General features: G+C 37.7%; 3 protein-coding genes across 3 annotated transcripts in view; 2 read left to right on the plus strand and 1 right to left on the minus strand.

The window, feature by feature from the left end:
- The window catches only part of LOC114946145 (uncharacterized), a 21,229-nt gene extending 12,282 nt beyond the window's left edge, over window positions 1–8,947 (plus strand). Inside the window, exons 2-3 of the mRNA XM_085485155.1 lie at window positions 4,810–5,845; window positions 5,912–8,947. Of these exons, the coding sequence (XP_085341281.1) occupies window positions 4,810–5,845; window positions 5,912–8,947 (4,072 nt within the window). The remainder of the gene's footprint in view (window positions 1–4,809; window positions 5,846–5,911) is intronic.
- Window positions 8,948–43,594: 34,647 nt separating this feature from the next.
- Window positions 43,595–44,594, minus strand: LOC146725045 (uncharacterized). Its single transcript, XM_085485107.1, has 2 exons — window positions 44,399–44,594; window positions 43,595–44,277 (listed from the first exon to the last, which is right to left on the minus strand). The coding sequence occupies exons 1-2, from the start codon at window positions 44,449–44,451 to the stop codon at window positions 43,710–43,712; spliced, it is 621 nt and encodes a 206-aa protein (XP_085341233.1). The 5' UTR covers window positions 44,452–44,594; the 3' UTR covers window positions 43,595–43,709.
- Window positions 44,595–49,450: 4,856 nt separating this feature from the next.
- Window positions 49,451–50,552, plus strand: LOC146725046 (uncharacterized). The gene has a single exon (XM_085485115.1). It carries the CDS (start codon window positions 49,451–49,453, stop codon window positions 50,525–50,527), a length of 1,077 nt encoding a protein of 358 aa, XP_085341241.1. The 3' UTR covers window positions 50,528–50,552.
- Window positions 50,553–62,851: the final 12,299 nt, after the last annotated feature.

Below are 62,851 nucleotides of genomic sequence, written 5' to 3' on the forward strand. Positions count from 1 at the left end.
ATACCGTATTTTCAGGGAGTAAGTTATTGATCAGAAAACTTTGCCTTGTTGCTCGAAACGGGTGTATATTAAGTAAAATTTATAAATGTACAGTTCTCAGGTCAACTACAATAAAGCTATACGCTTAAAAAGTTTACTGATTATTTGTCGTAATATACAATAAAAAATTACATATTAATTATTCAAGATACAAGTGAGAAATAAATATCATTAAAATATATAATACAAAAAAAATTTATCAATTTGACTCTGAAAAGTAAGTGACATGGTTCTCAAAGTGCAAGGTTTCATTTGACTTACAATTTTCTTCAGAAACAGAGAAGAAAAAGGTATTTGTATATAGTTTTGTATATTTACTTCGTTGTGTGTGTAGAGCTTTTAAAAATACGTTGAATCCTTATTCTAATCTAATCTTCTTCTAATGTAATACTTTTCGTATTTCAAATGTTGTAGTAATTATTCTGTAAGAGCTTCGACATTATTTCTAAATGGACATCAAGAAACATCATAGTTTTTTGAGAGCAGGCCGCCATGTTATTTTTCTGAGTCATTAACAAATTGGTACTCTGGAATTACGAGCAATTATTTTTCATTGTACGGGCTAGTATAAATTTTAAATCAAATCTCTATAAACGACTATTATATTTTGTGCACTAAGAATAACATATCGCACTTATTTTTTAGAATCAAATTGTAATCAGTTTTACTTATATGTATGTATATTCAATGTGAACTTGCACCTTGAATAAAATATCACAGTTACTTTTCATGGTAATATATTATTACTAAATTTAGATAATATACACTTTACGTACGTTCACTTTGAACTGGCACCTTGAATAACATATCAGTTACTTTTCGTGATAATTTATTATTAGATCGTTTAAATTTTTGAGTACCTTCTTTTGAACATGGCCAGACCTTTTCATTTTTATGATTTTTTTAGGATTATGTTATACAATGATTGAATAAAATACATTATTTGCGTTTGTTCTTTTGAGTTCTTTCGGGTTATTTCGGGTTCATGCCTCGTTTCTTTCGGGTTATTTTGGGTTTATGCCTCGTTTCTTTCGGGTTCTTTCGGGTTTTTTCACGTTCCTGCCTCGTTTCTTTTGGGTTTTTTTGAGTTCTTTCGGGTTTTTTTCGGGTTATTTCGGGTTCATGTCTCGTTTCTTTCGGGTTTTTTCACGTTCGTGCCTTGTTCTTTCGGGATTCTTTCGGGTTATTTCGGGTTTGTTCTTTCGGTGCGCAAAATTACCTAAAAATGTTTACACAAATACGCGTGTGTGAGAGAGAGGGAGGAGGATACATAATCAAGATGATGTAAGATGTCTGAAAAGTATCGTAATACCTCTCGACTGACACATCGAAGAGATTATGCCTGCACCAACGTTTGTCGACCTGCAAGGATTTATCCTAAATAAACGATTTATTGTGAAGAAAGCGGCAATCCTGAGAAGAGGATATATCCTGTTGCACTATTTCTTCGCATGCCCTGTGCCATGGAGCGTGCTTATAAAGTCGGAAAGGCGCCAGGCCTCGTGGTTAACTCAGCATCATCACAGCTTGCAATGGGAGGATGGAAATATTCCATACAGCATGGCTCGGCGCTTGATCACGGCAGCTATCGCTGGCATAAATAAACAAGAAGAGGAGGAAGAAGAGTCCTCTCTCGTGTATGTAAAAGAACTCAAAAAGTGAGAATGGCTGGCCGAAATAATGGACGATGCGAGCAGCGGTTTCACCATTGAGACCTTGGATGCCATATATGAAGATTTGCCTGCATTAAATAAATTAGATCCCATATACACTCTACGGTGTAATAAACATGTAAAAAATTGCGCGTTACAAAATGTATTTAAATTATTTAATTGGTGGTCGGCCAATCGCGACAATCATCCGTTTTTTTCTAATAAACATATTGTTTACATACTATTCTCTTTATTTCTCTCACCAGATATTTCTAAGAATTTGTTTTACCCCCACTACTTTTAAAAATTTCTCACGCAATCGTATTTCTAAGAATTCCTTTTACCCCACTACTTTTAAAAATTTCTCATGCAATCGTATTTCTAAGAATTCCTTTTACCCCTTCTCCTACTATTTTTAAATATTTCTCTTTGTTCTTTTCCTCCAGATATATTTCTAAGAATTTGATTTACCCCTTCTCCTAATATCTAAAAAATGAGCGTTACTTGATTATTAGTACTTTTTTATACGATCAGTCTCTCGTCGACCGTTCTAACTGACGGTTCACTTTTTAATACCCTCAGTTCAAAGAAGCAGCAGCATAAATTACTACATGCCGAGACGTGATGAAACGTGCGAGAAGAAATGCGACGAGTAAGTATAACTTTTTTTGTATTTTTCTTTTTATATTTTATATTTTTTATATTTTTTATCTAATTTTTACAGCGTTTCGCTGGAGCTTCGTGCGATTCGTATATTAGGAAGACGATACGCATTGACGGCAACGGAATTCAAATTCCTCGAAATTGGCATCAGAGTGGATCCGCCGAGTTACGTGGAGATCGCCATAGGAGATCATCGGGGAAAACAGCTATCTCTCGAAACGTGGAAAGGACTCTACGAGCAACGTCACGCTATTTAAAATTATTTGAACAATGACTCCACCAAAGATGTGTATAATTTTATTAATGTTGAACCGCTTACAGTGCGATTTCACTAACTAAACAACACCAAACTCATAAGTCTCGAATCAGCGGATGTACGCATGATGATGGTCGAATCGACGTTACGTCGTATGTTCGAGCTCGATTCATGCATCGAAATAATGTTTGATCGATTGACGAGGCTCATCGCAACGGTCGATATTGTTGTGTGCCTCGTGAAAGGCACAAGGGGTCGCGCCAAATTGGGATGAGGATCCGGGGCGTCAGAGCTTTATCGGGTTGATTTAATAAATGCACTTCACCTTTTCACTTATTAAAGAACTTTTATTCACATTACCACTTGACTTTTCTTTATTTCAACAATGATACACTTGTGCGTATATCTATTTAGCGGCACTTTTTAGCTATAACTTTGCGTATCGCGCGCGACTGCGAGAAGATGTTAAGATCGCACGCGGCTAGCGAGATCGTTTTAATTAACGACGCGAGAGCGTTTTGAGAGCGACTGATTGCGACTGCGACTAAGCTACTCGGCGCGTTTCTGCTCCCTTTTTATAATATCGTTTTTTGGAATTTCCTTAATTGGAAGGGGCGCCTAGCAACGGGCTTCCTCGGTCAAGGACCTAGGTGCAAGCGAAGCAGATTCAAAGTCCTTCTGCTTTGCTTGCACGTTGAGCAATTTCGGTTCCGCGTATATCTCGCAGCGTATGCGTTTTTACGCGGTCAGTGTCCGTCGTCAAGCGGATGTAACACGAGTAGTTATTTCTTAATAATTATATCTTTGAGGGATATAACATCCCTTCCCCGTTAAAGAAAAACAAAGGTACGTAGTTTTTCGCTTACAACTAAAGTTTACAAATGTTTTATGCCCGTTTACAATATAATTACAATCGTTTCCTATTTTCTAAAAACGTGTGCTATTGCTTCTTTTCAGTATGGATCTAGGTACATTTCATTCATTGTCAAGTATCGTTACTCTCGGTCTTCTTTTTGTGTCTTTTTTATTTTCCAAATTACAATGACAATAATAAATATTATGATTATGGTTATTATTAAACCGCTCGAGGTCATGGGGTAAATAAATTGTCTCTTTGTATAAAATTTCTGTTCGTTGTCTCGTAAATCCTTGCCTATGTCGTTTATCTTTGTTCGTAACTCTATTAGTTCTATGTTGTGTTATGTCAGGTTATCCAATGTGTCGAGTACTCTCATGTCCTCGTCTTGTGACGGTGCAATGTTGAAATTTGGTAAATATGTGTCTATGTTTGCTACGTAGATCGTCTCTTTTATTTCTAATGTCATGTCCTCTGTTTTAATTTGGCAGTTATTTCGTAAGGTCAGTCGGCCTGTATTTTTTATCATACATTTTTTTCTGTGTATTCATCGCATTTTATGTTTATTTTTTCTTCTTTGGCTGTTGAGTACAACCATGTATGTACGACTGATGTAACGGGATCCACAACGTTGTTCTCGTTATCCGATGGTGTACCTTACAATCATGCTTATCTTGCATTCGTTGCGTATACAGTTGCAATTCGCACGGTATATTCGTGTTTATGCGATAAGCCGGCATGCTGTGCTCGCATATATAATAAGAGTTTATTTTATTACATTTCTGTAAATCTTTGTTTGTTATAATCAAATATGTTAGTCTAAGGTTATCTATGGCAAACATATTATTTTCTACTCGTATACCTTTAAATGTTTTATTATATGCTGGCGCGGGGAATTCAATTGCATTTATTATGTTATATTTAGTGTTAGGACCGCGAACAGCTTTAGAATTTCGCGGGGCTTTAATGATTTAGGCCGTTAACTCGCGGCGCTAATATCGAGGGCGGTAAGCGAAGGAGACCTGCGTGAAGGAACTGATCCTCACGCTCTCCCTTGTTCGTCTCCGACGGTCGTCGGGTGTAGTTCTCCTTTGTATTTGTACGTTTCAATATATATACGTTAATAAAGTATTGGATTAAGCCTAAGCTAGAACTAGAGTTGTTTCTAGAAAACACAACAGTGGCGACGAGGATCGGATATATATATATATTTTTTTTTTTTTTTTTTTGTCGTTGGGTTGTTTGTTTTCCTTTCTTCATTATTGGTTGTATCGGAAGGTTACACGATAAGCCCACGTGCACGGATTATCTACACAGTGAGATATTGCAAATTTCTTGGATAGGATGACTACTAATAATACTGGCGCGGGTTCCTCGCGGGAATTAGCAAGAACGCAAGAGATCGCTATTCCAAATTCCTTTACAATAGAAAATTTTAGTCCGGAAGTGACAACGTGGCGGCGTTGGTTACAACGGCTACAAGGAGCCTTTACGATTTTCCGGATCACGGGAAACGTGCGTGTTCCGTATTTACTACACTATATGGGACCTAGCGCATTTGATATACTGTGTGACCGATTAGATCCGGCTGACCCGTTCTCGCAGGATTACGAATCATTGACGGCCAAGTTGGAAGAATTCTATGATCCGGCTCCGTTAGAAATAGCGGAAAATTTTAAATTTCACCAACGGCGACAAATTGAGGGCGAACAAGTACAACAATTTGCGGCTGCCCTACACAAGTTAAGTTTACATTGTAAATTTGGGAGTTATTTGAAGACAGCCCTAAGGAACCAATTGGTTTTTGGTCTCTCAAGTAAGAAGATTCAAACGAGACTTCTTGAGAAGAAGGAGTTAACGTACGAGGAAGCGGTACAGATAGCCACCACGATGGAGCTTTCGGAGCAGGGAGCAACATCTTTACAAAATGGCGCTACAAGTCCAACGGCAGGTGTGGAATATCTACAGGCGGGGAAGAAGCCATTGAAGAAATTGAAGGACAACAATAATAATCATAATTTTTTTAAAAAGAAATTATCGATTACTAATTTTTCGAAGCAAAATAATAATAAGGCGTCGCGTTCTAACTCGAATAAGGAGGGCACTAAATTAATTAAGTGTTTCAGATGCGGAAAAGGGCATTATGCTTCCCAATGCACGTTAAGTAGAGAAGTACGTTGCTCGGGCTGTGGAGGATCCGGACATTTAGCAAAAGTCTGTTTCAAAAAGAAGGAGTATGCCAATAATTTGGATGAGGTATTACAATTGGAGCAAGCAGAGCAACGGGATAAATTCTTTTGCACGCTCTTAGTTAATAACAAGCGCATTCGTTTCGAAGTTGATAGTGGCTCTGCAGTCACGATCATGAATTGCGAGCAGGTACGTTCTTTATTTCCGGGTTCGACCATTTTCAGAACAAATCTTAATTTAATTTCGTATTCTAAGACAATAGTTAAAATCTTAGGATATATATCAGTGCATGTACAAGGAAATGAGACACGAAAGAAATTGAATATTTACTTAACTGAATTAGATAAAGAACCGTTATTAGGTAGGGAATGGATAAGGCAGTTGAAAGGTCAGCGTGGAGTGCCAGAGTTCCTCGAGTGCAAGTTATTAGAAAATATTAATTCTACGCCGCGGAATTTTCATAAGCGATTACAATTAACTTTACGTAAATTTGAGGAAATACGTGAGCCTACTTTGGCTAAGATTTCGGGCATACAAGCCAGACTTACAATGAAACCGGATGCAACTCCGGTATTTTTAAAGGCGCGGTCAGTACCATTTAAATTAATTTCTTTAATAGATAATGAATTAGATGAATTAGTTAAAGCGGGAATTTTTACAAAGACGGAAAACTCGGAATGGGCTACACCTATTGTTCCGGTGTTGAAAGCGAATGGCACTATTAGAATATGTGGAGATTACAAATCCACAATAAATCCTAAACTTATAATTGATGAACACCCGTTACCAACTACAAACGAACTTTTTGCTAAGTTAGCGGGTGGCGTTAAATTCTCAAAAATTGACTTACGCCAAGCTTATTTACAGTTAGAAATACACCCGGAAAATAGGAAGTTACTTACTTTAAATACGCATAGAGGACTTTACTTAGTTAATAGACTGATGTACGGTGTCGCATCAGCTCCGGCAATCTGGCAAAGAACATTGGAGCAAATATTGCAGGATATTCCTGGAGTGGCAATTTTTCTCGATGATATAGTAATTACAGGCCATTCGGAGGAGGATTACTTACATAGATTACATATGGTACTAGAGAGATTGCATAAGCATAACGTGCGAATCAACTTAGAGAAATCAGAGTTTTTTACACATGAAGTTAAATACTGCGGTTACGTATTACGAGAGGACGGTATACATAAAGAACCTTCTAAAATGGAAGCAATTAGGAGCATGCCGCGCCCACAAAATGTTTCTGGCGTCCGAGCTTTCATCGGTATGATTAATTATTATAGTAGATTTATTAAAAATCTAAGTTCAATCTTACGACCGTTAAATAAGTTATTACATAAGAATACTCGTTTCTCGTGGTCAGAAGAACAAGAAGTAGCTTTTAAAAAAGCCAAAGAGGCATTTGTGAGCAATCAAGTCTTGGTACATTTTGACCCGAAATTACCGGTGGTTCTCGCGACGGATGCTAGTCCCCACGGAATTGGGGCAGTACTTTCGCACACCTATCCCGATGGGTCGGAAAGGGTTATACAATATGCGTCACAAACTTTATCCGATACGCAGCAAAGATACGCACAGATAGACAAAGAAGCATATAGTATAATATTCGGTATTAAGAAGTTCTATCAATATCTGTATGGGAATAAGTTTACTCTAGTTACGGACCACAGACCATTAGTACACATTTTATCTCCAAATAAAAGTTTGCCGGTTTATAGTGCAATGAGAATGCAGCATTACGCCATTTTCTTGCAGGGATTCAATTATACTATCAGGTATAGAAAATCGGAAAATCATGCGAATGCCGATTGCCTTTCGAGATTACCGTTAAAAGAATATACAAAAAATATGGATGTAATAGATGTTTTCGAATTAAGTACACTAGAAACACTACCGGTGGATGCAAAATGCATCGAGTTGCATACACGAAAAGACACGGAGCTACAAAAACTCCTACAAGCGTTACAATCAGGCACTCTGGCACATAGCGCTGACAGATTCAATTTAGAGCAAACGGAATTCTTATTACAAGAAGGTGTAATTTTTCGAGGACATCGGGTCGTAATACCGAAATCTTTGCATAAAAAAATACTAGAAGAATTACATACGGGTCATTTTGGAATAAATAAAATGAAAGGTATAGCTAGAAGTTATTGTTGGTGGAAAGGAATTGACAATGATATAAAAGCTCTAGTGGAAAATTGCCAAAATTGTAATACGTTCAAAAACAATCCACAAAAAGTGGAACAACACATTTGGGAGTTATCAGCGGCACCCATGCATCGAGTCCATGCGGACTTTGCAGGTCCTTTTTTAGGACGTTGGTTTTTCATCGTAGTTGACTCATATTCAAAATGGCCCGAAGTAAGAATAGTAAAAAATCTGATGGCGAAAACAGTTATAGAGGAATGCAGGGATATATTTACAAAATACGGCATCCCACAAATTTTTGTAACCGATAACGGTAGAACATTCACATCGACTGAGTTTAAAACATTTTTAAAACAGAATGGAGTGAAATTTAAATTTACGGCACCGTATAACCCAGCCACAAATGGCCAAGCCGAGCGTTTTGTACAGACCTTAAAAAATGCGTTACGACGCATGAAGGCGGACACGACTAATGTACGCGAAAATCTTAGTAAAATGTTACTACAGTACCGTATTGCGCCGCATGCGACGACTAAAAAGTCGCCAGCAGAACTGTTTTTAGGTAGGAAGCTTCGCACAAGACTTGACTTGTTATTTCCTTTACCTGAGAAAGAGGAGACGAGTTCCTCATATTCATGTGTTAATAAAAGCTTTAATTTGGATGAGCGAGTATCGTGTAGGAATTATGTAGGTAAAGATAAATGGAAATTCGGAAGAATTAAAAAGCGTTGCGGAATAGTGCATTACTTAATCACGCTTGACGACGGACGAACCTGGAGAAGGCACGTTAATCAGATGCGATTAATAGGACAGGCAACTCCGAATCAAGAAACAGACTGGGATCACGGTCCCGTGGAGGATTTGATCGTTCGAATAGAAGCGAACGCATCGGAAAATAAAACTACCGATAAAGAGCAACAGAAAGAATCTTCGCAGGAGATTCAACAACACCCGCCGGATCGTTCACAGCCCCGGCAGATAGAGATCGTTCCGCAGGAATCGATTAAGCAGCAAAAGAATGTAATCCAAAAAGGAACTATGCGGAAACCACGTGAGCCTGTTATAGGGAGCATTGTACGAAAATCCGATCGAATTGCGGCTAAAGGCACAATCGTCAAAGCAAAGAAATAATTCATGTTATGTTAAAGCGACGTTTTTTTGTTACATGTAAAGAAAGGAATTCGCTTAAGAAAGAAAGGTGTTAGGACCGCGAACAGCTTTAGAATTTCGCGGGGCTTTAATGATTTAGGCCGTTAACTCGCGGCGCTAATATCGAGGGCGGTAAGCGACGGCGACCTGCGTGAAGGAACTGATCCTCACGCTCTCCCTTGTTCGTCTCCGACGGTCGTCGGGTGTAGTTCTCCTTTGTATTTGTACGTATCAATATATATACGTTAATAAAGTATTGGATTAAGCCTAAGCTAGAACTAGAGTTGTTTCTAGAAAACACAACATTTAGATTGTGAAATTATTGGAAACCGCAGTATCGTATATAGATTAGTCTTTGCTTACGTATGCGCTTACGCTTGCATGTTTCTTTATTTCATGCCAGCTTGCTGTATGCGTCCTAAACGAAAAGTAATATCCCTGTTCTAATTGCGTTGCGGCTTCCTTTAAATGCGCGACAATGTTATCGAACGGTATTAATTTTGGATGTATGTTTTTCTTCCTCGATTTACGCTAAGTATTCTATAATATTTTCAGCGTCCCTAATGGAGTCTGTTAAAGCTGCCATAATTACTTCGTATTGTTCTTGTATTTTTTCTAATGTTATATATTCTGCTAAATTTTCTTGTAAAAGTTTCTCACTTTGCTCTATTATATTTTCTAATTTGTTTATGTGTGTTATTGTGTCGTTGATTACTGTCAGTTGGTGTCGAACTGTGTGTTGTATTGTGCTTTGTCGGCTATTTATTAACTCTAGTTGTTCATTTATACGTTTTTCGTCATCCGCGTCCATGGTACCAAACAACGTTTTCGCTATTGTACCTATTCCGTTGATTATTCCCCTACGTTTGTCTGTACGTCTGTTGTAGAGTGTAGTTATTTGCATTGTTGTCTTTTCTAGATAATTTAATGTTTGTTTTGTAATATTAACCAAGTTAAGGCATGTTTTTCGTTGCGTTAATACATTGCACGTTTTTTCTGTTTGCTCTATGTAATTTCGTACATATCCCTGTTTTGCAGTTAATGTTGCTAGGTCTAATTTTATTACTAATTTTCACGTGCTTTTAGAGCAGTGTAGATGACCTATTCTTTCGAAGTGTATACCTGGTTCGTTGGTGAATTCTTCGAGTTCGTGCGGTTCTTGGCTTGACCGTCTTAATATCGCTGCGTTGGCATTGAATACGATCATCCTGTAATAACATATATATAATTCCTCTTACTACTTTATCTTTATATACTTTTGTATGCAATTTTTTATCAAGAGAGCGGTGCGTTCGTTCTATATGTCGTTTGTCGTCCCTTTAGTCTTATGACAACCTTTCTCGCGACTATGTATCGACACGAGTTTTGTTACTATTGTGACCAACGCCTTGTGCCCTGGTTTAAATCCAGGTGCTCAGAGTGTTCGGATGAGGCATGGTGCCAGTGGGGCGATTATCGGGCGCCGGTTGTGGGGCCCGAATTGCCTCGTGATTGGATAAAACGGGCCTATGATGCCGTGAGCCGGATCGTGAACCTGGCTTGGTCGTACCAGGTTACCTTGGACGTGCGCACCGGAGTGCGAGTAGTGCGTGAGGTACGCGTGGTGCTCTTGGGTATGGCGCCGTTGATTCCGCGTCTGGTGAGGAGAGCGTCTATGAGAGCGGGAGTACGCGTCCCCTATTTTGTCTCGTATGAATTAGTAGGGAGCTCATCTGATGATGATTGAACGATAGTAGATAAGTCCCTAGTTTTCAATAAATAACTTTAATTTTGTCGTGTGCATGCGTATCGCTTTTTCTTCCCCCTCTTTTTTTCTCTCTTTTTTATTGTACATTTGGCGTCGGAGATTTTTTTTTGGTTATCATGTACGGTCCTGTCCATAAGACGTCAAGTTTCTTTGGTTGTCCTCGTCGTAGCGTTTTATCGTACATCAGCATTTTTTCACTGACTTCAATTTTTGTTTTAAAAATTTTTTGGTTTGCCTAGGTATCGTCCGATAAAAAATTCCTGGCGCGGTTTGTTCGGTTTCTATGATTTCTGCGATATTTTTAGTTGCGGCGGGTCGGATGTGTGATACGCGATACTAGCTTACGCGTACCGGGGTCTCTCTTTCCGAGTCTCCCTCATTGCTATCGCGTTCGTCCTCAGATTTGTTTTTTCGTGACCTACCCTTTTTCCGGTCGTCTTCCGATTCTATCTGGGTTATTTTCGCGTTATGTTTTTTCGTTTTTTCCCCAGCGTTTGTTTTTGACCTATTTAGATTTTGGATAATCGTTTCGCTGCGCGGCTGTAATCGGACCTTCTCATACGGGCGCAGTTTTATTACAGCGTTTCCTAGTTGCAGCTTCTGTTTCCTATGGTTGCAAGAAACATTTCGTTTCTTCAGGAAATCTATTTCTATAATTTTGTCATATTCCATCGGGAAATCATCTTTCACGACGTAAATCGCGTGTTTTATTTTGTTCCCGTTTAGCTTAATGGTCGCGTACATTTTTCCGATCGTCTTTGCTTTGTGACCGGTTATTCCCACGAGGGTTATTTTATCGTTGTAAATTTTGGTCTCGCTCTTTAAGAGTTTCACTTTTATCAATAAAATCGTAGCTTCCGAATCGTAAAGCATATTTACTTTCCAGTGTTTTGCCTCTTGCATGGGCAGATTAATTATATTTAAACTCTCTCTCTCGTCACCTGATATTCCCGCGCGCGTGTCGTCTTATTCTTTTCCTCTTGTCTCTCGTCCTCGTCGCTGCTTCGCTCGTAATTGTTACTGCGTCGCTCGGAATCCGTATCACTGTTTCTCGTTTTCGGCTTCTTACGACTTTTGGTTACATTAACGTTACGCGATTTTTTATCACCGTTTATTCTATCGTGACTTGATGTCGTTTTTGGCCGTCCATTTAACGTCCAGCATTCTTCACGACTGTGTCCGCGTTTTTTGCAGTAATTGCAAAATTTTTCTATTGTAGTTACGCGATCTGACTTCTCCGGTTTCAGAAGCGCGTATTTACTACTACGGCATTCTTGCTCGTAGTGTCCCGATTTTCCGCATTTATAGCATTGCACGGCGTTTTTTGATGGTCGCGACGGCGCTTGATCATAACGATTCGACCTGTATAGTAACTCGATTGCAATGCGTTTGTGCCCTTTACCTTTTCCTCGGCAGTTGCGGCAGTTATTGCCTCCTGTATCGTTTGTCCTATTTGGAAATTTTGCAAGGCTTGTTTTTGTATAATACTTAGTATAATCCGCTTTTCGATGGAGGAGTGATCTTCTCCCTCCGTCATGGATTCATATAATTCCATAGCTAAGGTATCAACGCGCGTTCCAAAAGCTTGTGCGCCTTCATTTGCCTTTTGTTTTAAAGAATTGAACTTTATCTGCAAATGCGTAGTGCTTCGCCTACTCTGATACGTACATTCCAATTGTCGCTTGAGTTCGTCATACGTCTGTATGTCTTGCGTTTGAAAATCCAACATTGCTTTGCCTTTTAATTTTGTACACAAAATAGCTCCCACCAACCCTTTCTCATTAGCAGGGTGTATATTTTTCATAGCATAAGTGCATGCGCTTAAGAATTCTTGCAGTTTGTGTTGTGTCATCCCGTTAAATTCCGGAATCATTTGTCGTGCTTCTTTTAATGAGATGAAATACTCATGAGAGCTTTGTCGGTGTTTAGCGTCATTCTCCGTCCGTCCGTACATAACGTCATATCTTTTGTTGTCGTACTCTGAGTATCGCGTTTCTCCCTCGAGTGTACGTGCGTGTGTGTCCCGGCAGATCTAACACCGTTCGTCGGCGTATGCGTTAGATTCGCGAATTTGTTCGCGCAATACATTTATTTTGGTACGTAATTCTCGCATGCCTCTCATTATTTCGCGTAGCATAGGGTTTTCTATTCCTATCTCTCTATAATTAGGTGTTTTGCGCATCTCGGTTTCTTCAACGCGTCTATCTGTGTATCGCCTAATATCGCGAGGGTTATCTGTTCCTATATCGCGATTAGGGGGTGGTGTATGTACATCGACTTCCACGAGTCGAGTATTGTCGCGAGCTATGGTACCGTGAAGACGGTCAATCTCGCGGTCGATGACACTCTCGGACATATCCATGACACCGTTCGGCGGTGTTCGCAACATGTCCTGATATTCGCTCGGATCAAAAATACTACTGTCGTAAGACGTAAGCGAGAATTCTCCGGGTTGCGACACGTTACTAGGAGTTCGACTTACGCGTACTTTAGTTTTGTTTCTTAATTTTTTATCGGCGTCGATTTCTCCTTTTTCAATCTCGCGGAAAATAAACTTTCGTCAAAAATATCAAACGGAAATTCGCGTTCGGCTTTTCCGTGAGTAAATGATTCTGAGTCGCTCTCACCTGAATAAATTGCTCCTAATTTTATTTGTACGTTTTCAAGATTTTTTAAAGTTAACGGTAATGCTCTGATTGACCGTTTGGCTGAGTCGCTATGTAACCACGATTTATTCTTTAACGCTTGTCGGGGTGTTTCGCTCTCCTCCGACATTCACGCAATATATATATATAAAGTTTTATTCGGACTTACATTAATACGGCTAGCATAATTATCGCTCGCTTGCTGACGCTGCAGATCATCGCTCGGCGGTGTTGATACGGCTAGCGGTCCGGCGTTGTAAGGTGATCCTGCGGGTCGCTGTACGGTGCGATGCGTTGTCCGTGTTGTCATAAGTCGCGTCCTTAGATGATGGCCTACTTTACGTCTGCTGATGCGTTGTCCGTGTGTGTGTGTGTGTAGTCTTGCACGTACGGCACGTCGGCTGATTTATCTGGTTGACGTGTCTGTTTCCTTATATGCGCGTATATGTTACAGGTCTTATTTGATGCCTTTTGTTTTGTCCGCTTCCCGTCGATTATTATGTTCGACGTGCCTGATTATTAATACTGCTGTATTTTTCAGGTCTTCCTCCGAGTAGTTCCTGACGGTCCTTCGGCGCAATCTCACCGCTGTCACCAGTTTTGTTGTGTGCCTCTTGAAAAGCACAAGGGGTAGCGCCAAATTGGGATGAGGATCCGGGGCGTCAGGGCTTTATCGGGTTGATTTAATAAATGCACTTCACCTTTTCACTTATTAAAGAACTTTTATTCACATTACCACTTGACTTTTCTTTATTTCAACAATGATACACTTGTGCGTATATCTATTTAGCGGCACTATTTAGCTATAACTTCGCGTATCGCGCGCGACTGCGAGAAGATGTTAAGATCGCACGCGGCTAGCGAGATCGTTTTAATTAACGACGCGAGAGCGTCTTGAGAGCAACTGATTGCGACTGCGACTAAGCGACTCGGCGCGTTTTTGCTCCCTTTTTATAATATCGCTTTTTGGAATTTCCTTGATCGGAAGGGACGCCTAGCAACGGGCCTCCTTGGTCAAGGACCTAGGTGCAAGCGAAGCAGATTCAAAGTCCTTCTGCTTTGCTTGCACGTTGAGCAATTTCGGTTCCGCGTATATCTCGCAGCGTTTTTACGCGGTCAGTGTCCGTTGTCAAGCGGATGTAACACGAGTAGTTATTTCTTAATAGTTATATCTTTGAGAGATATAACAATATCAAGTATACACAATTCTCCAATATTGCATCCACTGTAACGGATTTGCCGAATGCGATACGCGCTAGCGACGCCTTCAACAAGCACCAACTTGTCGATTGTGAGCTGGTGGCTTTAGTTTTTAATAGGTAATAAAACTTTATATATAATTATGTATTAAATATAATTATGTATTAAATATAAGACGAATAAATACTTATATGTATATATCATGGTGTACTTTATTCGCGCCACCCGTTACATACTTTGCGAAAGACAATTATCGTGTCAAGGACATTGTCATATCCAAGCCTGGATTCAGCGGCAGAATCGATATTTTTATCTTACGAGGTTGACGCGGCGAGAGAAAATCGATAATTTTATCTTACGAGGTGCACGCGACATTAAGAGAGAAAGAAGACGCACGCATTCGAGAGAGACGGCGAACTAATACGCGAGCGTGAGAGAGAAGATGCGAAGGAGAAAGACGCGAAGAAGAGAGAGAGACGACGAACTAATACACAGCGGCGGCAGCGTGAGAGAGAAGATGCGAAGGAGAAAATTATATAAAATAACATTTATAAAATAAAATTATATAAAAGTATAAAATATATAAAAGTATAAAATAAAATTATATAAAAGTATAAAATAAACTTATATAAAATTATATAAAATGTATTAAAATTTATAAAATGTATTAAAATATATAAAATAAAAATATATAAAAAAGATATATGAAATAAAAAATAAAATTATATAAAATGTATAAACGATATATAAAATAAAATTATATAAAATGTATAAACAATATATGAAATAAAATTATATAAAAATATAAAAGATATATTAATTATATAAAATAAAAATATATAAAAAAGATATATGAAATAAAAATTTTGTAAAACTATATAAAACGATATATATAAAAATATCCTAAAAAAATCATAAAAATGAAAAGGTCAGGCCATGTTCAAAAGAAGGTACTCAAAAATTTAAACGATCTAATAATAAATTATCACGAAAAGTAACTAATATGTTATTCAAGGTGCCAGTTCAAAGTGAACATACGTAAAGTGTATATTATCTAAATTTAGTAATAATATATTACCATGAAAAGTAACTGTGATATTTTATTCAAGGTGCAAGTTCACATGGAATATACATACATATAAGTAAAACTGATTACAATTTGATTCTAAAAAATAAGTGCGATATGTTATTCTTAGTGCACAAAATATAATAGTCGTTTATAGAGATTTGATTTGAAATTTATACTAGCCCGTACAATAAAAAATAATTGCTCGTAATTCCAGAGTACCAATTTGTTAATGACTCAGAAAAATAACATGGCGGCCTGCTCTCAAAAAACTATGATGTTTCTCGATGTCCATTTAGAAATAATGTCGAAGCTCTTACAGAATAATTACTACAACATTTGAAATACGAAAAGTATTACATTAGAAGAAGATTAGATTAGAATAAGGATTCAACGTATTTTTAAAAGCTCTACACACAACGAAGTGAATATACAAAACTATATACAAATACCTTTTTCTTCTGTGTTTCTGAAGAAAATTGTAAGTCAAATGAAACCTTGCACTTTGAGAACCATGTCACTTACTTTTCAGAGTCAAATTGATAAATTTTTTTTGTATTATATATTTTAATGATATTTATTTCTCACTTGTATCTTGAATAATTAATATGTAATTTTTTATTGTATATTACGACAAATAATCAGTAAACTTTTTAAGCGTATAGCTTTATTGTAGTTGACCTGAGAACTGTACATTTATAAATTTTACTTAATATACACTCGTTTCGAGCAACAAGGCAAAGTTTTCTGATCAATAACTTACTCCCTGAAAATACAGTATAACACAAATCGGAAGTTGATACAAAAATTCGTAATTTTACTAAAGAAAGATTGGAGGTTTTTAATTTATACAATTTTCACAACTCTTATTTCAATTATTTATTCTACCCATCGAAAGTTTTTTGAGAGCAGGCCGCCATGTTATTTTTCTGAGTCATTAACAAATTGGTACTCTGGAATTACGAGCAATTATTTTTCATTGTACGGGCTAGTATAAATTTTAAATCAAATCTCTATAAACGACTATTATATTTTGTGCACTAAGAATAACATATCGCACTTATTTTTTAGAATCAAATTGTAATCAGTTTTACTTATATGTATGTATATTCAATGTGAACTTGCACCTTGAATAAAATATCACAGTTACTTTTCATGGTAATATATTATTACTAAATTTAGATAATATACACTTTACGTATGTTCACTTTGAACTGGAACCTTGAATAACATATTAGTTACTTTTCGTGATAATTTATTATTAGATCGTTTAAATTTTTGAGTACCTTCTTTTGAACATGGCCTGACCTTTTCATTTTTATGATTTTTTTAGGATATCACTTACTTTTTAAAGTACAGATATATAGAGCAGCTTTCTAGTAATTCAAGTATCACAAATATATGTATTTTCGATTCTTATCACATAACTTTGTATAAGTAACAATTTATGCAATACAGTTCAAAATAATTGAAATATATGGTATATATGTACATATATAAAATATATAATTATATTATAGTATACATATATATTTTATTTAATCATATATGTAAATGTTTGTATAATTGTAATAACTTTTAACGATACATTGCACATTTATTTCAATTGCAACAGAATGAATTTATATTCTTGTATGAATATTGAAAATAAAGAATGGGCCCCTCCATCGCCCATTCTCGTGAGAACGCAACCATATATTTTTCTTCGTCTCTCCGATTCTAACACGACATACATATTTCTGTCTGATAATTTTTTTCTGGATGATACTTTTTGAAATGTCATGAAGCCTAGGTCAAATTAAAAACTTATTGCACTCGTTTTAATGCAGCGCTTACAGCAGCTTTTATAAAGCGCCAGAGCAGTCGATATTTTATTTTGGCGCTTACGGCAACTTTTATACAGCGCTAGAACAGTTGATGTTTTAATGTAGCGTTTACGGCAGCCTTTATACAGCGCCATTATTTAATCTGTTCTAAGAACAATATGTATGCCCCTTGTGCTCCTTTGGGCCATTTTTTCTTGAACACTTTCATATCATTAGAGTAATACCATTCCGATTTTGTGTCAGCTCTCAACATACACGTGTAGTGACCACGATTCATTTCTTCACCTTCGTGAAATATAGCGCTTATTAGCTTGTACTTTTTTTTATTAATCGTGATATTACTCGTCGGCACGGCGGTAATCCGATTGTTGATAATTTTTTTAGAAGCACCGTTTACAAAAGTATATAAATTGAGCTGTATTACTACGACGGATAAAGTTGATTCGATTACGGTTTTCTTTTTCAACACGGTGCCCTTACATTTGTTACAATTGCCATTTATCATTTCCCATTTAGAAAATTCTACATTAATCAAACTTTGTAGAGTGACACCTTTTTTCCTTTTTAATGTCGAATGTATAGGTAATATTAACAAACTACTGCTTTCCAGCTTAGTTACATTGTAATTACATTTGATATTCGAGCAACATGTTACGTGCTTTAATTCGAGTTTTAATACATCATTGATGTCGGAATACGTCGATATTAGAGCCGTAAAAAATTCCGAAACATCTTGTTGTGTTCATTCTTCGAAGCGTTTTCCGACAGATCTTCTAACCGCTTGAATGTTGCAATATTTACGTTTACCATACGCGCAGATAGCATCAATCAATGCATTCGATGCTTTATTTTTCAGTATTTGTTGCCTAATACGTACGCAATGAAACGCACATTGTAATATTACATTAGCGTAACACGAAACAGCATCGTTATTGCAAAGGCCATATATTTTCCACGTAACTATACTTTCTGGTTCCTCACAATCATAATTCTGCATATCATCAATGATATTAGAGATATCCCATCGACGATCGTACATTTTCACAACCTTTTTCTCGGACGGATTGATTTGTGGCAGTTCAGATTTGAATATAGATCTCAGTCGATTATATTCTCCAATGGCTCTCGAGTTTGCTTTAACTGATGCTGGATTGAAATTTATCAAATGTAGGCCTTCCAATTTACTTACTCGTGACAAATCTACATAGGCTTGACCATCACTAATTACAGTCGTTCCTAAATCCATCATTGCATTGTTACATGTAATTCCTTCGATTATAAATAATTCGACATTCTTTAATTTGTCTCTCAAAGTTTTCAAGACCATGTCTGACAATTGCGTATATTTTGGTGTAGATTCATGACTAACCGGTAGTTGAAACATTCTATGGATTGTCAAGCCATCGATATTGAATGCTGCGATACCCGTGGGAGCAGATATGGCAGTCGTTTTTTCCAAATTTATTCTGATCCAATGTTTAATCGTTTCAATTAGAAAACTTTTCCCTGTACCACCCTCGCCACTTACGTACAGTCGCAGAATCTGATTCTTATCTTGTAAAACTTGGCATACTCCATCAAAGACTCTTTTCTGGTCTTTGTTCAATTGCGACATCATTTGCGATAAATCAATCGGGTCGTCAATCTTACCAAAATCTTCCAGATCTTTTATCGCGTCGTCAGCTTCTATCGGATTACAATCCAGTTCATCGTCATCGGATTTGTCTCTGTCTGCTGTTTTCAGATCATTTTCGCGCTTCTCGATTAATTCAGCAACGTTCTCAAAAGCTTTCTGTATTTCTTCGAGCCTTTCGTGATATTTCATTGCCTTCGTTAAAACAGACTCTGAATTCTTAAAGGCATCCGTGTAAGTCTCGAATGTACCTTTGAGTTCACTCAAATCTCTCCATGGTTTGAACAGAAGAAGCAGCGAGTAAAAGTATTTTTCGGGCTCAGTTTTTATATTAAATCGATAATGGTTAATTAAATAACCCTTTTTTCGTTTTTTTAAAAATAAACCCGATGCCAGTTTGTAACACTTAACTTCGTCATTATTTGACATCTGTTTCGTAATTTCCCAGAATCTGGTAAAATCGTACAAATTCAATGATTCTAATTCCTGAGGTCTATTTGGATAGTAATCATCGATGAGTGACGAACAGTAAATATTCGTAGAATTTTCATCGAGAGCTTAAATTTCATTAAATGTTTTAACTTTTCTATTTCTCACCTCATTAACATCGATCCATTTGACCATGGTATCATTATCCGTACCGTACAAGGGATTCCCTAATAGTGTATCCGCAGCTTCTAAAGCACCGCATTCTCTGTTATTTAATGAACGCATTGCAAAATTCCACAGTTTCGATGCCAAGGACTTATTCGAATCTATCACTTTAAAGTCTGTATTGCATTTTTCCGACTTTGTCGTGTATTTTGTTAAATATGAGTTTAAAAACTCTGATTTTTCTCTAATAAATTGTATGTCCATATTTCCCTCCCAGGCTAATTTGATGGACGGATTATAATCATTTATAAACCTTTCCGACTCCTTGCGAGGAAGATCGTACAATCTGCTCTTACTGCGTAAATTTTTTCTACCGACTATTGAAGTGATAACGTCTCTTAAAACGAAATTCTCAGTAACTGGCCGAGGAAAATCAAACCGACACTTTCTGTATATATTAGTTTCCGTTTTTTTCGTACGCATGCAATACGAGTTATGTTTATGATTCTGATCACTTATTACCGTATCGTACAACATTGGCGAAACATTTTCATCTGGAATTTCACACGTTACGTATTTTTGAATAAACGTAGCAACTTCTTCATCCGGCGATTTTCCTAATACTGGAGCATCTTTTATCCAAATCATACAATGCATGTGCTGGATACTTCTACGTTGATATTCCAGTCACCAGAAGTAATGAATAACCTTTCCTATTGGATTATCGGACAAACAAATAAAATCAATCATGGCTTTGAATTTTATACACATGAATCTAGAAGTACTTACAAGATCGTATGCGATTAGTTCGCTGATGCTTAACTTCTCTTTATTGGGATTTATATCTCGTAAATATTCACCCAAATCGGACCATTTCCATTCACTAGGACTCAAAGTCAAAAACCACGTCGCTGGACCGTAATGCAAAGTCATGCATTTTACATTATTGGACGGTTGTCGCCAAAATTGATCCGTATTTCTCAATTTTGCGAAAATACTCATTAAATTCGATTCTAATTGGTAACCTTTCAATTCGTTCAAGTATCTACCAGCAGTGTATCTCTCTCGTGGGTTAGTAACCATTATCGTATAATAGATACCACTTTTCAACTGTCGGTAGTTAGCATCATTGAGAAGGAAGAACAGATACTGCAGATTCAACCTGAATCTACTATGTTTCGACATCAATCGTGTTCTAATAAATAAATATTCCGGCAATGCAAAGTTTCTATCTTCTCGTTGTCCATTGACACCATCAGGATATAAATCAGGGAAACACATGACATCCAGATATTTATAACGATTATCCATTGGAAAATCTTCAATTTTCACCATTTGATAAAGCTTCAATGCAGATTCGTTATCGATTCTTTTCGCGTGTATTGGGTATATTGTATACTGATCGTTAATATCCGAATGTTCAGTGATTTGTGTGAGAAAAGCCGTACGTTTTAAAACGGTTTGATCATTATTATTTTTGTTTTGCTGTACATTGTACAAATTCAATGCTGGATAATTCCTCAACCACCTCATTTATTTCGTCATTGTCGCTTTCCTCATCGACAATCCGATATTCTGTTTCCTACAACTTATTCTTTAATAGATCATCAGATGACGCTGGAGGACGAATTTTTGAATAATGAGGATTATTTTCTTTCAACCATTGTAAAGCCTTATACATTTTATTAATATCTACCAAATTTTCCCAAACCACTTTAGATTTCTTGGGTATACCTCGAACGAGAATGTGCAACTCGTGATTCAAATTTATAGGATCTTCCGGAGGACATACCTTATTCAATGTTTCTTGTAAAGGCAGAGGCAAATGAAATGTTCTACCTTTGCCTAAACAGAGTTCGATTATATAAGTTTCTTGATTTAAAATGTGCTATATTTAAATCATTTAATTATTTTTTTCGTTTAAGTACAATTAACAGCAAAAACTGCATATACGTAGGTATGTATTTGACTCTACTGCCATTACTTGAAACAAATACATTATTCGATATTAACAAATTGGAACTCTGGAATTACGAGTAATTATTTTTCATTGTACAGACTAGGTTTAAATTTTTGAGGACCTTCTTTTGAACATGGCTTGACCTTTTCATTTTTATGATTTTTTGGAGATAGGGTGAGAGAGGACGAATGAGGGTAAGAGAAGACGAGATAGGCGAAAGAGGGTGAAAGAGAACGAAAAAGGGTGAGAAAGGACGTACGAGGGTGAAAGAGGTGAGAGAGGGTAAGAGAGGACGAAAGAGGGTGAAAGAGGGTGAGAGAGAATGAAAGAGAGTGAAAGAGGACGAAAGAGGGTGAGAGAGGGCAAAAGAGGGTGAGAAGAATAAAAGAGGGTTAGAGAGGACGAAAGAGAGTGAAAGAGGACGAAAGAGGGTGAGAGGGAATGAAAGAGAGTGAAAGAAGACGAAACAGGGTGAAAGAGGGTGAGAGGAATGAAAGAGGGTGAGAGAGAATGAAAGAGGGTGAAAGAGGACGAAAGAGGGTGAAAGAGTTACGAAAGGGTAAAGAGGAAAGAAAAGGTGAAAGTTTTTAAAAAGGGGAAAGAAAATTTAAAAAGGGGGATAAAAATGAAATTTAAAGAAACAAAAAAAAAAGGGGGGCCCAAGGGGGTTTTAAAGGGGCCCCCCAAAGGGTTTTTAAAATTTAAAGGGGTTTTTAAAAACTAACGGGGTTTTAAAAATTAAAATTTAAATATTTTAAAACCCAAAAAATTTAAACAAAAAATTTTTAAAAACAAAATTTTGAAAAACGAAAAGGGGGGAAAATTTAAAATGGGGAAAAGGAGAAAAGGGACAAAGGGGGTTTTAATTGGGGAAAAAAGATTTTAAAAATTTAAAAGAAATTTTAAATATTTAAAAACAAAATTTGAAAACAAATTTTTTTAAATTTTAAAAAACAAAATTTTAAAAAAAACAAAGTTTTCCCCTTTTTTTGGGGGGTTTTTTTTGGGGGGGCGGTTTTTAAAAATTTTTTAATTTTATTTTTTTTAAAATTTTAAAAGATTTTCGCGGACCGAGAAGAAAAAGAAAAAAGAAAAAAGAAGAAAAAAGAAAAAGGAGAAAAGAAAAAGACGACTTTACTTCTTTTTTCCCCAAAAAAAAGTCACTTTTTGACCGCTTGTATCTCCAGAACGGTTTTCCCCATTTTTTTTTTTTCTTACTAAAAATTTCTCTTTTTCGATGCCGCCTTTTTTAGGTTATTTAAAAGTGAAATTCAAAATTTTTTATTTTTTGTAGTTCTACCCCCCAAAAAAAAGGTTTTTTATGGGGGCCCGGGGTAAGGCCCCCTTTATGTTTTTTAAAGGGGCTTTTGGGTTTTTAACAGGGGGCCCGGGACACAAAACCCCCCCCCCCCTTTTCCTGATTATTGTATATATTTACCCCCCCCCTTTTTTTAAAATAACAATTATACATTTTTTAAATTTTTGAAAAAAATTTAAAAAAAATTTAGAAAATATTAACCTTAAATATAATTAAATTAAATATAAAAAAGGGGATAATGAATTGAAAATTTTTTTTAAAAAAGGGGGGGTTTTAAAAAAAATAAATTATTTTTTTATTTATATTTTTTAAATAGGGGGAAATAACTTTGCTAAACCCCCAAGGGGAAAAAATAACTTTTTTTAAATTCGTCCTTTTAATATCATCAATAAAAAATCTTCGTTTAAAAAAATTTAAAAATTTTAAATTTTCTTTAAAAAACCCTTTTTTTAAAAATTTAAAGGAAATAGAAAAATTTTTATCGTTTTTTTTTAAGTCAATTATTAAGGAAAGATTCGCATTAAATTTGTATTTTTAAAAACGTAAAATTTAAATTTTTTTAAATTTGGGTTTTTGCTCAAAAAAAATTTTCTTTTAAAATTTTTCCTTCGTTTTAATTTTTTTTTTTAAAACGTCAATTAAAGTACTTTTAATTAAAATTAACTAAATTTAAACCCCTTAAATTTAAAAAAATTTTTTTTAAATTAGCTTTATTAATTTTTAATCGATCGTTCCCCCTTTTAATTTTTTGTTTAAAATCCTTGTCATTAGGGGTAATCTCTTTAAAATTTTTTGTGACAAACTTACGAAAAATTTTAAATTTTTAAAAATTAAAAAAAGATTTAAAACCGTAAATTTTTATAAAATTTAAAAAATTTCCGACGGGAAAAATTTTTAAAAGCAAGTAATATAGAATCGTAAAAACCCCGTAAACGGTTAAAAAAGAAAATAGCAATTATTGCTAACTGTGACGTATGTTTTTTGTCCAAAAACGAAAAGAATCTATAATTTTACAAAAATTTGGGGTTTGAAAATTTTTTTTCCCTTACTTTATTATATATTTTTTTTGGGTTTTTTTTTAAATTTAAAGTAAAAGTTTTTCCTAAAAGTTTTTTTTAAAAAATCCCGGGGGTTTTAATGACCAATTGTAACATTATGGGGTTTTAAAAACGTAACGGTTATTTTTTTTTGGTTAATTTTAAAAATTTTATACTCTAAAAGTTTCGTAAAAGCTACATAATTCTAATTAAAAAAAATTTTAAACCCCCTTTTATTAATAGTAAAAATTTTTTGTTGACATCAAAAATTTCCTTCTGTAAAAACTTTTTTATAATCATTACAAAAAATATAATAACAAAAAATTTTTATAATTTTTTTTTTTTTAAAGGGGGCTCGCAATTTCGTTAAATTTTAATTTTTATAATAGTTTTTAAAAAAAGGTTTTTAAAGAATATATACATTGATATCAACAAAAAAAATTAAAAGGGGGTTTCATATTTAACATAACGTTCAATTAAAAACATTTTAAAAAAAAGTAGTTTTAAAGAAAATTTTAGAGTTCACATTTTATTAACCAAAAAATTTTAATTTTTTATAATAGTTTATAAAAAGGTTTTTAAAGAATATATACATTGATATCAAAAATAATATTAAAGTTACATATTTTAACATAAGTTACAATTATGTCATTAAAATTGTGTTTTTACGAAACTTTTAGAGTATAAACCCTTTATATTAACCCCCAAAAAAATAAAAAACCCCCATAATTGACAAAATTTTTTTTTAAACCCAAATTAACGGAGAAAAAAATTTTTTTTAAAAAGTTTAAAAAACTAAAATTTCCCCAAATTTTTAAATTTTAAAAAAACTTTAATTGACCCCTTTTTTCATTTAAAATTTTTTAAAAAAAAAACATTTTTCGATTAATCTAGCTTTATCATCGTCATTGTAAAAAAAAAAAAATTAATTTTTTTTAAAATTAACGTCATTAAAAAAATTTTAATTAAATTCCCCCTTTATATCCTTTTTTTCAATTATAAAAAAATTTTAAAATTTTTTTTTTTTTTCCATTCTGATACCCCGTAAACACGAAGGGATCATTAAAAAAACAATTACATAAAAATCATATATTTAGTTAGTTGAATCGGCGAACAAAAATGACTCTCATTTATGTCAATAAGTAATGAATTTGTTTTTCCAAAATTTTTGGGGGTTTACCCCTTTTTTTTTGTAACATTTTTTGTATTTTGGGTTTTTAAATAAAAAGTGTATACTCAAAAGTTTTTAAAAAATACGTAATTTTAAAAGACATAATTGAAACGTTAGTTTTAAAAAATTTTAAAAAAAAAAAATTTTTTTTTTGATATCAAAAGTATATTTCTGTAAAAACCCCTTTTTTTAACTATTAAAATATAATTTTTTAAATTTTTGGGTTTTTTAAATGTGTTACTTTTAAAAAAATTTGTAAATACTCGTAATTTTAATGACATAATTGTAACGTTCGTTAAATATTCATTTTAAAAATTTTTTTTGGGGTTTTTTTTCATGTATAAAATTTTGGGGGAAAAACCCTTTTTAAAATAACTTTGATAAAATTTAATTTTTTAAAAACCAAAAATTTTTATTCCCCCATTAAATAAAAAAAAAAATCGCCCTTTTTTTTATTTAAAACTTTGGGGGGGAAATGGGGAATATTATAATAAGTTTTTCCGAAAGTTAAAATTTTTTTGGGGGGAAAAAAAAAAATTTTACTAAATTTTTAAAAAACTTTCAATTAGTTTTTAGAATTAAAATTTTTATTTAAAAAAACCTTTTTGGATATCACATTTACCTTAACCCCAAAAAAATAAATGTTACGTATTTAAAAAAACTTTTAATTTTTTTATAAATTTAACCTTTTTATTATTAAACATTTTTTTATAAAATATTATACATTTATTATTTTTACCATCCTAATATCCCAAAAAATACCAATTACAATTTTCAAAAAAATTTCTTTTTTTTTTTTTTTAATTTCGTTTACGAGAAACGCGCCGGGTTCGCGCCAAGAGGAGCGCTTTTTTCGCTTCCTCATAAAAAGGCCTCGCCGAATTATTTTGGGGCAACACCCCAGGGGGGGCGGAGAAAGGGGAGAGGACGGGACGGCGAAACCCTAATAGCATATACATAATTATATATAAAAAAAAATAATATATATACTTTTCATTTTATTTAAATAAAAAAACCCCATCAAGAACCGGTATGTAACCCACCAGGAAGGGCAACCGAGAAAAACCGTATATTTTTTACCGATCGGACTTTTTATTTTAAATATTTTGAATCCTCAAAAAGGGGAGAAGCAATCGATTTATACTAGACTTTCGATACACTTTCAACAGTAAACACATGCCCCCAAAAAATCACACTACAAAACAATGAAGATGCATTATGGTATTTTGTCCATCTGCACGTTTTACAACAAGGTTGTAGTGCTCCCTTTTGGCCCCGCGTCGGGGTTTTTAAAAAAAAAAAATAATTTTACGTGCGGGTAAAAAAAAAAATTGAACTTTACATTTTAAACATTTCTTTTATAAAAAAATTATTTTTTTGCTACACTGACCCCTCCACTATTCCTTTTTTATAAGAAAACCCGCATAATTATTGATTAAAAAAAGGGCGATCTTCCAAAAAAAATTATTTAAACTTAAAAGATGTATACATGGAGCGTTGCAAAAATTTTTGAAAAAATGTAAAAATAAAATGAAAGAAAAATAAAAAATATTTATAAAATAAAAAGTTGAAATATCATTTTTTAAAATAATTTAAAAAAATATGTTTATGATATTAAAAAAATGGATATGAAAAACGCATATTTTAATTTAAAAATTAAAAAAAAATTTTTCACATTATAAAAATACATCAGAATATTTAAAATTTTTAAAGTATATATTCACATAGTCAGTTTCCCCAAAAGTTGACTTTTAACGAGATTATTCTTTTTGTAAAAATAAAAAAAATTGAAGGTTTTTTTTTTTGACCACAGTTTTTCTCATTAAATATTAATTTTATTTTGAGTAAAAAAAAAAAAATTTAAAGTTTATTTTTGACCAGCATTTTTTTTCTTTTTAAAATATTAATTTTTAATTTAAAAATGTTGTAAAGTTATAAATGCCTATTAAAAACTTTAAGGAGCATATATAAATTATAATTTTTTTGATTTTTTGAATGTTATTAAAAAAAAAACATATTATTCTTCAAAATAAATCAGAGGGGCCCCACTTTTATATTTCTATTTTTAGTTTCTTATTACTACGAAAAAATTTTTTAATAGAGAAAAAAAAAAAAACTTTTAAATCTTTCCCAAAAAAAAGATGTATAAGCTTGAAAAGCGATCAAAATTTTTAAATCAGCATAAATATTTAGAAAAAAATTAAAAAATAAAAATTTATGTTACTCAAAGAATGTTTTGTGTGTACACACCGAAAATTAAAAAAAATAAAATTTTTGATCAGCAAAATTGGAAAATTTATCTGCTCAAATGAAATGCCAGAAAAAAATTAAAATTTAAAAAACTTATGCAATTTAAAATATATAAAATAAAAAAAATAACTTTTTTAAAAAAAAATGGGGCCTGCTAAATAATATTCTAATGATTTAAAATTAAATTGTTACTTTAAAACTCTTAAAATTAAAAAAGGGGGAGAAAATGAAGAGTTAGAAGGACAAAGAAGAAAAGGGGAAAAGAGGGTGGGGGAAAAGAGGGGAAGAACAAACGGGGGTGAAAGAGGGTGAAGGAAAAAAAGGGTAGAGAGGACAAAGAAGTAAAAGGACAAAAGGGCAAAAGGGTGAAGAAAAAAAAATTTGAAAAAGACAAAGAGGGTGAAAAACTTACGATTTGAAAAGTTAAGAAGTAGAAGGACAAAATAAAAAATAAAAATTGGAGGACAAGGGATAAAAACAAAATTTAAAAAAATAAATTTTGAAAAATTAAAAGAGTAAAAACAAAAAGGAAAAGACAAAGATAAAATTAAAAATAGAAACAAAGGGGTTTTAAAACAAAAAAAAGGGGAAAGATTTTAAAATTTTAAAATTTAACAAATAAAGATTTAACAAAATGAAATATTTTTAAAACAAAATAAAAAAAATTTAAAAAATAAGGGGAAAAAAATAAAAAGTAAAAACAAAATTAAAAACAAAGATGAAATAAAAAAATTGAAAGAAAAAATTTTCAATGAGAAAATTGAAAATTTTTTATAAAAAAAACAAATTTTTTAAAATTTTCAAATTTGTTAAAAAACAAAAATTTAAAAGACAAAATTAAAAGAAAATTTTAAAATTTTACTAAATATTTTAAAAAAAATTTTTTAAATATTCTAAAATTTTTAAAATTACTAAAAATTTAAATATTAAAAATTTTTTAAAAATGAAAATTTTAATTACAAATATTTTAAAATTTAATTTTTTTAAAAAACTAAAAAACAAATAACAAAATTTTTAAATTTTCAAATTTTTTTAAAAATTTTCAAAATTTTTTTAAATTTTTTTTTAAAAATTTTTCAACAATTTTTAATATAACAAAATACAAAAAAAATAACAAAATTTTATTTTTCAAATGGGTTTTTTTTATTTTTTTGGGCATTGGGAGGGAAAAGGGGGTTTTTAGGGGGGGGGAAAAGGTTAAAAATTTATTTTAGCCGGTAGTCCCCGGCCATGTTAAAACCCTAAAAAAACCTTAAAAACACTAAAGTCCCTATTTTTCTTTGCACCATCAAGCCTTTTTTGGGAAGTAAACTAAAAAAATTAAAAAATTTTGAATTTTTCCGTAAAATACCTTAAAGGCGGCATCGCCACAGAATTTTTTGCCAAGAAAAAATAAAGGGGAAAAACCTTCTGGAGATACAAGGGCAAAAGGCTTTTTAAAAAAATGAGTAAATCGTCTTCTTCCCTTTTTCCCCTTTCCGCGTCCCTGACTCATGGATTTAAATATATAAATCTCTTCTCACCTTTCACTCACACCTCCCTCAACTTCCACCCAACCCGTTCCCTCCCACATCCCGCCCCCACCCCCAACCCACCCCCACCCCACCCCCACTCACACCCCTACTTCCACCCCTTTTTCGCCTCTTTCACCCTCTTTCGTCCTCTCTCACCCTCTTTCACTCTCTTTTGTCCTCTTTCACCCTCTTTCACCCTCTTTCGTCCTCTTTCACCCTCTTTCGCCCTCTTTCATCTTCTTTCGTCCTCTTTCACCCTCTTTCGTCCTCTCTCACTCTCTTTCATTCCCTCTCACCCTCTTTTAACCTCTTTCATTCCCTCTTACCCCCTTTCGTCCTCTTTCACTCTCTTTCGTCCTCTTTCACCCTCTTTCGTCCTCTTTTACCCTCTTTCGTCCTCTCACCCTCTTCGGTCCTCTTTCACCCTCTTTCGTCCGATACTCACCCCTCGTTCGTCCTCTCTCACCCTCTTCACCCTCTTCACCCTCTTTCCGTCCTCTTTCACCCTCTTTCGCGTCCTCTTCACCCTCTTTCGTCTTCTGTCACCCCTCTTTTATTCTCTCTCACCCTCTTTCATTCCCTCTCACCCTCTTTCACCCTGTTTCGTCTTCTTCACTCTCTTTCATTCCCTCTCACCCTCTTTCGTCCCTCTTTCACTCTCTTTCGTCCTCTCTAACCCTCTTTTATTCTTCTCACCCTCTTTTGCCCTCTCTCACCCTCTTTCGTCCTCTTTCACTCTCTTTCATTCTCTCTCACCCTCTTTCACCCTCTTTCGTCCTCTTTCACCCTCTTTCGTCCTCTTTCGTCCTCTTTCGCCCTCTTTCACCCAATTTCGTCCTCTTTCACCCTCTTTCGCCTATCTCGTCTTCTCTTACCCTCATTCGTCCTCTCTCACGCTATCTCCAAAAAATCATAAAAATGAAAAGGTCAAGCCATGTTCAAAAGAAGGTCTTCAAAAATTTAAACCTAGTCTGTACAATGAAAAATAATTACTCGTAATTCCAGAGTTCCAATTTGTTAATATCGAATAATGTATTTGTTTCAAGTAATGGCAGTAGAGTTAAATACATACCTACGTATATGCAGTTTTTGCAGTTAAATGTACTTGAACGAAAAAAATAATTAAATGATTTTCGCGTTAGGTTAATCGCTCTGCTGACGGCAATCGTATTGATTCCATCAAAATAGTTATTTCGGATAACAAAGAAATCGCAATAACGAAAGTAGATATTAAATTTGAAGTATTCCACAAATTAGTGGTACATCGGAAACAATTTCCATTGTCTCTCAGTTATGGAATAACTATACACAAAAGTCAAGGAATTACATGTAACAATGCAATGATGGATTTAGGAATGACTGTATTCAGTGATGGTCAAGCCTATGTAGGTTTGTCACGAGTAAGTAAATTGGAAGGCCTACATTTGATAAATTTCAATCCAGCATCAGTTAAAGCAAACTCGAGAGCCATTGTAGAATATAATTGACTGAGATCTATATTCAAATCTGAACTGCCACAAATCAATCCGTCCGAGAAAAAGGTTGTGAAAATGTACGATCGTCGATGGGCTATCCCTAATATCATTGATGATGTGCAGAATTATGATTGTGAGGAACCAGAAAGTATAGTTACGTGGAAAATATATGGCCTTTGCAATAACGATGCTGTTTCGTGTTACGCTAATGTAATATTACAATGTGCGTTTCATTGCGTACGTATTAGGCAACAAATACTGAAAAATAAAGCATCAAATGCATTGACTGATGCTATCTGTGCGTATGGTGAACGTAAATATTGCAACATTCAAGCGGTTAGAAGATCTGTCGGAAAACGCTTCGAAGAACGAACACAACAAGATGTTTCGGAATTTTTTACGGCTCTAATGTCGACGTATTCCGACATCAATGATGTATTAGAACTTGAATTAAAGCACGTAACATGTTGCTCGAATGTCAAATGTAATTACAATGTAACTAAGCAGGAAAGCAGTAGTTTGCTAATATTACCTATACATTCGACATTAAAAAGGAAAAAAGGTGTCACTCTACAAAGTTTGATTAATGTAGAATTTTCTAAATGGGAAACGATAAACGGTGCTTCTAAAAAAATTATCAACAATCGGATTAACGCCGTGCCGACGAGTAATATCACGATTAATAAAAAAAAGTACAAGGTAATAAGCGCTATATTTCACGAAGGTGAAGAAATGAATCGTGGTCACTACACATGTATGTTAAGAGCTGACACAAAATCGGAATGGTATTACTCTAATGATATGGAAGTGTTCAAGAAAAATGGCCCAAAGAAGCACAAGGGGCATACATATTGTTCTTAGAACAGATTAAATAATGGCGCTGTATAAAAGTTGCCGTAAGCGCCAAAATAAAATATCGGCTGCTCTGGCGCTTTATAAAAGCTGCTGTAAGCGCTGCATTAAAACAAGTGCAATAAGTTTCTAATTTGACCTAGGCTTCATGACATTTCAAAAAGTATCATCCAGAAAAAAATTATCAGACAGAAATATGTATGTCGTGTTAAAATCGGAGAGACGAAGAAAAATATATGGTTGCGTTCTCACGAGAATGGGCGATGGAGGGGCCCATTCTTTATTTTCAATATTCATACAAAATATAAATTCATTCTGTTGCAATTGAAATAAATGTGCAATGTATCGTTAAAAGTTATTACAATTATACAAACATTTACATATATGATTAAATAAAATATATATATATGTATACTATAATATAATTATATATTTTATATATGTACATTTATACCATATATTTCAATTATTTTGAACTATATTGCATAAATTGTTACTTATACAAAGTTATGTGATAAGAATCGAAAATACATATATTTGTGATACTTGAATTACTAGAAAGCTGTTCTATATATCTGTACTTTAAAAAGTAACTGATATCTTAAAAAAATCATAAAAATGAAAAGGTCAGGCCATGTTCAAAAGAAGGTACTCAAAAATTTAAACGATCTAATAATAAATTATCACGAAAAGTAACTGATATGTTATTCAAGGTGCCAGTTCAAAGTGAACATACGTAAAGTGTATATTATCTAAATTTAGTAATAATATATTACCATGAAAAGTAACTGTGATATTTTATTCAAGGTGCAAGTTCACATTGAATATACATACATATAAGTAAAACTGATTACAATTTGATTCCAGAAAATAAGTGCGATATGTTATTCTTAGTGCACAAAATATAATAGTCGTTTATAGAGATTTGATTTGAAATTCATACTAGCCCGTACAATGAAAAATAATTGCTTGTAATTCCAGAGTACCAATTTGTTAATGACTCAGAAAAATAACATGGCGGCCTGCTCTCAAAAAACTTTTGATGAGTAGAATAAATAATTGAAATAAGAGTTGTGAAAATTGTATAAATTAAAAACCTCCAATCTTTCTTTAGTAAAATTTCGAATTTTCGTATCAACTTCCGATTTGTGTTATACCGTATTTTCAGGGAGTAAGTTATTGATCAGAAAACTTTGCCTTGTTGCTCGAAACGGGTGTATATTAAGTAAAATTTATAAATGTACAGTTCTCAGGTCAACTACAATAAAGCTATACGCTTAAAAAGTTTACTGATTATTTGTCGTAATATACAATAAAAAATTACATATTAATTGTTCAAGATACAAGTGAGAAATAAATATCATTAAAATATATAATACAAAAAAAATTTATCAATTTGACTCTGAAAAGTAAGTGACATGGTTCTCAAAGTGCAAGGTTTCATTTGACTTACAATTTTCTTCAGAAACACAGAAGAAAAAGGTATTTGTATATAGTTTTGTATATTTACTTCGTTGTGTGTGTAGAGCTTTTAAAAATACGTTGAATCCTTATTCTAATCTAATCTTCTTCTAATGTAATACTTTTCGTATTTCAAATGTTGTAGTAATTATTCTGTAAGAGCTTCGACATTATTTCTAAATGGACATCGAGAAACATCATAGTTTTTTGAGAGCAGGCCGCCATGTTATTTTTCTGAGTCATTAACAAATTGGTACTCTGGAATTACGAACAATTATTTTTCATTGTACGGGCTAGTATAAATTTCAAATCAAATCTCTATAAACGACTATTATATTTTGTGCACTAAGAATAACATATCGCACTTATTTTCTAGAATCAAATTGTAATCAGTTTTACTTATATGTATGTATATTCAATGTGAACTTGCACCTTGAATAAAATATCACAGTTACTTTTCATGGTAATATATTATTACTAAATTTAGATAATATACACTTTACGTACGTTCACTTTGAACTGGCACCTTGAATAACATATCAGTTACTTTTCGTGATAATTTATTATTAGATCGTTTAAATTTTTGAGTACCTTCTTTTGAACATGGCCTGACCTTTTCATTTTTATGATTTTTTTAGGATATATATAATCCTGATGACGTCAGCGGACGCGGACAGAGAAGAAGAAGAAGAAGAAGAAGAAGAAGAAGAAGAAGAAGAAGAAGACGACGTTTCTTAATTTTTCATGAAAAACCTCACTTTTTGACCGCTTGTATCTCCGGAACGGCTTGACCGATTTTATTTTTTTTTGGCTCAAATTACTCGTGGCGATGCCGCCTTTCAGGTTATGTTACGTGCAATTCAAAATTTTTTATATTTTAGTAGTTCTACACCCCCAAAAAATGGACTTTGATGGTGCAGGATAAGGAGACTTGTAGTGTCTTTTAAGGTCTTTTAGGGTTTGAACATGGCCGGAGACACTACCGCGTCTCCTGATATAAAAAATAAAAAAGGTCGGAGGCGAGAGAAGTACGGCGGCAACGAGAGAGCCGGCGAGAGAGGCATGAAGGAAAAAGACGCGAAGGAGAGAGAGAGACGGCGAACTAATACGCGAGCGTGAGAGAGAAGATGCGAAGGAGAAAGCGCGAAGGAGAGAGAGGGACGGCGAACTAATATGCGAGCGTGAGAGAGAAGATGCGAAGGAGAAAGACGTGAAGGAGAAAGACGCGAAGGAGAGAGAGACGGCGAACTAATACGCAGCGGCGGCAGCGTGAGAGAGAAGACGTGAAGGAGAAAAACGCGAAGGAGAGAGAGGCCCACGCGACGAGAGAAGAGATGATGTGAAGAAGAGAGAGCTTTTAAAATAATTTATAATAATTTTTAATAATTTCTTTATATTGTCTTATAATTTAAAAAGGAACAAGAGGTAAGGAGGACATTTTAATCTAAAATAAATACACTTATTTGATAATAATATTTTTTAATCTATAAAATATGTGTAAATTTACATTTGTGTGTGTGTGTAAAATTAAAAAATATATAAAAGTATAAAATATATAAAAGTATAAAATATATAAAAGTATAATATATATATATATATATATATATATATATATATATTAATTATATACAATTATATAAGATAAAATTATATAAAATGTATTACAATTTATAAAATAAAAATATATAATAAAAAGATACAAATATAAAAAGATATATGAAATAAAAATTAAAAATGTATATAAAACGATATACAAGATATATATAAAAAATAAATAAAAATATAAAAGATATATTAATTATGTAAAATAAAATTATATAAAATGTATAAACGATATATAAAAAATATATAAAAGTATAAAAGATATATTAATTATATAAAATAAAAATTAAAAATGTATAAACGATATATAAAAAATAAAAAGATATATGAAATAAAAATTTTGTGAAACTATATAAAACAATATATAAAAAAAGGTTGGAAGCGAGAGAGCCGGCGAGAGAAAACCAGCGTGCCGTATCCATTCTTGGATCCGGCAACTGCGAGAGAGGGGGTCGCATCAGCCATCGCTGTCATCAAACTGTGCCTCTGCACCTGCACATAGAAATATAATAAATTATTATACTATTTTATATATTTTAACATATTATATATATACTTACAGCCTTGACAGATTGGGCACAAGTTAGCCAGGAAGAGTGTGAATACTCTTTCCAGACCATCAATGCAGTAAAGATGCGGTACATCTCTGTACCGCATTGCCACGTGCCTATGGATGAGTGTGATTGTAGCGAATCTTTCCCTGTTTATCATAAAACAGGGAATGCAGATTCTCACCGACCCCCTTGGCGAGACATATGCCATTATAACGCATACTCACGTTTCTTTGTCGAGGGTTGCGATGGTCCGTATGGCTAACGTACGCGAGTGGTACGCCTCGCGAACACCATTTCCACTGTCGTACCCATCGTCGTGCAGTAGTTGTATTTCTTCCAATTCTTCTTCATCGCCACCATCGTCTTCTTCTTCAACAATGGGTACTACATCAACCTCCATCTCTTCAATATCATTGAAGATGATATTGGCCTCCCTGTCATATTCGGGGTCGTACATGTCAACGTCGTCGCTGTCGCTGTCGTCGGAGATCGTGACGACCTTCATCTCGTCATCAGAGATTGTGATGACTTCCATCTCGTCATCAGAGATCGTGATGACCTCCATCTCATCATCAGAGATCACCACCAAGTCTCGCTCAACATTCTCCATTTTGTACAATTCACTCACTATGCTCACTACTACTACTATGATCGCGAATGAATGTCACCGTACTATGATCAGGCAGCGGCATCGATCTTCATTATATATCCCGATCATCCCTTTGTTCTTCAACGCGCAATTGCAATTATCTCCGAAAGATGATCTTCGCCAAAACAAAAATAGCGGCTGCTCAGTAGTTGACTATCGTCATGTTTACATCTTCCGCGAAGACAAATACATATCTACTCTTCGCATATGTTGTACACCTATTTAATCAAGCAATTAAATAGGCTGCGACAAGTAATCTGGCGATAATGACGGTGATTCCCTCATATCTGACTCCTCCATTTCTTGGTCCGAATCATATTCAGATGATTGCGATTTACATGACGCCGATGGTGAAGGCATATCTATGCTGCCAAAATAAAGGTTTTCTACAGTGAAATAATCGACACAATTTTTGTAGCGACGCTGAAAACATGCGACTCGCTTGTGTCGTTTAGACGATCTGGTGCATTTAGATAAACCACCAGTAACTCTTAAAATGTCTTTGTGAATTTCCAAAAAATCGGCAACATCTCTTGTATGCGGTTTTTGCACACCAGGTTCGCGATTTATTAACAATTGCACAACCGAAATCACCGGAATGTTCTTCGCTTCACGTTTAAAACAAAATGGGTTATCTTTTTTTTCACCATGATCGCATTTCAGGAGATGCTTATACCAGTTCTCGACATTCTTATAACACCCCGAATGATTTTTTACTGCGTTCTCCATTTTTTATTGCAAAAACAATTCACTCACTCACTATGCTCACTACTATGCTTGCCAGTGGTACGATGGCCCGGCAGCGGCATCGGTCTTCATTATATATCTCAATCATTCCTTTGTTCTTCAACGCGCAATTGCGATTATCTCCGAAAGATAATCTTCGCCGAAACAAAAATACATACGTCGCAAGACACGTCACAACCTGCAAAAACATGTCGCAAGGTTGCAAGCAGCGACACATTCGCCCCCCATACTTTCGCCGCTTATATTTCTTAGAAATATATACAGATAACGATTTTTACCTTATCTTATCTTGTAATAGATATCTTAAAGCCTGGATTTAGCGGCAGCCCTTTTGTTCTTAATAATTTGCAGAATTTTCACTTTATCTTATCGCTGTAATAAATATCTAATTGTCAGCGCTCACCAAAGAATCGGCGGCAGCTCTTAATAATTCGTAGAATTTTTATCTTATCTTATCTTGGATTTTCAGTGAATATTTACCTTATCTTATCTTCAGAGAAAATTTAGATATCACTTAAAGACGCCGCTTATCTTATCTTGTTTATGAAAACTTAGATATCGCTCAAAGACGCCGTTTATCTTATCTTGTTTATGAAAACTTAGATATCGCTCAAAGACGCCGCTTATCTTATCTTGTTTATGAAAACTTAGATATTGCTCAAAGACGCCGCTTATCTTATCTTGTTTATGAAAACTTAGATATCCGCTTATCTTGTTTATAAACATATCAGGTAACATGATTCCCTTATCAGATAACCTGAGCTGATAAGATAAGCTTATCTGCTGATAAGACCCCTTCCCCGCGTGACGTCACCCCCCTCGCCCCCGATTGCCCTTGGTCCAGAACCGGCCTAGTATACTTACTTTCACACACAGATTTTCTGGATTGCTCCTCCCGTTAAAAACCTGGATACCGCCATAAAATGTTTCTTCTTCCGCAGAGATTCCGGCAAGAGACGGGGATGGCCACTCTCTCGCGACAGGCGAGAGAGCTTCGGAAACGAAAGACGCGGGAGATACACTACCTCGAGCCTCAGCCTACCCGAATATAAAAAATTTTGCAGTCGATCAATCAATCGATCTGGCGGATTTTTGGAGGAACAGCAAAGGGACGCGCTCGTAGGATTCTTCCCGACGAAAAATAAAGAGGAACAGCGGAACTCGAGGCGGAAGAACAGAGGAACGGCGAGAGAAATTTTCATTAAGCGAATTCGCAGGGCCCCGCGGGGCACCCGGCGGCCCTGCCAGGATAAGGAGCGCCACGGGTGGAAAATGCCCAATTTATTATCGGCGTGATCCCGGCAGGCCTCTTGCTCGTCACTGTCTGGCGGAGCGTGGCCGAGAGCAGAGATCCCGGATTGCGGATGCCAAAGCATCGAGGAACTCGCAGCTACCGGTAAGACGAACGGCCCTACATTTGTAAAGTCGCTAATTTTCGAGTCATATATTCGGGAGAGACGTGTGTCACGGCCGCGGCCGGTTATCAAGTATTCGCCGGTGTTATTTCGCGATATTACGAGAGAATTGAGAGATTTATTCCGCGTAGAATTTTGTCCCGGCGCCCGACCGACCGCGTGTTTTCTCCCGCGCGCATATTAAGAGAGGCTCTCTCTCCCGCGGATATGCCGACAATCGCCGCGATTTCTTTATATCTTGACGTTAGAATTAAAGTCTCGTCCCGTAATTATTGTGTCGTCTTTCGTCCGTTAGAAGTTAAAGATTGTAGAGAATAATCTTATCTATAGTCACGTATGAGAAATATAGCGTATTCTTTCTCGCGCATATTATTATTCGAGTATCCTTTCGATCTTTGTGACATTGTGCGGAGGACGACCAGCGTGGCCGATCTCAGGGAAACTCGCGCGGGACCTACTATAGTTTACGGGAGGTTTTGTATTGCCAAAATTATTAGAATCAATTGCTTCGCACGGACCTTATAAAGTCTCGTGCGTTAATAATTATTCGACACGTAGGCACGCAAGTTTACTTCCGGGTCCCGCGTGTCACCTGATATCTCCGCGTCGGATCGCCTCAAAGACGCGGGATCATAACAACGCGCCGCGTCTCGGCCGTACATAAGCCGTACAGTGTCGTTCCGAATGAAAAATACGGCTTCGCTTTCTTTGTCTTTCGGCGTCACATAAACTCTCTGCCCGCCACGAACGATCAGTGTGACGAGCTTCATCCGTTACTTATCGAAAAAATATTTTTACTCTTGTACAACATATTACTCAAACTTTTATATTTTTTCTGTTTGTTCTTCGTTCACCTTATTGTTCAAATATATTCAATGATTATTACATTTGAGCGATTTTAAATAGCCACTCTCGAACTCCGCTCTCTCTCCCGTCCGAACTCCCCCCTCTACCTCCTGACGACTTGAGCAAGTCGATTATCGCCGTCGCGGAAATTTGCGGGATGATTTACGGTTTATGAAGGTTCTCTGCCGATTTGTGAATTTTTAGAGTGGTGCGAATCTCGCGCCTGGCGCCCAAGCAAATACAATTTTGGTGTCTTTTCAAGTTTCCCGCTATCCGCGCCGAAGGTGTGCCGTCGGCCACTTACATCGGCCCTATTTCTCGGATTTTTATCTATCCGATGGTATCAAAATAATTGACGGTTACAGAAGATACAATATAATGACGACGACGAAAAGCTCGTTAAAATCGAAAGTAGCGCTGTCATACCCAACATTTTACCGTTGTGGGTAGTAGGAATACTAGGGGGGTTCTAACCCGGGTCCTCTGAGGGGGGTGCGGGGCGGGGGGGTTTTCGGGGGCGAGGGGGTATGACGTCACGCGGGCGGGGGGGTCTTATCAGCAGATAAGCTTATCTATGTTTATAAACAAAAGATAAACAATATCTATTACAAAGGGCTGCCGACATTCGGGGGGGGGGGGGGGGGGGGTTGCGTTTCTTCTCTTCATACGTTTATGTTTATAAACAAAAGATAAACAATATCTATTACAAAAGGGCCGCCGACAATCAGGGGAGGGGGGGGGGGGGGTGCGTTTCTTTTCCTCATACGTTTATGTTTATAAACAAAAGATAAACAATATCTATTACAAAGGGCTGCCGACAATCAGGGGCGGGGGGGGGGGGGGGGGGGTTGCGTTTCTTCTCCTTATACGTTATCTGTATATTTCTAAGAAATATAATCAAATTCTAAGAAGGGCCACCGCTTGGCATACGCCGACAATCAAGGGGGTTGCGTTTCTTCCCCCATACGTTATCTGTATATTTCTAAGAAATATAATTAAATTCTAAGAAGGGCCGCTTGGAGCCGAGCGCCGACAATCAGTTCTCTGAAAATCTAAGATAATCAAATTCTAAGAAGGGCCACCGCTTGGCATACGCCGACAATCAAGGGGGTTGATACATGATCTATACGTATATTTCTAAGAAATACCAGCGCCGATAACCAGCGGCTGCAGGAATTTATAAACAAAACAAGCGCCGAAAATTTACGTCATCTAAATTTTTCTCGTTCGTACGTTGACGAACAAAGGGTTGATTGTGATATATAACGAGGACCGATGCCGCTGCCGGGCCATAGTACCACTGGCGAGCGCACGCTTTCCTCAAGGAAAAATAGCTGTGAGAAAAAAAAGTTTAGTGTGCAATTAAAGTAGTTATTTCTGTGCAGTACAAGTGAATTTTTACAAAATGGAGAGCGCACCGCAAAATCATGCAGAGTGTCATGAGAAGGGGTGTTATAAGACTGCCGAGAGATGGTATAGACATCTCGATGAATGCTATTATGATGAAAAAAAAGATGACCCGTTTGATTTTAAACGTGAAGCGGTGACTTCAGTTGTGCAATTCGTAAGAAATCGCGAACTTGGTGTGCAAAAACCGCATACAAGTGATGTTGCCTATTTCCTGGAAATTCACGAAGACATTTTAAGAGTGACTGGTGGGTTATCCAAATGCACCAGATCATCTAAACGACACAAGCGAGTCGCATGTTATCAGCGTCGCTACAAAAATTGCGCAGAATATTTTACTGTGGACAACCTTTATTTTGCCGACATGGATATGCCTTCACCATCGGTATCATGCAAAACACAATCATCTGATTATGATTCGGACCAAGAAATAGAGGAGTCAGATAGGAGAGAACCGTCACCACCGCCATCGTCGTCATCGTCATCATCGCCAAATTTCTTGTCGGCAGCCTATTTATCTTTTCTGTGATAAAATAGGTGTACAATATATGCGAAGAGTATAGCAGTGTTTATGAGATAAGTTTTATCACGCGTGAAAGAGAGGATTGTAGTAAATGTGTCAAGACATATTTTCACGAGGTGTAAACAAAACAATAATCAACTGCTGCAGCGGCTGCTCTTTTACGACCGATCATCTTTCTTTCTGAGATAAGTTCGATCGCATGTGAAGCACAAAGGGCTGAACGAAATATATATATTGAGGACCTATGCGCTCTCAAAAATCATCCAGTCTAGGATTTGACAGCATCCTGATCAGTCCGTGAAAAAAGTCTAGTGGCTATACTTATTTACGGAAGTGCGGAAAAAATTCATTGACTTGTATCATAATTGTGCAAACGCGTGTTGAAAAAAAAAAAATGGAAAAAGACATTGCGATCAACGTTTCTGATGACGAGATGGAGGTCATCACGATCTCCGACAGCGACAGCGAGAGCGACGCCGAGATGTACGACCCTGTGTACGACAGGGAGGTGAATATCATCTTAGATGATATAGAAGAAATGGAGGGTGATGTCATACCCATTGTTGAGCAAGAAGAAGAAGCAGAAGAAGAAGAGGAGGAAGAAGATTTGCATGACGATGGGTACGAAAGCGAAAACGCTGTTCGGGAGTCGTGCCACTCGCGTACGTTAGATGTACGAGCAGTTGCATCCCTCGACGAAGATACATGGGTATGCGTTATAACAGCATACGTCTCACCAGGAGGGTCAGTGAAAATCTGCATTCCCTGTTTCATGAGAAACAGGGAAAGATTCGCAGCAACTACACTAACGCACAGGCACGTGACGATGCGGTACAGGGATGTACCACATCTTTATTGCATCGATTGTTTGGAAAGAGTGTTCGTACTCTTCCTGGCCAACTTGTGCCCAATCTGTCAAGGCTGTAGGTATATATATATTAAAATATCAAAAAAAATCTATAAAATAGTATAATAATTTATTATATTTCTATGTGCAGATGCCGAGGTACAGTCTGACAGCGATGGTTAACGCGACCCCCTCTCTCGCAGTCGCAGCAGGCCCGCTGGCTCTCTCTCGCCGCTACCTCGAGCCGCCGAATCTCTCTCTCGCCTCCGACGGCCTTTTTTTATATATATATATTTTATATAATTTTATATAATTTTATATATTATTTATATGTTTATTTTATATAATTTTGATTTCATATATCTTTTTTATATTTGTATCTTTTTATAATTTTATAAATTTTATATTATAAATAATTACACACACACACACACACACACACACACAAATTTTGTAAATTTACACATATTTTATAGATTAAAAAAAATATTATTATCAAATGAGTGTATTTATTTTAGATTAAAATGTCCTCCTTACCTCTTGTTCCCTTTTAAATATTAGGAAAATATAAAGAAATTATTAAAAATTATCTTTTTCTCTCTCTCTCCTTCACATTTCTCTCGCGTCTTATTTCGACGTCTCTCTCTCAAAACTCGTATGTCTCTTTTTCTCTCACGCGATGTCTCTCTCTTTTGCATCTTCTCTCACTGTCTCTCTCTCGCGCTGTCGCCGCTGCGGCTCGTTTTCTCTCTCGCATATGCACGGAAGAGCGCGCGCCTCTCCACGTGTCCCTCGCATGGATGCGACCCACCGGCTCTCTCGAACGTGAGATGTAAACATTCGACACTTGGAATATTTTTTGAAATAGATATAGTTCTTTGTGAAGATTTTTTAAGTGGGGTACAGCCTGTGGAGAGCAGGGCTGTCTCTGCAATCATAAAGTTTCGAACGGTCCTCAACGAAGTGTCGGGACATTACAACGAAAATGGTAGTGCTTTTTAAGTGCAAAAATATTATTTAATAGTGGAGGAAAAAATATATTAATATTAATATTTTTTTTGTAGTTTGCCCTCTGTATTATTTGTTGTTGTTGGGTGATTAAGGACCTCGTTTATGATATATTAAGGGATGCAGAATGGGAAAATTATTCAGATGACGACTTTGAAGAATGGATAGGGGATGACGAATGGGACGGTAAGAATAAAATTTATAATATTGTATTATATTTTTTAAATGAATAATGTTATGTTTACATTTCAATAATGGTTCCAGATATGTGTGATTGGGATTGGGACCCATATATAAGAGACGATGACGGCGATTTCTATGATTGGGGTCTGGTGTGGCTGTTCGAGCCGGAACCTGTACCTGTGTATGAAAATTGGGACGGTAAGAATAAAAAATTTATAATATTGTATTATATATTTAAATTAATAATTGTTATATTTTTAAATTAATAATTGTTATGTTTACAGATGAACCATACGTTCCAATAATGGTTCCAGAGATGTCGGATTGGGACGCATATTTAAGAGGCGACGACGAAGCTGATTGGGGTCTGGTGCAGCTTTTCACTCTACCAGACCCGTATGATGTTAGGCCTCAGCCTACACCGCCGCCGCGCCGTCGCCGTCACCGCCGCCGTCACCGCCGCAATCCCCGCCGCAATCACCGCCGCCGTTACCGTCGCCACCCCAATCGTCCATAATGTAAACTATTTTATTTTTTTATTTTTCATTTATATCCTTATTTTTATATATTTTATATTTTATATTTTTATATTTTCTATTTTTATATTTTTTAATTTTTTATTTTTATATTTTTTCATTTTTTAATTTTACACACACACACACACACACACACAAATGTAAATGTACACATATTTTATAGATTAAAAAAAAAAATATTATTATCAAATGAGTGTATTTATTTTAGATTAAAATGTCTTCCTTACCTCTTGTTCCCTTTTAAATATTAGGAAAATATAAAGAAATTATTAAAAATTATTTTAAAAGCTCTCTCTTTTTCTCTCTCTCTCCTTCACATTTCTCTCGCATCTTATTTCGACGTCTCTCTCTCAAAACTCGTATGTCTCTTTTTCTCTCTCTCGCGTACGTCTCTCGCTGCAGCCCGTCTTCTTTCTCTCTCTCTCGCGTACGTCTCTCGCTGCAGCCCGTCTTCTTTCTCTCTCTCGCGTCTTAATTCGCCGTCTCTCTCTCGCCGCGAGCCGCCGAATCTCTCTCGCCACCACATCCGATTTCTCTCTCGCGCGCTGTCTCTTTCTTTTCTAGTGGTTGCTCTCTCGCAAAGTATGTAACGGGTGGCGCGCAAATAAAGTACACCATGATATACATATAAGTATTTATTTGTCTTATATTTAATACATAATTATATATAAAGTTTTATTACATATTAAAAACTAAAGCCACCAGCTCGCAATCGACAAGTTGGTGCATGTCGAAGGCGTTGCTAGCGCGTATCGCATTCGGCAATTCTCTCGCATTCGTTACAGTGGATGCAATATTGGAGAATTGCGTATGTTTGATATCGACCGTTGCGATGAGCCTCGTCAATCGATCGAACATTATTTCGATGCATGAATCGAGCTCGAACATACGACGTAACGTCGATTCGACCATCATCATGCGCACGTCCGCCGATTCGAGACTTATGAGCTTGGTGTCGTTTATCTTGTGAAAACGTACTGTTAGCGGCCCGACACTTATGAAGTTATACACATCGTTGTTGAGAGAGTCATTGTTCAAATAATTTTGAATAGTGTGACGTTGCTCGTAGAGTCCTTTCCACGTTTCGAGAGATAGTATTAGCTGTTTTCCCCGATGATCTCCTATGGCGATCTCCACGTAACTCGGCGGATCCACTCTGATGCCGATTTCGAGGAATTTGAATTCCGTGGTCGTCAATGCGTATCGTCTTCCAAGTATACGAACCGCACGAGACTCCAGCGAAACGCTGTAAAAAAATTAGGAAAAAAAATTAAAACTAAATTAGGAAAAAAAGAAATTATAACTCATAAAAAAATATAAAAATAGAAAAAATATAAAATATATAAAATAGAAAAAGTTATACTTACTCGTCGCATTTCTTCTCGCACGTTTCATCGCGTCTCGGCATGTAGTAATTCATGCTGCAGCTTTTTTGGTGCAGAATATTTTTCTCGAGGGTATTAAAAAGTGAACCACCAGTCAGAACAGTCGACGAGAGACTGATCGTACAAAAGTACTAATAATCGAGTAACACTCATTTTTAAAATATTAGGAGAAGGGGATTCCTAGAAATATATATCTGGAGGGAGAATAAAGAGAAATATTTAAAAGTAGTGGGGATAAAAAATTAAATATTAGGAGAAAGGAATTCTTAGAATTATATATCTGGAAGGGAACAAAGAGAAATATTTAAAAATATTAGGAGAAAGGATTTCTTAGAAATATATATCTGGTGAGGGAGAGAAATAACAAAGAAAATAGTATGTAAACAATATGTTTATTCAAAAAAACGGATGATCGTCGGATCCAAGCCTGGATTTTGCGGCCGACCACCAATTGAATAATTTAAATACATTTTGTAACGCACAATTTTTTACATGTTTATTACATCGTAGAGTATATGTGGGATCTAACTTATTTAATGCAGGCACATCTTCATATATGGCATCCAAGGTCTCAATGGTGAAACCGCTGCTCGCATCGTCCATTATTTCGGCCAGCCATTCTCGCTTTTCGAGTCCTTTTACATACACGAGAGAGGACTCTTCATCGTCTTCTTGCTCATTTATGCCAACGATAGCTGCCGTAATCAAGCGCTGAGCCATGCCGTATGGAACATTTCCATCCTCCCATTGTAAGCTGTGATGATGTTGAGTTAGCCACGAGGCCTGATGCCTTTCCGACTTTATAAGCACGCTCCATGGCACAGGGCATGCGAAGAAATAGTGTGACAGGATATATCCTCTTCTCAGGATTGCCGCTTCCTTTACGATAAATCGTTTGTTTAGTATAAATCCTTGCAGGTCGACAAACGTTGGTGCGGACATGATCTCTTCGATGCGAGTCAGTCGAGAGGTATTACTTCACTAACATCAAACATCTCACATCATCTTGATTATGTATCCTCCTCCTCCCCCTCTTTCACACGCGTATTTGTGTAAACATTTTTTAGGTGATTTTGCGCACAACGTTGGTCAACGGGTTGTACTGGATCACACGATCGTGTATAATGAGGCAGTACGCAGTGGTATTATTAGGCACGTTTTCCTTACACTCAAATTCCAATCTCACATCCACCGTTGCGCTCTTGATCGATTCGTTTTGTCGAGAACAATCGATAATCACAAACGGACCGTTTTGTAAAAACCGTGTGATGGTGAGATTGGGCTCGAGGTATTCGTATCCGTAATAGTTCTTGCAGAAACGTGTGTAGGTGTCGTACAGAATTGACCATCTGTTTTTATCAAAATCCAGATTCATGTCGTCGTACGGATAACTTTCCGAGTTCAGAAAGAGTTTCACGTTGGTTAATTTACAGTCGTCGAATCGACTCGTATCCTCGGACATGACATTTTTACGCCCTGTCTGCAGAGCAAAAATTACATATCGCGGCTTCTCCAGTTGAGTCGCGGTCTTAATGGCCCACGAATGCTTGGTCATACGCTGCAATAGCGGAAATTCGTATAGATCCCACGAGCGGAAACCCATGCTGAGGTAACGTCCGCTTTCCAGAGCGCGCAGCATCGACAGCTTCTTAATCTCGCTCAACAACACGTGTGGCATTCGCCATTGTATCTTGAATATGTTGATCACAGGCTCCAGTGCAGAATCTCCATACAGGCAATTATTGTCGTTGCGCGATCGTATTAAGATCAACTCATGACGCGCATTAATCACTACTCGTTTGTAGTCATCACAAAATCCCAGCAACATGTAGAGCGGTACGCAGAAATTGAAGTGCCCACTCGCAGAAATCGGATCACTCCAGCCAGCGTTACTCATAACCATGCTTCTATCGAATGATATCGTTACATAGTTTTTGAGCAAACTTGTTATTCCTACATTTCTGTTGCGATCAATCTCCACACCATCGAGCTCATAGCGAATTTCGTCAAACATGAATGCGACACAATTATTTCCCAGTGTCACATTGGATCCCTCAATTGGATGGTTTATCTTTAGTTCTCCCTCGATATATAAGAAACTCTCATACGGCAATGTATATAAATCCTGTTGTTGTATGGGTATTCTTATCTCGTCGCTGTATCCAAATGTTGTGTTGGCAAACGGGTTGTATGTGTGAGTCTCAATCTTGACGATGCGATCGTCAAAGACTGGCTCTTCCTCGATGTTGAGAATCTCAGTCATTGTTCAGATGGTACGCACCGCAAATCCCAAAGATTGTAAAAACGCAACGTTTGACGAGGTGAGTCTCTTCTTCGCGGTTGATTTGATATTAGCGAATGATGTTGCTGCTGGTCTGATTGTGTTTTTCGTGTTTTTATTCAACACGAGCATCCCGTCGCATGAGGGTGGCCCGCCGTCGTACGTGCAATCTAATTGTTATCTCTTCACCGCGAAAATCGAGCAATCGTCCCTCCTGGTCAGTAACGCGTAACACTAAATCAGTAATGCTCCGTACGAAGATCGGCAGGTAAATGATCTGCGCCGGCGTTTCCGATATCTTATATCCTGGTGGTACCCTCGGTGAAAATTCGTGTATCGTGTGAACGAGTTTATTGTTGCTGTATGCACCCGCGGTCACGTTACAATCTATGCGGATAATGTTCACGTTGATAATATTAATCGCCATGTTCGATTTGTGCCATTTTCGCGGTTGCAGTATACGATTCGAGAATCCCAGCAGCGATCCAATATTGTTGGGCATGCTAAAGTTTATTCTGTAGGCACACTTGATCTCGCTTCTCATCGTATTGTAATTAGCGCGGAGCACGATTGGATAATCTTCATCGTCGACACCTTTATCGCTAACAGCATTATGTTTTCGGGAAAGTGCACGTTTCAAAAATTCATGTATCGCTTGCAGCTCGTACGATCCCTCGGGAATCGTAATTTCCGCGTCGTCTGTACCGTAGTAAAATTTATTATTCGAGGAATTCACATTCGATATAGTGTGATAAGTTTCAAAATCCGTCAGACCGAGCTCGTAGTCCGCGTCGCTCAAATCTATGGGCGGAAAGTAGGTCGCCGCGAGGACGCTACTCTTCCCAGTCAATGTTAGTGTTAGCGACATGTTGACAAAACTGAGTTAAATAACGCAATGTCAGTCTTTAAATTCGCTGCAAGTTGAACTAAAATTCAATCTCTCGGAGAAACTGCAAGCACAACTGTCCGCAGATACTCTGATCATACGTTTGATAAGAGGTGTAATTGTATTCCAATTTCGGCACATTTAAATATCGCACCAATTCCTCGGGTGGTCGAAGATTGCCAAAACTGTCGAAATAAATTGCGCGATTTCCTCTTTTTGCATACGCCACCCAATGAGTGCCAGGACCGTCTGTACTGTCTAGATTAACGATACCACTCTCATTTTCTCGCGCGCCATTTATCGGTAAATTATTGCGCATAAATACACCTCTAAAGTATGGAATGTGCATACGTTTTGCAAGTTGTAGCAATTGCACATTTGTAGTTACACCTTTCGGCATTTTTAACGTTTTTTTGACGTTTTTTTTTTTTTTCTTCGCTCCTCGTCCATATTTGTAAGGGGCGAGATACAGTCCGCGACCTTCCATGGCGCGATTGTGGCGTAGTATCTCTTGCAACTGACGTTGCGCGGCTTTTCTATCGTTTACCGCTTTTGCTACGCCAGCTGCTCCGCCAACCAGGGATCCGAGCGCGCCCAGCATTGGTAAAATCGGCAAAAATCCGCCTCGTTTCGCTGTCGAAAGTATCCTCCTCTTCTTCGTCCTCTTTTTCGTTTTCAAGCCCATGCCGAGCTTCGTCTTGGCCTTCATCGCTGTCCAGACAACTGCGGCCGCGGCTCTCTCACCGAGACTCGAGTCTTTCGCGACGATGCGAGTTTTCGCTTTCTCGGCGAGTACCTTATCCGCCGCGTGTCTCTCGGTGAGTTCGCTGCTCCGAGAGTACGCTATATCGTGTTCACGGCACGCCGCGTCCAATGGGTTGACACCTTGATCACCTCTAGCCAATCGCTTTTCCAAACGAGTTCCCGGGCCGCAAAATTGATAGCCGGGGATATGAAGCTCGACCGGAAGTGCGTTTATCGCACGATTTAATAGACCTGTGCCTATTTTCGTTGACATCCGTTGCAATCTCTAGACATTACTGAGCAAAGCGCGAGTCCGCGCAGCTATAAATAGGCGGACGTTGGAGGTCAAATCGGGAGTGAGAAAATGAAATTCGTGCAACAACCTCTGACGATACGAGTGATGAATTACGACGACAGAGTACGCTGCAGCGTGAACGAAGGTGTGCGCAAACACGGTACGATGCTACCGACAACTATACGCGCGATCGTTTGCGGCCCCTCAAACTGCGGTAAAACCAACGTGTTGATAAGCCTGCTGGAAAGTCCGCACGGTGTGCGTTTCGAGAACGTGTACGTGTACTCTAAATCGCTGCAACAGCCGAAATATCGCTATTTGGAAGATTTATTGACGCCGATTGACGAAATCGGCTACTTTACATTCTCCAATAACAGTGACGTCATTCCACCGAGCGAGGCTTATCCAAATTCAATTTTTGTCTTTGATGACGTGGCATGCGACAAGCAAGATACGATAAGAGAGTACTTCTCAATGGGGCGCCACTCGAACATCGACTGCTTCTATCTCTGTCAGACATACGCGAGAATACCGAAACATCTTATACGCGACAACGCGAACCTGCTAATCCTGTTTAAACAAGACGCCACCAATTTGAAGCACGTGTACAACGATCACGTGAATACCGACATGTCGTATGAGGATTTCAGTGAGTTATGTCGTACTTGTTGGCAGCAAAAGTATGGATTTCTAGTGATAGACAAGGACAGCTCGCTTACGAACGGGCGATACAGAAAAGGATTTAATGAGTTCGCGATACCGCAGAGCCATTAGTCGTCGCCAACAATCCTCCCAGTCGAGAGAAACTCTAGAGAGAGTGCTGCCGACATGGCTGATAATATTCGCGAGCGTGAAAAGGTTGCCAAGGAGATTGCGAAGACGGCCGAATCGATCCGCAAGAAACACCGCGCTCTGAAGACCGGAAAGATCGATGATGATATCGCCGTCAAGACTCACCTTAAACCTATTATCGAGCCGCTACAAAAGATTGTCGACAACGCGACGATTTCGGTGAAAAACGAGCCTAACACCGACGACGACGACGGTGTGAAGATCGAGACACGGTATGAGGGGGAAACACCGAAAAAGAGTAAACATAAAACCATCAAGCGATATAAAGAGGAGGAGGAGGAGACATTGAAAAAAAGAAAATATGATATTTTGAAGCCATTGGACGCTTCATTGCCGACAACATCTACACCGAAAAACGCACAACCTGTGATACCCAAAACACTCGTAGACGAAAATGTTTTCGAAACCGCGCGTAACCCGCCCGAAATATCCCTTCGACACTGGTTAAGATCGTTGGAAGGTCGACAAATGATGCGAAAGGATTGGGGGCCATTAGGACAAAAGTACATGGACGCTCTCCTCGGTGCTGATGAGAAGAAAGAAATTGATAATGTATACGGAGTCTATTTCGACGAGAATGAAATGCGCATCGGAAACAAGCGATTCGCGATTGACAAAGATGACAATATAATCATAGGCGACACGCGGTACATTGGAACGCCCGGATTGTACGAGTTGATCTTCAAGAAAAGACCTGATTACCAGGAGGATGATTTGCAAAAATACAAACATATATTATTGGCGACAAATGCGCATAAACGCAACTTTGATGTGCAAGGCCGTGTGAAGAGTAGCAAGGGGGACAAGTACAAATATATAATCGCACCGTTGACGCGGGTGGAATCGGACGACCCAAAATCTGGCATGGGAATGCCTCGCGCTATAACGCTAACCAACAATAAGATTGATTACGTGCACTGGGACGACCCCAACGAGCTAGTGGATCGCCTACGATTGCTCGATGCTTCGCACCAAGCTGGCAACAACGCGCATGACAACGAGATCTTGTCGATTATCGAGGAACTGCGGGAAGCGGGCATTATTATAAATTAAACAAGGTTCCCGACAATCTATTCAGTTTATCGTGTGACACATTACAAAGCATTGAAAAAATGTCTATCAATAAATTTGGATTATTCGAGAGGAGAAATGATGCAACCCCTGGCACAAACGATCAATGGTATAGATTGATTAAAAAATGCGTGCGCAAAAACGCTCTGCATCGCGTCGCTACAGATTATGACGCGAGATCGCGCAAGATTCGCCGTGTAGCGCAACCTGAGGCGGATACCGATGTCGTCAACAAATTGTACCTGGAAGAGTGCTTTAAAACATTGATGATCCAACAGAAAGAGTCAGATGAGAAGCTGGCTGCGTTAGAGAAGGATGTACGAGCGTTGGAAACTGCGATAAAAGAACTTCTGCGTGCGCCAAACACTACCTCAGACACAGGCATCTAATGAGCGGTTGGCTCAGAAACGTCTATCAAACAGTTGTGAAACGTCTAGAAAGGATTTTTGAGTGGTTGCAAACAATTGTTGAACAGCTACGGGGGATTATCAGCGTGCTACCAAACAACAATGAGTGGCATCAGTGACCGACCTGGAAGCCGCAGTGAACGACCCGGAAGCAGCAGTGAACGACCTGGAAACGGTGGTGAACGCGACCGCTACGATCGAGGTTACGATCATGTCAAACAGGGTTGCGAACGAGGCTACGAACAAGTCCTTAAAGGTTACATAAAAGGCTATCAACAACTCAGTAAGGGTTGCGAACAGGTCAGGGACGGCTGCGAACGGGCCAAGGCGGGCTACGAACGGATCAGAAACGACTTGGGACGAGGCTGTGATCGAGTCAGGAACGATTTTCGAATGGGCCAAGGACGTGAGTGAACGAACGCGAAAGAACCCGAAAGAACCCGAAACAACGAGAATTTAACCCGAAAGAACCTGAAAGAACAAGGCACAAACCCGAAACAACGAGGCACGAAACCGAAACAACGAGGCACGAACCCGAAAGAACCCGAAACAACGAGGCACGAACCCGAAACAACGAGGCACGAACCCGAAAGAACCCGAAACAACGAGGCACGAACCCGAAAAAACCCGAAGAACCTGAAAGAACAAGGCACAAACCCGAAACAACGAGGCACGAAACCGAAACAACGAGGCACGAACCCGAAAGAACCCGAAACAACGAGGCACGAACCCGAAACAACGAGGCACGAACCCGAAACAACGAGGGCAACGAACCCGAAAGAACCCGAAACAACGAGGCATGAACCCGAAAAAAAACCCGAAAGAACCCAAAAGAACGAGAATTTAACCCAAAAAAACAAGGCACGAACCCGAAACAACGAGAATTTAAACCCGAAAGAACCTGAAACAAACGAGGCATGAACCCGAAGAACCCGAAACAACGAGGCGCGAACGCAAAAGAACCCGAAACAACGAGGCACGAACCCGAAAAAACCCGAAACAACGAGCACGAACCCGAAAGAAACCCGAAAGAACGAGAATGAATAGTGAAAATAACAACGAGCAACATAGTTTGGAGAGACGGCAGTTGGTAAACGAGTTGGCACGCGTCAGCGAGAAAAAATTTCCCTCGAAGAACATGTCATAGTGCGAGGATACGATGATTTGTGGCAAGCCGACATTGTCGAGATGCGTCCATACTCCCGTTTCAACAGAGGTTACCACTACATACTCACCATCATCGATGTGTTGAGCAAGTATGCGTGGGGCTGTACCACTCAAGAGTAAAGGAGGAAGCGAGACAGCTGACGCAATCGCCAAGATAATTCGGGATAGCAAGAGATGCCCGAAAAACATGCAAACCGATAACGGAAAGGAATTTAACAATGCCGATGTGCAACGACTTATGCGAAGACAGGACATTAATCACTATTCTACATATTCGATATTGAAGGCGTCGTCGTCGAGCGATTCAATCGCACACTAAAGAACGATATGTGGAAGATGTTTACCGCTGAATGGTACTTACAAGTGGTTCGACATGCTGCCACGTCTCGTATCAGATTACAACGGACGCAAGCATCGAACGATTGGTAATGCGACCCGCCGACGTTACCCCCGCGATCGGCCGAAAGACTTCTTGGCTACCGTGTACAATCGTGTAAAAATCGCGGGTCCGGCAAAGTTCAAAGTAGGTGATCAGGTACGCGTCAGCAAGTACAAAAACAACTTTTCGAGAAGGGATACACGCCAATTGGACAACCGAGGTGTTTAAGATTGTTAAGTGCAGCATACTAATCCCGTAACATATCTACTCGTAGGATTATCAACAAGACATCTATCGCTGGAGCGTTTTAACGAGCATGAGCTGCATCGTGCAAATTATCCGGATGTGTACCTCGTGGAGAAAATACTGCGCAGGAGGGGTGACGAGGTTTATGTGAAATGGCTGGGATTCGACAGTTCGCACAACTCTTGGATACATAAAAAACAATGTAATTTAATGTATTTTATTCAATCATTGTATAACAATTATATATTGTATAACATATGAAATATATGAAATATATAACAAAATATATATAATTCTCAGTATACGTCCTTACAATATAATTTATTTACAACGGTATTCGATAAGGCCCCACGGGAAGGGTCGGTTTGATCAGGTACGACCCTACGTTGTCGTTTGTAGGGACTTAGACAATTTTCGTTCGCGATGGTAACACTTTATAATTTGACTTAACATGATGTTGACGCGCATTCAATCTGTCATTAAGACAGGGGGTATAATCGTCGAATGTTTATACGCGCTAGCCCGTACTTTTGACCCCTTTTTGCTTTTTTGTGTCCTTTTAAAATCCACCCGCAAAGCTAAAATTTTTGCTCAAAGCCGACGAATTCGGTCTTATCGCGCGTTATCTAAATCTCTCAGACCCCCCCTTTTTATTGGGAAGCGGTATCGTACGCAATCACGGCGTAATCGCGGTTTTTTTATCGACCGAGCATTTCGCGTTTCAATTTCATAGACCCCCCTTTAAATTTAATTTGAATATTAAACTATCCTGTCGGTTTTCCCTTACTCTACAATGTCACGATAGACCCCTTTTGGGGAATGTATTCGTGGTAAAATTCTAAAGACATACTTTGATACTCGGGGATGCACGCGCCGATTAGTTTGGGGTTTGTGAATTTACTTCGATTTTGCGTAATTTAGGAAAATAATTTTTCAAAAAATATGTTTTGTTATGTTTTTTTTTTGGTTAGCGACATTGCCACCGCACGAAACGCCCCGTCCAATTTGTAAATTTAATCCATATGATTGCGACATTTTCATGTTTCCCAAAATACTGCGTTTTCATTAATTATTAAATTTTTTCAAAATCGTTTTTTCGTCGGTTCAAAAATGTTTTGTTAATGATTATTTTTGAAGCAACCCGCTGCTTTGAATTTAGTATCCCGATTATTTTTTTGCGTAGCCCCTTTGGCGCCGTGCACGCTGAAAATTTAGGGATAGGTATTAGTAGCGCTTTTTATCTAAGCGTTGCGGGGAATTATATTCCCGCTTGCCGGGCGGCTTTTTGCGCTCGGGCAAAACGGTGGGTCAATTGCCGTCATGAAGTTTGCTGCGGATACTCAAAATCAACTTCGAAACATGCCTATAGGGGGAATCGAACCCCCCGATAGATGATAGGGTTAAATTCGATTTTATCGTGCCACCGAAAATCGCTTTATGGCATGGTTTACACATGGCCCTCCCCAAATTTTTTTTACATCGAAAACATGAGGTCGATAGGGTTTCGTGGGTCGTCGTTTGCTTTGACTTGTTATTGGGGGCCTGTGGTAGGGCCTTTCAAAATTGGGATAAGCCCCCCGCTTTATCCCCTCGTTCGACAAACATAACCATGTAAATGTCTGTAATAATTAAAAATTTTTATATTCGATGTTTTAAAATGGCGTCCCCCCATTGGTATTTCCGGGGGGGAGGAAAAAATACCGGGATCGATCCCGTAACTTTTTATTTCAAATATGCGGGAAAAATTTTCAAATATCCCAATAAACAAAATCAATTTTTTAAATATAAAAAACGCTATTTTCGCCACTTCGAAGGGAAATCGGCTCCAGACGGTCTCGGCGTGGGCCCTAAACACTCTCGGGTACTGGTCGCCGTTAAGGAACTGTAAAATGAGTGCGCGGCCCGGGAAAAAGTGTGTCTTGTATCTGTCCACCAAATTGTATCTATGGGAAAGAACCTTTCGTGTCAATTGAATTTTTCACTAGTTAAATTTTATATCCGAATTTTAAATTTAGTTTATCTTATCCAAAAAAGACGCTTAATTGTCGAGGGTGCACTGAGAAACTTTTTTACGAATCGATTTTTAAAAAGGGAATTGATATAAATTTTTGGCCCTTTTTGTCTTGTGTCAACTAACAGTTCGAAAAATGATATATATTTTCCTTTTGTTCCGGCATAATTTGATTCCCCTTCGAATGCTGTGGCTAGTCCTCGATAATAAATGTGCTCGTACCGACCCAAATTTTGAAAGACTTAGGGATCAAAAAATTCTTTTTAAATTTTAAATTTTTCAATTTTTACCCCCCGCAGGGCCCCCGGGACCGCCCGTGAGGTGCCCAAAGCGCGGACGGTTTTACGCTTCGTCAAAAAGGTTTTTTTACAAAAGTGACATTTCGTCGCGGTTTTCGAATTTTAAACCCCCTCGTCAGGCGTAAATTTACCAGGGGGGCATTGGTCGTTAAATATTTTTTACGCGGGTGCTAAAAAATTTAGCTGTTCGGCGAACCATGCGACGCAATCGCACTAGGGGGGAATTGTACGGGCCCAAAAAACTTCAACGACATGTACATAACGGATGGTGAACTGATGTTTGATAATTTTTTGGGATTTTTTGGTCCTTTTGCCAAAACACTCGAATCGGCGTACCTACAAAAGGCAGCCGCTCCTTCCGGGGGGAGTTTTCGAAGCTGAGCCCCCCTTGTTCTTGGCTCGGCAACCGAAAAACACATCGTTTCAAATTTTCGAAAACTCGTGCGCTTGCCAAATTTCCACCGCTCCGAAAAAAGTGGCATCTGTTAAAAAAAAAAAATTTTGAAATTTATTAAAATTATTTTCTGTAAAAAATATTTTATATATATACTTACCGATGCATAAAATTTTTACATTTCTTTTTGCTCACTGTGGCTCACGAGGCGAGGGCAGATTTTTATCCAAAAACCCAAAAAGCCGCCTGTTCGTCTTTCCCGTTTCAGCAGATGACGTGCCTGTCCTTCTTTCCGAAGACGCAACGGGGAACGATGTTCCGTTCTCGTGATTACTTTTCGGGGGAGGGTCTTGCAAGGGTTCAACTTTTTAATTTGATTAAACAGTCACTGAACTCAAGTTTGGAGATTCAGACTTTTGGTTTTAATGCGGTGGGGGGGATCTCGTTCCATATGTCTTTAAAGGGGGTACGGGCCCGGCTTATACGCCCATGCGAAACACCGCATTGTCCCTGATGGGGCACATTAACAACGTTTCTTTTACCATTTTTTTTTTTGCGGTAATTTTGACATGGATCCGCGCGCATGGATTATACTGTGATATTACTTTTTAAAATCATATCCGCGCCCAATGCCCCGCTATCGCGTTCTTGAACTTTCTAGCGAGCTGGCGTGGGCTGATTCGGGGTTTTTTTCGTACCACTCGCTACCCCCGGGCCGTGCAAAAGGGTTCAAGTTTCTGTATTAATTTTATTGCAGCTTGTCACGGCCCAAAAATTCGCCGTTAAAAAACAGGTTCACTTTTCACCGAGGTCTCTGCGCACATTTCCTGTTTGGGAACTACAAGTTTGCTGCTTTTTTTCAAAAACTTGCGGGTTGGGTAAGTCGACGTTAATTACCCCCCCGGGGAAGTATACGGTTATCAACGCCGTAGGTTTCTGCGCCAAACGAGTTCTTGGGGCGTTTTGCCGCCCCCCTTTTCCCACTAGGTAGGATCCACCAAAAACATGGTTCACCACATACTGTCTTGCAGCGCCCCTTCGCACCCTCGGTGCGCTATTTCGCACGAGAGTGCCTATGTCCAATCGAGAACGCGGACGCTTGGCACGGTCGTTCTCCAAGTTTTCTTGAAAAATCTTCCCACTCTTGAAACATCCGAAAATTCCCCAAAAAGGGGCGACTTGGGGGGGGGAACGCTCAAATCGCGCTCAATTTCTCATTTTTTATGTCTGGCATTTTTTCAAAATTTAACCTCAGCCTATTTTCGCTGATTTTTCCTGCATCCTGTCATCGGGGCGGACCCGTCAATAGGGTTTGCATCACGGCCGTTTTTTTAATGTTCCGAGGCCGCGACGTTTTTATGTCTGAACCTCTCCGGTTTTTTTTTGATTTTTTGCCTGGTTTAATCTTTTGCCCCAAAATTTTTTGTATAAAACAATCTTCGGAATTTTTTGTAACCTTTTTCGGCCCCAAAATTTAGAATTTTTGGGAAACAAATGATGCCTGACAACTTTGAATGAGAGAGCGGCGCTCGCCAGTGGACTATGCCGGACGCATTTGGTCCTCGTTAATATCCCAATCAACCCCTTTTTTCGTAAGTACCCAACGAGAAAAATTTTGATGACTAAATTTCCCGGGCCGTTTTGGGTTTTTATAAATTCCTTTCCCGCCCCCTGGTTATCGGCGCTGGTTTTTTTTCTTTTGAAAATATCCGGTTTTAATCATTTTATCAACCCCTTGATTGCGGGGTATGCCAAGCGGTGGCCCCTTTTTGAATTTGATTATCTTAGATTTTTAAAAGAAACTTTTTGCGCCCTTTGGCTCCAAGCGGCCTTCTTTGAATTTTTTTATTTTTTAAAATTACAGATAACGTTTTTGGGGGGGAAAAAAAACGCAACCCCCCTTTATTGGCGGCGGATTTCCAAGCCCCCGGGGGGCCCCCTTTTAAAAAATTTTAGTTTTTTTTTAGAACAAATTTTAAAAGATAACGTATAAGGGAAAAGAAAAAAGCAACCCCCCCCCCCCCCCCCGCCCCCCGATTGTGGCAGCCCTTGTAATAGATATTGTTATCTTTTGTTTAAAAAAAATTATATGAGGGAAAAAAAAACGCACCCCCCCCCCTTCCCGGATTGGGCGGCCCTTTGTAATTTATATTTTTATCTTTGTTTATAAAAATAAACGTGAAGAGAAAAAACGCAACCCCCCCCCCCCCGAAAGTCGGCACCCTTGTAATAGATATGTTTATTGTTGTTTTATAAACATAAAAGCTATCTGTGAAAGACCCCCCCCGCCCCCCGTGACGTCATAACCCCTCGCCCCGAAAAACCCCCCCCCCCCCCCCCCCTCGAGGGGCCCGGGTTAGGAAACCCTAGTTCCCACTTGGGGTTTTTACGATGAAAAAAATAAATTTCTGCTTTTAAAAAACTCAATTTTCCCCCAATGTTAATACCGACCCAAGGGGGGTTTTTTGCGCGGGTTTCCCCAAAATTTTTTTGTTTATTGGACATTTGCGAACCTTATATAAAAAGGGAAAATACATTCCTTTTTTACGAAAAGTTGCGCTGACTTGCAAAATGATTTCGCGTTCGATCAACTGGTAAAACATTTCTCGCCCCCCTTCAATACATCAAGCGACAAAACGTGTTTCCGTCAAAAAATGATAAAGGATCACGGGGAAAAATTTTAACCTTTTAAAATTCGGGACGCTGACGGTGACCTTGCACTTTAGATATCTAAAATATTTTAAAAACATTTGCTGTCTATGACAAAAAAAAAAAGAAAAAAAAAAAGAAAAAAAAAAAATTTGTTTGTTCGTTCTTGTCATGGATTATTATTGGGGCTTTTTACGACAATTTTACAAAAGGGAGGATCGCGGGGGTGGAATTCCCAGATTTTTTCGTCGGATCGCCCTATCAATGCGGGCACTTATGGGGTTTTTTTTTCCGGGGGATTTTTCAACGCGTGCTGCCTTTTTTCGGCGTTTGCCACGCGGGTCGGAAAAGAAGTTTTACGCGCGGGTGTTAATAAAATGGGGATTAAAAAATAATACCCCGTTTAGGTGCGACTAGACTGTTTTGAAAAATGGTAAAAAAACTCAAAAAGACAAGTAAAGAAAAAATAACTAGTCTCATGAAAAGGCTCGAATATAAAGCTGATGCAAAAATGCACGTAGCGCATTTTCCTTTTGCCGGGCACGAAAGGCATCTTTAAAAACTTCGTCGCGCGAGTAAAAAATTTCATCGAAAACAAGACGAGAAAAAAAAAAGAATACAAAACACGAAAATAAAAGGACGGGGAAACCCGTGCGGGTGAAAAAAAGCTAAGACATCGACGAAACAACGAAAAAATTGGAAAGAAACGTCCGTCCCCGACTTTTTTTAAATAACGATTTTTAATTCCCTCACATTTAACCACGAGAGGAGACGACAAAACAATCGCCGAAAATAATATGTTTTTTTCTTCATAACATTAAGAAATTTTTTTAAAGAGTGCTAAACCCCATTCAAAAATTGCGGGGGGTCATTACAAAACGTGACCTCTCTCTGGTGTTTCACGAAAATTCGTCTCCTGGGAAAACGGAAAGAATATCTAGATCTCACGCATACCCTTTGTTTGAGTCTTCGCGTGCGCGTAAATCAGGCGCACTTCAACGGCTCGAGCTCCGGGAACGAGTGGCCAGCGCTGGCGCGGAGAGCTTGCAGGCCCCCGTAAATCATCTTTATTTCCATTTTTGATCAGGTCGACGGTTTTTAATAAAAGCTAGTGTCACCTCCAAACAACGCTTACGCGCCCCGCGCGTACATCGAGGCATTGTTAAAATTTTTTCACCCGCAAAAACTTCCCATCTAAGTCAGTCAGGGGACCGGATACCCCGGTCATATGGACGATTCGCTAAGTCGAAAAAAAACCGCTCTCGCGACGCGCCCATTACATTCGAGGCGGGCGAGCATAGATCTTATAGGAATTTTTATTGCGACGTCTTCAACCCGACAAATTTTTAATTTAAATGTGTGGAAGTAGTTTGAGACTCGTCCGCTCGAAAATTTATTTTGGGGCCCATGGGAAAAGGTGGGTTTTAAAAATACATATTCCGTTTTCCTTTATATGAAAGGGCAAAATAAGTTTGGGTTTTCCCCCGCCAGTTAGAAAAACTGGTAAAGTTCCCCAATTCCCTTTGAGAGTCGGGTTAAAAAATTTACGATTCACAGGGTTTTTCGGGGGATATTAGAAAAGAATATAACCAATTTTCCAAAAAAAATTAGGTTTTTTTTTAATTAAAAACATTAATGGAGTAAAAAAATTAACCGTTTTTTTAAAAATACGGAAAAATTTTTTCTTAGTAGAAAGGGGCCGGGTTTAGCCCCGGTCCTCTAGGGGGGTGCGGGGCGGGGGGAAATTGGGGGGGGGGGGGTATGAATCACCGGGGGGGGGGGCTTTCAGAAAAAAAATTATCTTATAGTCTTTACCTATAGTTTTTTAAACAAAGATAAAATTCCAAAATCTTTAAAAAAGGGGTCCGAAAAAGGGGGGGGGGGGGGGTTGCGTTTTTTTTCCTTAATTTATTTTATAAACAAAGATAAACATTCCAGAAAAACTATTAAAAAGAGCTGCCCACAAAGGGGGGGGGGGGGGGGGGGGGTTGGTTTTTCCCCTCTTTCTGTAATTTTTAAGAAATTAATAAATTTTAAAAGGGCCACCGCTTTGGGATACGCCACAAAAAGGGGGTTTTCTTTTCCCCTTTCCCCCAAACGTTATCTGAATTTCTAAAAAATATAATTTAAAATTTAAAAAGGGTCCCCTTGGGGTGGCGCCGAAAAAATTTTCTAAAAAATTTTAAGATAATAAATTTTAAAAGGGGGCCCCCGCTTGGCTACCGAAAAACAAGGGGGTTGATACATACAAAGTATTTTCTAAAAATATCAGCGGGAAAGTTTCGGGGGGAAAATTGCTCCCCACCCCACCGCTTGCGGCCTGCACATGTTTTTCAGGGTTTATCACTCTCGCAAAACCCCCCCAAAAAAGGGGGGTTCTTTGTTTTTTGGAAAAAATCCGGCCCCGTACCCGGAGGAATTTAAAACAAAACAAAGCCGAAAATTTACGTTTTAAATTTTTCTCTTCGTACGTTACAACAAGGGTTGATCGGGATATTACGGGACCCATGCCCCTCCGGGGCCAAGTCCATGGCGGCGCACCTTTTTTTAAAGGAAAAAACTGTGAGAAAAAAGTTTAGGTGCAATTAAAGGTTTTTTGGCATCAATAATTTTTTTAAAAAAAGGAAAAACGGGGAGATCATCGGGTTTTTGAGAATTTTAAGAGGTGACCTCGTGAAAGCTATTTTGAAAAAAAAAAGGACCCGTTTCTTTTAAAGTGAAGCTTTTGGGTTTTGCAAATTTGTAAAATGCAACTTGGGGAAAAACCGCTACAAGAGATGTTGCCTATTTCCCCCAAAACACAAGACATTTAAGAGGACTGGTGGATTATCCAATGCCCCAAATTCGAAAAAACGACAACGATCCTTTTTTCACGCCCTAAAAAATTTTGCGAAAATATTTTAGGGGGAAAAAAACCTTTATTTTGAAAAATGGATCCTTTAATCGGTGTCTTTCAAAACACAATCATCTGATATGATTCGGCCAAAAAAATGGGGGTCAATATGAAGAACCGTCACCACCGCCATTTCCCGTCATCGTCAGATTATACTCGCAGCCTTTTTTATTTTTGGATTAAAGGTGTACAATTATCGAAGAGATAGCAGTTTTTTATGAGATAATTTTATCACGCGTGAAAAAAGGGTTGGGTAGAAATTTTTGAAATTTACGAGGTGAAAACCAAAAAAAAAACCAAGTCGGGGGGCTGCTTTTTTTTTGCCCCATCATCTTTCTTTCTGAGAAAATTCGTTTCGCATTGAAGCAAAAAGGGGGTGAACGGATATATATTAGGACCTATCCCGCTCTCAAAAACACCAGCCCCGTTTGACAGCCCCCGGGATCAGTCCTAAAAAAAGTCTAGTGGCTATACTTTTTTTAGGGAAGTGGGGAAAAAAATTCTTTGGGACTTGTATCAAAATTTTAAAAAAGGGGGTTTTTAAAAAAAATGGAAAAAAAACATTGTGTTTACTTTTCCCTGTTTACGAGTGGGGTTCTAAACGACCCCCACACGAAAAGCGAAGGGGCCGAGATGTCGACCCTGTGTACACAGGGAGGGAATATCATTTTTTAATGAATAGAAAAAAAGGGAGGTGAGTCATCCCCCTTGGGGTTGGGAAGAGAAGCGAAGAAAAAGGGAAGAAAAATTTGGGAAAACATGGGGTTTTTAAAAAAAAAACGCTGTTCGGATCGTGCCACTCGCGAGTTAGATTCGACATTTTCCCCCCCCCCGACGAAGAAACCCTGGGTTGCGTTTTTAACAGCATACGTCCCCACCGGGGGGGTCAGTGAAAAAACTGCATTTCCCCCTTTTTTTTAGAACAGGGGAAAAATTCGCGGGGAAATACACTAACCCCACAGGCCCCGGACGTGCGGTACAGGGATGTACGCCCTCTTTTATTGGCCCGTTTTTTTGGAAAGAGTGTTCGTAAATTTTTCCTGGGGCCAAATTTTTTGGGGCCCTTGTCAAAAGGGTTTTTTAAAATAATATTAAAAAAAACCCAAAAAAATTTTAAAAATGTTTAAAAATTTTTATTTCTATTGCAGATGCCGAGGGACAGTCTGACAGCGATGGGTTTTTTTCGACCCCCCCCCCCTCCCCAGGGCCGCGCCCCTGGGTTTCTCTCCCGCTACCCCGGCCGCCGGCTCTCTCCCCCGCCGCTGAAAAAAGGCGGAACCCCAAACCCCGACCTCTTTCGCCTCCGCGGGGCCTTTTTTTTTTTATATATTTTTAATAATTTTATATAATTTTTTTTAAAATTTTTTTTGTTTATTTTTAATTTTTTAAATTTTATATTCTTTTTTTTTTTGGGTTTTTTTTTTAATTTTATAAATTTTATATTTTAAAAAATTACACATTCACGCAACACACCACACCAACACACACTACAAAAATTTTTTTAAATTTTTAAAAATTTTTCCGATTAAAAAAAAAAATTTTTAAAATAATGTTTTTTTTTAGATTAAAAAATTTCCTCCTTCCTCTTGTTCCCCTTTTTTTAAATTTTGGAAAAATAAAAAATTTTAAAAAAATTTAAAAATTTAAAAAAACCTTTTCCCCCCTTTGCGTTTTTTTCTCCTTCAATCTTCTCTCTCGGGTCTTTTTTTTCCCCCCGGGCCCTCTCAAAAAATCGTGTTCTTTCCCCCTTTTTTTCTCTCTCACCCCCCTGTCTCTCTCTTTTTTTTCTTTTCCCCCCGTTCTCTCCCCGCGGTTGCCCCTGCGGCTCGTTTTTTCTTGCATATGCATGGGGAAAAACGCA

This window comes from Nylanderia fulva, unplaced genomic scaffold (genome assembly GCF_048542155.1).
Source record: "Nylanderia fulva isolate GAGA-0341 unplaced genomic scaffold, ASM4854215v1 Scaffold107, whole genome shotgun sequence".
NCBI classification, from domain to species: domain Eukaryota; kingdom Metazoa; phylum Arthropoda; class Insecta; order Hymenoptera; family Formicidae; genus Nylanderia; species Nylanderia fulva.

What these genes read in the sequence shown, in the direction of transcription:
- LOC146725045 (XM_085485107.1), bottom strand. Translation starts at nt 44,451, where the DNA reads ATGAATTACTACATGCCGAGACGCGATGAAACGTGCGAGAAGAAATGC. An exon ending in TGCGAGAAGAAATGCGACGA is followed by an intron (nt 44,278 to 44,398) that starts GTAAGTATAACT and finishes ATTTTTTTACAG; the next exon opens with CGTTTCGCTGGAGTCTCGTG.
- LOC146725046 (XM_085485115.1), top strand. Translation starts at nt 49,451, where the DNA reads ATGGCTGATAATATTCGCGAGCGTGAAAAGGTTGCCAAGGAGATTGCG.